Raw genomic sequence first — 71,388 nt, 5'->3', positions numbered from 1 at the left:
GGCTCCATGTGGTGTGGGTGGTGTGGTGGGTAGAGGAGCCTTTTCTGTAAACACCCACCCCAGCACCGGGAGTCAGGGTGCCAGGAGGATTTGTGCTTTTGTGATAATTTCTTTTGAGGTGGCTTCAACTTTCTTATTATAGGCAGATAAGATTTTGCTGGGTTTTTGTTTTGTTGTTTGTTTTTTTGGGTTTTTTGTGTGTGTAGTTTCCTTCAGACTTTCTGTAACTTTGACTCTACAATTCTAGTGCTCGGCCTCGAGTCTCCCCAGGCACCTTCTGCTAAAGGCTCCAGGACAAGCCATTGTTCTTGGCTGCAGAGTAAAGCACATTCCTCACCTCTGGTCCCATCGTGACTGGGCCAAGGGCACTGCATGAGCGATTTTCTGCATGATCTGGGTTAAGGTTTGTTGCTGTTCAGGGCCACAGCTGGAATTGTTCTTCTTAGGGTGACCAGGCAGAGAGGGCTCACGATGTGGCTGCACTCAGGAATGCATTCTCTGAAATCCTATGGCCCCTAGGAAAACTTGTGTTTCCTTCTTGTTGCTTGGTGGAGACACTGTGATGATCTCCTTGATCATTTCAGTGGGGATCTGGCTCTGTCCATCTTTCCACTCTACTCCCAGGAACTGGATCTCTCAGGCAGGTCCCTTGGCTTTGCTCTTCTTGATGGCGAAACCTCCTTCCAGCAGAATCTGGATGATCCTCTCTCCTTTTTCAAATACTTTTATTGCCGTGTTCCTCCACACAATGATGTTATTGATATATTGCAGATGTTTTGGAGCTTTACCCTTTTCCAGTGCAGTCTGGATCAGCCCGTGGCAGATGGTGGGGCTGTGTTTCCACCCCTGGGGCAGTCGGTTCCAGGTGTACTGCACGTGCCCCCAGGCGAAAGCAAACTGAGGCCTGCACTCTGCTGCCAAAGGAATGGAGAAAAATGCATTGGCAATGTCAATGGTGCCACTTTGCTGCCTTGGGCTCCAGCTCCTCCTGGAGATCCAGCGTGTCCGGCCCGGCAGCGCTCAGCACTGGACCTGGCTGTCCTGTGCCTCTCCCTGGCTAGAGGCAGGGCTCCCCCAACCCTGGTTATCATTTCCTTCCTGGGCATACATACTAGAGGTTCTTTTAAGAGGATCCCACAGGTCATCTTCCTTTCTGCAATACCTGGCAGCTTGGTCATGGGAGGTTGAGGCTGCCTTCACTTTAGTGGAACTCCCTCTCTTAGTGCTTCCCTCCCTGAGTTGATGCACCCGTGCTGCCAGCACAGAAGTGGGTTTCTCATTTTGCCTTTTCATGATTTCCCCATGGTTGTGCAAAAAGAACCACAGGTCAGCTCGTGGGGTGTATCCTCTCTCCCTAACTGGGGGATGTTGGGCTCTGACTTTGGGGCCTGTGACTGGCACTGATGCTGCACTGATCTTCCTCACCTCTTCCCTTATCTCCCTCATCTCTTCTTAAACTCCTCTTTGAGTTCCTTAACCACAGCAGAGACATGAGTCTGCCTCGGGCCATTGATCACACTCTCACAATTTCTAAGCTTGTTTGTGACAGAACCCACTGTCTCTGGGTTGTTATCAGCATTAATTGTCACAGTAAAGGTTATTTGGATGGCCCCAGGTTTGCCAGATTGCACAACATCTGCCCTGTGCACCTGACCTTGTCAGGGTCATTGTCCTGCTGTCCACCCCTCCCAAAGAGCACCTCCAGTGCTGCCACTTCTCTCAGCTGCTGGATCCCTTCCTCAAGGCTCTTCCAGCACATTCTGTGGTGGTGTTCCTGCATTATCTCTCTGTGGACAAACCTCTCTCTCACACTCATTAAAAGCTGCTCCCAGAGGGCAAGGAGGCCCTGCTCCCTTATGAATACCTGATCCACACCTCAGTCCTGGGTCAAGGGTCTCAAATTCCTTGCCTCAGAACCATCCAGTTGCACACCTGTACCCATCAGCTCCCACACCTGAAGGAACCAGGTTGTATAAGCCTCACACCCCCATGGTACAATGTCTTTTTGCAGATTTCAGACTTTTATAAGATGAGGTCTCGGTGATGATCTCAACCTCTCAACCATCATCAGAACCTCAATAACCTTCAATTTTTCAAGGATAATTGAATCAAGTACTGATTTTTCATGGAAAGCACACCTTAAGAACTAAGGATTCCAGGAAGGATGGAGACATTCAGGAAAGAAATCATGAATGAGCAGAAGCAGCTTGCCCTTGTATTCCAAAAGTGAGCTAGAGATAAAAATGACTGGCCTGGCTGGGCATGGAGTTTTTCCAGAACTCAGGGAGAAAAGAGGGTGCATCACCTTTGGACAGAGGGGCAGGCAACTAAGGAAGTGTTTACGGATATTGTTAGGTCATACAGAAAAATGAGAACTGAAACATCAATTAGCATATAGCCTGGCCACTTCTGTGAAGGATAAAAAAAATTATTTTATAAACACATTAATGGGAAAAGCAGTGACAAGGAGAACCTCCATTTCTTATTGGGGGAAGATATGTCACCAAAGATGAAGAAAAGGCTAAGGCACTTAAGCCCTTCTTTGCCTCAATTTCCAACAATAAGACATTTTGTCCTCAGGACAAGTGATCTCTTGAGCTGGTAGATGGGGAAGGGGAGCAGAACAGACCCCTGTAATCCAGGAGGAAGCAGCTGGGGACCTGCTGAGCCACTCAGATGCTCACAGGTGTCTCTGGCACCACATGGGATCCATCCTAGGAGGATGAGGGAGCTGCTGGATGAGCTCCCCAAGCTGTTCTCCATGATTTACCATCAGTCCTGGCTCACCAGGGAGGTCCCAGAGGACTGGAGGTGCCAATGTGAGCCCATCCCCAAGAAGGGCTGTAAGGAGGATCTGGGGAACTCCAGGCCTGTCAGCCTGACCTCGATGCCCAGCAAGGTGATGGAACAGATCACCTTGAGAGCCATCACAGGGCACCTGCAGGATGAATGAGGGATCAGAGCCAGCCAGTGTGGATTTCAATAACTGCACTGATGGTCTGGATGAGGGCATTGAGTCCACCATCAGCAGCTTTGCTGGTGTCACCAAGCTGGGTGTGAGTGTATGAAATCTGCTGGAGGGTAGGAGGGTCAGGTGGGGTCAGGTTCTTCTCCCAGGGAACAGTGACAGGACAAGGCAACACAACCTTAAGCTGTGCCAGGGGAGGTTTAAGCTGGACATTAGGAAATATTCTTGACAAAAAGAGTGATTGGGCATTGGAAAGGGCTGCCAGGGAGGTGGGGGAATCACCATCCCTTGAAGGGTTTCAGGATAGACTGGATGTGGCACTGACTGCCATTGTCTGGGTGTTACATCTCAGGTTGGACTTGATAATTTCAAAGATCTTTTCTAACCTGGGTGATTCTGTGATGATTGTGACACTGCAGGGCCCTGGGGAAGCAAGGGGCCGTGGTGCCAGTGCAGAACCAAGGAGAGCATTGCTGCACTGCGAGACCTCATGGAACCAAGGATCCATTGTGGCACTGCAGGGCCTTGGGGCACCAAGGGCCATTGTGACACCGAGGGGCCCAATGGAACCAAAGGGCCATTGTGACTCTCAGGGGTGTTGGGGAACCAAGGGGCTGTTGTGACACTATGGAGCCTCCTGTAATCTTGGAGATCATTGTGACACTTAAGGGCATTGTGGAATCATGGTGACACCAAGCTGGGTGTGAGTGTGGATCTGCTGGAGGGTAGGAGGGCTCTGCAGAGGGACCTGGACAGGTGTTATGAATTGGTTTAAACACAGAAGACCAAAAGAAATGAAACCTCAGTGAATAAAACAGATTGGACACAAAAAGATTTGAAATATACCCAAAAAACGTGATTACAACCAAGCGACGTTAGATGCTAGTGCCAAAAAAAAAAGAAAAAAAAAAAAAAAAAAAAAAAAAAAGTATTTTATTTAATATTAAAAGAGGCGAAGGGAAAGGAAGAATTAGAAAAAGAGTTGTGCTAGGGGGCCTGGTGGGACCGGGAGAGAGTGACAGGGGTTAGATAGAAGTGTATCACCCTTCTGGGGGTCCCAACCACGTTTCCACTCCATCTGGTAGTGAGGATCCCCCTCTGCCACGCTGAAAAGCACAGAATCCAGTGGATTAATGTACCTTTGGGCAGGTGGGAGTGCCCAGGTGCCTGCCCTGCAGGGGGCCAGTTTGACACTGTCTCTTGCAACACTGTGGATCATGCTGCAGTGCTCTGGTGCAGGGTCCAACTGGGGGGAGCCTTTGGTGGACCATGACAGCCCCTCTGCTGTGCATAAGCTTTTTCCAGGGTCAAGGGCCACTGCAGCTTGGGCTCCTCTGCACAGCGGAGGGTGGGCAGTCACTGCCTGGAACCAGAGGCTTTTTCACTGCACACCCAAAGCCTCTCTACCCCCAACTCTGTGGAGTGAGGGTCTGTGTGAGCCTGGCAGCTGATAGCCCTGGGGCCAAGGTCTCCACCCTGAAAGTGCTCAGCTTGATCCCCCAGTGAATGTATTCTCTCCTGAGTTACTTACATCCATGAGGGAGTGGTTCAGGGCCTCAATCAGGAGGCCTGTTCAGGGTGTTATAAATGGATATTTGGATTTGTTCAATTTTGTCCAATAAATCAAACAACAAGGTTAAATCTAGCAGCAATTTATTAATAATAGCAGCAATTGTATATAAATGAATGCAATCAAAATATATTAGTTACATAGATTTAAGTAAACACAAAATTTGGCAGTGAGTGATTTAGTACAATTGAGGTTTAGCTCAAATAAAGCATGAGTAAAACTGGCCAGGGGATACCCAACCAGGGGTACGGGCAGGGCCCTTCCTCTCACACTGTACCAAATCAGTCAAGCTAAAATCTCACATATATACTGTTTACTAATACATAATAACACAGAATGTTCTAGAAAGCTCCTCCGTGTTTCTATTCCTAAAATCTACGCCACTCTGTTGTGTTGCTCGTGCGTCACCAGTGGTCGGGGTCTCTCCTCCTTTCGGGGTCTTGTTTCTGATGAAGGCTCTGGGTCTTCCTCAGTGTTCGCTGTGTGACCTCTCAGGTAGCGCAAGTGCATTATGCTTAGCACATTATAGAATTAAATGTATGTTCCACAACAGGCCTTATTCCAGTGTGCAATGCCTGGAATCGTCCCAATTTGGCCCAATTCAAGGTCAAAAGTTTTATTTCTAGATGCTGTTCTTAGATCTATGCCCTTACTATCCTCACCTCCCACCAAACATCTGGAGGATGATTCCATCTGCTTTGTTTAACCATTTCTTTCCCCGCTTTGCTTTGTAACAAGTAGGTGCAATTTTTCTAATAAGCAACATTTTTGCTAATACAGTTACAATTTAATTAGCATGAATCACATATATAATAAGGGAGTGATGGTCTGCTCTGCACTTTTGGAAAACAGCTTTGCTAAGTCCTTCATGAAAATGTTTAAGTCACGAATTATAACATTTCAGACTCTGACAACAGGGAGCCCCACATCCAGACGCACCAGCCCAGATGTGCCCCCTGGCCTGTGGTGCCTCTGGCAAGGGAGCAGCACGAGGCACTGCAGGACCCTGCAGACAATTCCTGAAGCATTTGTAGGATGATCCTGCTGTCCAAGGGACGTTTCCATGGTGCTAGCTCAGGAACTGAAATGGGGAGTGGGGCCAGAGTGGGGCAGTGGCACGGGAGGAGCACTGGCAACACCAAGTGCTGGTGCTGGGCACAGCTGCTGTGCCAGCACTGATCTGCCCCAGCTCTGCACACAGACATTGCTTCTGGCCCCATACAGCTGACCTTTGCTCATTACACCTCCCTCTAATTCGGGGTAATCAATTAAAACAAACAATTAAAATGTGTTGGAAAAATAAAGCTGACTTTTTGAGGTGTCAATTGTAAAATCATCCTCTTATAAACCTTCTCTCCTTCCCTGTGCAGATCAACAGGGAGGGATACTAGGGATGCTAGGTCCAAGGGGTGTTCTGGTTCTCTGCTGCCTGCAGTTGTGCCTACTGGCACCTGTTTCTCTCTATCCAAGGCTTGTCCCTGCCAATGCTCCCAGAGCCCAGCCCAGCCCTGGAGGGTTCAGCTCTGCCCTGCACACCCCTCCCAGCACAGGGCACTGCCCAGGGGCATCTCCCTGCCAGCAGGGCCTTAAGAGCAGCTCAGACAAACTGAGATGCATCAAGACAAGGTGCTGCTGGTCAGACTATAGCAGCCTATTCGTAAAACTGATACTACTGCAGCTAGAGGATGTGAAAGAAGGAAGAGATGTTTAGTTTGTTGCTATATAGAGGACAGATGGAGTAGGTTTGCTACTAAAAAGCACGTACAAAGACTTAGCTGAAAAAGTAGAAGGGGTGGTCATCTCACTCTTGCAAGAGCCAATAGTAGGAGAGGAGTATGTACCTAAAACCAATGAAATTAGGCCAAATATGCTTAAGTCATTATATTTTGGATTATACATATAGATGGTGCCTTTAATAAATGGAACTGTGCTTTATCAATCACACTGGTTGGTTGCGTATTTCCCTCGCTGAACTTCCTCCACACTTATCTAATCCTTTCTCCAGAAAAAATCTTGCCGACTGGTGGGAACTGTTAGAGACAAGGCTTTCAAACCAGTCCCCAGTATGATTAGCCCAATGTCCCTGCTTAAATCCATGTATGCTTGTATTAGAAGGAGTGAACTATTCTAACTCCCCAGACCCCTCCTTTTTTTTTTTTTTTTTTTATTTTTTTAGTAGCTCTTTGGGCAAGTCCTGTATGCCATTCCAAGTCTTTGTTATCAAATGTGTGAAGTGATGTTGCTGCTGTAGCAGCACCCTGAGTTCAGTGGGAAGAACTCCAGAGCACTGGATGCTACAGTAGTGGGCACGGTGAGAGACTTGCCTCCATTGCCATGGCCATCCAGCCATGGGGAGAGCAGCTGCTGGGGCTGCCCCCATTCTGCCAACAGCAGTCTGCCCCCAGCATGTGGACTGTGTGGCCATGATTTTGACAGAATGTGGAAAATGTATTGTTTGAAGGTATTTTCGTGTTGTCTAACATCACCTGACCTGCAGCAGTTTTGTAGGCTGGATGCCCTGTGGGCAGAGCCATGGTATGGATGGGTGGCTGTCACTTGCACTGGCAGTGTCATTTTTCCAGGCAGGCTCATGATACAGCTGCAGGGAAAGGCACCAGCAGCTGAATCAGGCCCAGGGAGCAGCAGCAGCAGCACATTGAGGAGACCCTCATCTGCAAAGAGCCCCTCACCCCCTTTGCTCCCCCATGGCAGCACAAGATGATTCCACTGCAGGTGCAGGGCTGCAGCAGACTGGAGACTCCTTCAGCCAGGACTTGCTGCAATCTCGTTCCTGCAGCTGTGCTGGGAGGATGTTGGCTGCAGCAGGGGTGTCCATGCCCAGGAATGCTGCTTGGCTCAGGGAGGCAGAGTGTGCACAAAAGCTGCATTCAAAGCACTGATCATGAGCCCCCTGAGCCACTGGCAAGTGCAGCAGCTCTTCTTCATTCTGTGCAAGTGACAGCCCAGCCCTGGAGCCTGTCCCTGGGAATAGGGAAACTGTTGGGGACGAGGAAATAGATGTGAAGGTTTAAGGCCTTTTCTTTTGTTTAGATAATGCCAAATGCCACAAATACAAGGAGCTAACAGACATCCTGTTCCAAGTATGGCAGGAAAGGTTTAGAGATAAGGTTTATAGATAAGAAAGCCATAAAACATGGTCATAGTGCAATTCCTATAGGTTGCATGCAAATATTAGGAAATTAGTATTTTATAGTAGATTGGTTAATGGAAATTAGAATATTCAACATAGAAGAATACTTATTGTATTGTAAACGGTAAATCACTCCCTTATCCTCTCTTTTCTTCTCTCTATGCTCTATTCTCTCTGCTCTCTTATTCTCTCTTACACTCACTCCCTCATATACCCACGCTCTTACAATAAACTACAAACTTCATGACCAGAATATAGCGAGCTCCTGAGTCTGTCCTGATGACCGTTCACCCAACTTTAACCCCCACAGATAACACTCTGAGGATGGTTCTGAATTTTCAGGGACAGTCAAAATGAGAGTCATTTTAAGGCTGGTGTTGCAGTGTTGGGTTTGGGTGTGTCTGCAGGAAAGAAAGCAGGAATAAACCCCTGCCACAATGAAGGAGAACCTTTGCATGGCCAATTTCCACCTGACAGACACACTGATCATATTGGGCCTCTAAATATTGGGAGCAGCGAATGCAGAGTGAAAAGCTTCTTTGAGGAGGTAGGAGAGATAAGACTTGAAGAAATAATTTTGCTGATGCAGGAAAAGAGATCAGACCCACTGGTCCCTTGGCTCATGCTCAGTTCTGCCAAATCAAGCATGATCAGTTTTAACCACTCTGTTGAAGAGTATTTCAGAAGAACGTGCCCCATGCTATTTCCATTAAGAAAATTTTGAATTGTCAGGAAGCACCAAGATCAGAAATATTTTGAGGCAAATCCTGTTTTTATTGTGTTTCATTGTCTCTGCAATAAAGAAAGCAGGGAATAAACCCCTGAAGCACTGAAGCAGAGCAAAGGTGGAATGTTTGGATGGTCAGTTTGTTCCCTAATGATATCGGCCAACTGAATTCAGGGGTCATATCCTGGGGGGTGCAAAGCTTGTTTTACTTCCAACCCCTGGTTGTGTCCCAGCACTTTATTTGTTGTGAAGAGAAATAAACAAAATCCCCAACCAACAAGCTGCTACCCAGAAATGAGGGGGAGTTATAGAAATGAAGGTCTTGAAAAGTAGCTTTGGAAAGCATCAACTTCCTAGACAGTGTCAAACCCTCCGGCCTGGCTGGGCCCAGGGCTGGCTGCCGAAGGGAAGGGAAGGGAAGGGAAGGGAAGGGAAGGGAAGGGAAGGGAAGGGAAGGGAAGGGAAGGGAAGGGAAGGGAAGGGAAGGGAAGGGAAGGGAAGGGAAGGGAAGGGAAGGGAAGGGAAGGGAAGGGAAGGGAAGGGAAGGGAAGGGAAGGGGATGGAGCTGGGGTGGGGGTTCTGTGGCCATGGAAACAAGAGAACCAGGGGCGAGCGCATCACAAAGGGGCAGCCCCGCGCTGGGGCTGGGAAGGTTGTGGGTGACACGGACACAGCGGCTGGAGACACAGCAGGAGACACGTCTGGCTCTGCTGTCTGTGCCCACTGCTGGCCACTGGAGTCAGCCCACCTTGTACAAGGGCTGGGGACCAGCTCCTGTCGCTCCTATCCCAGACAGTTCCCAAATTCAACCCCAGATACTTCTGTGAGAAGTATCGTGTTCAAACATGGATTCTACTGGAAAAAGAAAGGCCACAGAAAGAAAAGGTAAGGATAGAAAGGAGTTGAAAGGCCTGACAAAAATGGAGAAAAATCCCACCAGTGTTCAGGGAAAATTGGTCCATGGGGGTCAGTGCTGGCGCTGTGTCAGAGTTGGTGGCTGACAGCTACAGGTGATCCTGCAAGGACGCCCATGGCATCACAACATTCTGTCATTAGTTCACTCTGCTTTGTCCTTTTTGACAGTAGCCAAATCACTCATACTGTCAGCCAGGACAAGGACTATGGCCACAGATGACCACAAATTGAACAAGGCCAGGAGATACAAGTCCTGTTTGTTTCTTTCCCATCAGTGTTGGTTCTCACTACAAATCAATTTCCTGTTCTTCCTCTGAGGATGATATTACAGTGCTATAAAACCACCAGCAAGGCCTGCCTGCTTGCTGAAAGCTCTTTGAGATTTTCAGAAATAGCAATCATAGCTGTGTGGGTCTTTACTGGATATTCACAAAAGGCCAACATAAGAAGAAATCATTCCTCCCCACTTATCCTTGGAGCTTTCCACCTTTCCCTTCAGACATGATAACTCAATAGTGTTCAGAGGAATTAAACACAGGCTAGATCCATGAAAAATAAAAACAAATTAATTTTCTCAAGAATTCAAAAGTTCCTCTAGAGCTTCAACCATTGGACATGTATATGGTATGATAAAGGAGGAGGGTCATCTAACTCACCTGTTCCCTTGTGAGCATGGCTCAGCCTCACACAGATGTAAGGTGGGAGCTGGGTCACTCTCTGGCAGGAGGAAGGGTCTTGTGCCAGCCTGGAGAGCCTGTGCCCATTGCCAGGGAACAGTTCTACCCTGCAAATGCCAACTGCCATGAGCTGTGCTGCCCCCAGGGCCCCGTGGAGCTGTAGGGCTGCTCAGCTGTGGGGCAGGGAGAGGAGCAGGAGGCTGCATGTGCAGCTGAGCCATTGCTGGAAGCACAGGGCTCTGGGCTCCCTGCTGTCCCAGGGCAGCCCAGAGGCCAGGCTGCTGCCCTGGGAGCTCTGTGCAAGAGGGTCAGGGTGTGGCCCTGGCCTGCCCCAAGGGGCTGCTGGCAAGAACATGTTTCCCTGGGCAGCTATTTAGAGGTTCCCAGGAAATGTGTTCCATGCAACATGGAACTTTAGATGCTTTAGGTTTGCATTATTTTATGTTATATTTTGTGTCTTCACTTTGCAGGCCTGGCTGGCTACCCTCTTGCCAAGAGGTTTTCCCTGTCAAATCCCTCTATGCTCCTTCCCTCCAAGGCCTTGCCTCCCATCCAGAAGAACTCACGTCCTACCAAGCCAAACAAGATACGCAGCAGAGAGCAGGAGAATGGGGAAAAGGGCACCGGCTGTGATGACGACGTAAGAAATAACAGGGAACTCAATTCTGAGGGAAAAGAACATAAGGTAAGGACACCAAGCTAAGTCCTGTGCAGTAGATTTTCAGTTTGTGCCCTGTAGGCAGAGCTCAGAGATCTTTTCTTTTGTTGTGAGCCCATGGAAGCAACTGAGCCAAGGAAGAGCTTAGAAGGACACTGCACTTCAGGCTGTCTTTGCAATGGGGCTGTAGAGCAGATTTCACATCCTCATTGTGTATTAAGGGCAGGAGGGGTCTTTGAATGGTTTCTGGGCTCTGACGTGGCTTGTGCTCTGCCTTATTTCTGAGAATACCCCAACAAGCAGTCAGAGCAGCTCAAGTTGTCCAAACTGACCAAGCAATCCTCCTACGTTTAGTAACCTACGGGTATCTGTGAACCATATCTATGTCTTGGTGGTGTGTTCTGTCGACTCTGCTTGGGAAGGAAAAATGTGTTTACTAGAACAGGCAGTCCTGCCAAGTCAGTTGCAGATTGTCTCAGCTTCTGAGTTGCACAGCCATGGCCTTCTGCACAGTTGTCTCTGATGCTGTTTCTAGACTTCATCAGCTTCTGGGCAGCTGTGTGCCCTGGCATTGTCCAGAGGGAAGGGATGAGAGGTGGCCATGGGGAGAGCAGCCCAGAGCCCAGCCACACGATTGCCTTTGCAGCAGGGCCAGCACCTGCAGTTGTTTTGGGATTGTCATGGGGTGCAGAAGGAGGCAGGTGAACAACAGCTTTGGTAAAGAGAATGTCCAATCAAAGGCTCATCTACTTGATGTCAGCCTTGATGAGAAAGGGCCCAATGTATCCCTGACAGGATCTGATCCTTTCACTGAAGTTTGAGCAAGTCCTGATTTGGCTCTTTAGCTGTGCCAGAAATGGTGGGATACTAAGCAAGGGTGTGCATCTGCCCCCACTGCCTCCACTCCCCTTCCTGGCCATGGCATGGGGGCCCTGGAGAAACCTGGGCTGGCAGAGACCTTCCAGAGAGCAGCAGGGCAGGGAGCTCTGCTGAACTTCCTGGATGCCAGTGAGTCTGAGATGCTGGAGGTTTGGGAGCTGGAGAGCAGCGAGCATCCCGAGAGCTCAGCAGCTTCTGGGCTGAAAGGCTGCTGGGGAACTGAAAGAGGGAAGGGCAGCTGCAGAAGGAATGAGGGGCTTGAGAAAAGCAGGTTTTGACATCCTGCAGAATGGCTTTGTGGGCATGTGGCTGGAGATTTGCAGTGGCTGTGAGGTGCCTAAGGGGCAGGGATGGAACAGTGATCTAAACCCATTCCCATACCATCCAAAAGGCCAGTGGAGGCAGTGGCACCCCTGAACATACTGATGCCAAACATGTGGATTCCAGATGTGGAGGTTCTTTCTGACCCCCAGGTGCTCTACAGGCACCTAACCCCTGGAGCTCTATAGGCTCCTGCTCTGAGCTCTTAGACTCTTACTTGTCAGGTAATCTTCTAAATAAGCTAAGCAGCTAATAGTTAAAAAGATTATTTATTACAAAGCACATCTTATTACAAAGCACATCAGTCCCAAAAGGCAATACCAAAAGCAATGCCAAGCAATGGCAAAAGCAGTAGCAATAAGCAAATGGCAAGAAGCCAGAATGGCTAAAAGCAACACCTCCCCCAATACATACTGATATATATCATTTTTCCAACAAGCTAAGATGCAAACTCAGACCACCACTCTTTAACGTATTAGAATTCTAGTCTCTTAGCTCACCAGGTTATGTATAACACTACACATAGAATCTATCTAAGAAATGCAAGCAATATTCTTGCTATAACACTATTATGTCTGAGTCCTGTCTACAACTGTGGGCTTTGAGCCTCTACTGAAGATATCAGTGGTTTTGCAACCTTCAGCAGAACAGAAGCTACTGCTGTGGAATCCAGACCTTTTACTCACTAAAGACATCAGAACTCACTCTAAGACTTATTCAATCCCTGCACTCTAAATTCTCTCTGAAGAATTCAGAGAGACCCCTAACCCACTGACTCCAACACATGGCCTTCCAGCATTTGCCAATCAGACCCATCCTCCCAGGTAACAGTGGCCTTCCCTATTTTGCCTGACCTGTCAGTGAAAGCAGCAGAACCTTGCACTGGCACATGACTACTTTTGGGTCTCAAAGACAACTGTCTTTGCTACTTGCAGTAGCTTATGACTGGGCAGATGACAAGCAATCTGTCCTGTAAAATCTTGCAGTGCACTTTGCAAGAAACACTATTAACAAAGCCTCCTTCAAAGAACTCCTGCTCCACAGGAAATACAATCCTTGCAGGGTCCAGCGCTATCAAGTGCACACATCGTAGACAGCATTTGATTATCAGTTGGGCAAACAATTCCAACACCAACCTTGCTGTCTTTTGCAGCTGATGCGGCACAATAACCCACTCCAGAACGTGCAAAGGGATCAGACCATGTCTCATTCCTCTGGCCAGTGATACCTGTAGGATGTAAATCCAGATTGGTGATAAACACAAGGATCTACTTGGTATACCTGATGAGTAGAAAGACCTTGCTGCAGCCTGCTGCAGTGTGTCGGGCTACAATGACAGCCCTGTGGCAAAACTTTCCTTTGATATCTCTGCCCTGGCTCAGAATTGTTCAGTGCAGGCACTGTAAAAACAAATTTTGGCCTATCTTCAGGACACAAGGGTATTGTGAAAAAGCAATCCTTCAAGTCAATGACCAAAATGTCCCATCCAGCAGGGAGCATGGTGGGCAAAGGCATACCAGGCTGTACTGCCCCCATGCTCTCCATCACTGCATTTGAACCAATTGACGAAGGGGTATCAAGTTAATTTTTGGTATGGACCACTAGTTCTGCCAAACAGGGGTATCAGTCAACCACTGTAAAGGCATCATAGGATAATTTCTGCCCTTCACCTCAATAACCCCGATCAGAAATTTGCCTCAATTCGCACTCCCCAGGCTGCCAAACCTCTGAGTTGAATTTGAGGTGGGATGGTGCCTGGTATCATCAGAATGCACAACATCTACGGGTGCTCATCAGAGACATTCATTGTGAAGCATGAAGAGCAAGGAAAATACCTTTCAGCCAATTTAGTCAAAAGAATATGTTTATTTCAGTGATGGGCGAACATGTGGGATGTCTCCAAAAGACGTGTGCGCCCTCAGCAGTTTTTGGTCCTTCATATATTCACCGAAATCATGCATATTCAAAAACATCTATACACATTTATTACCCGTCACCGCCCTTTCCCCACTTAGTATTAAAATTAGCTGCATACTCATTGCAGCTGCATAGTATCCCCTTGGTTTTGGGGCAGTGGTCTTCAATTTGATTTGAAGGGTTGTAAGAGATGAAGTAAGGATCATCTACCTCACTCTAAACTCTTTACCTCTGCCTCGTTACCATGACTACCTGACTTGTTAGTCCCTTTATTCATTTATTGCCTTCAGTGTCAAAATTTATAATTGATGGGTTTCTTTTGGCTAACTCTAAGCATTTTCTAATGTATATCAGTTTCACTTATTGTTTCCATATGTATATTTTGCTGGTTCTGCATATTATATGACCAGACTTTGTCAACTTCTAATCCCCCTGCTAGGATATATATGTTTAAGGGTTACATTCCTAACCTCTAGCTCCTAAGTTTTTCAAGATATCTACCCCATAACTCATTCCCTAAACATGCAATTCTCAAAACTATGAAATAATAGTACGAATATTATAGCTTATTCCCCCCTTTTCTATAAAATTAGTAAGTTCTTTCACTTGTACCTAAGTCCTTTATTGTCATACTGAGGCACGGTGTCTCCTAAAGCTGCACTGAAATGCTCTCGTCAATGAAGTTAGAATTGCTACTCGTTGCAATATCCTCCAATTCCAAATGAACATTTTAATAGACATAATCATACTAACACCAACTAAAATTAATAGTACAATAATTGGATGAACCAATGTGTTGAGTATTCCAGTTCCTTAAGGTGACCATCCAAAGAGCGCATCCCACCAATGGTAAGAGGTGTCTACTTCCAGTCTTTTGAAAGCTCTTCTTATGGTTTCTGTGTTGTGGTGTAGTGTGATCAGAGTCTTTCTCCCTTTGTTCTTAATTTCTTTGAGAATCTCCTTTAAGTCCTCATGCTTCAATAGCTGCTTGACTAAAGTCAAATTCATCCTGATAGGTACAGGAGATATTTCCTGTACTGGTCAGATTTGCTTTTATATATTGGTGCGATATCACAGATGCTTGATAAGAAAAGTCACAACCTTCAATTCTAACAAAGTTGCAAATACACAGATTGGAATGGCTAATTCGTCTATCTGAATTGTGGATCATGGTGTTCTGAAACACACACAATCCTGGCCTCTGTGCACAAGTAAGGTTCTCCGGTTGGCCAAGTGAACTTCAAAGTGGCAAATGCTTTTCTCTGTATCCAGACAGGTATCTTAATCATTATTTATGTTTCCTTCACATATAAACCCCAATTGTTTCCTCAATGTACAAGACTCTATATTAATAGTCTACCATTTCCCTTTGACCTTCTGTGCCCATTTCCTTTGCTCAGAAGGGAATAGGATGGCTCCTTCATGGTTCAATCCTAAGATAATTATTGGATGTGTCAGATTCACTGATGCATTATGTATAGTTAGAACAAAGGCAGTTACCATACTTGTTACAGGATCATAAGTGAAATTAACTAGGACCCACCGTGACTGGAGCTCTTTTTCTAAATCAGAAGTATTATCCCAAACTATTCTGCAAATCTCTGCAGGGAATGTGCCTTTACCATCTTCCCTAACAATCGAGGCATCTACAGATCGCATCCATAATTGTGCTTGTACACATCCAAGGGCTAAGGACATGTTTTCATTAGCTGCTCCCATTGCATTCACTATTAGTCTGTGGTCTTGTTCTTCTATACTTTCCCCCTCCGGTAATATTTTGGAAAATTTCCACTGTCTAGTACCTAAGGCTAGTAGAGAAGGTTGTAGAGGTTGTTGTAATTTATCTGTGTCGCTACCAGTTGCAGCCAATTTATTCATTAACCCTTCTGAGTCCATAGTGTTCAAGATTCCCAATCCTGTCCCTAGTATCCCAGTAAGATCTCTTTTCTGTCTGAGCATATCAGGAGCATGTTTCTGTAACCAAGTGGTCTGATCCATAAAGGAAGTGTTAAGGATTGGGATACATTCTTATTGTATAGCAGAGGCATTTACTTGTATTTCCATTTCTACTCACTTCAGGGACCACTCTGGATTCAGTAATCATCTTTGGGTCCCTACTCTCTTAATAGCACAATGTACAATTTTGGTAATTATTGGCTGAATTGTTCTCCTTGAGGTGATTTGGGTTCGAGTGACTGTGGTTTCTTCTGGTCTCTGGGTCAGTGGATTTTCTGCAGTCTCATCTATTTGGGGTTCAACACAATCCTGGGTAATATTGTAATCTAATATATACCCCTTAACTGCACACCTTCAATTTTAAGTCTAAACTCAGGACAGGTAGACAAACAGGTCTCACAACATCCAGAATCAATCCAAAGTCATTCATAGGATTCTGGTGATACTTCTGAAATCCAACCTGAACAAATGCTTATTCACAACCCCAAACATTTCTCCCTTCCCCAACAGTTGGTAACCTTCATCATTTGGGATAACATCCTACGGGAGTAAGCGTAATAAGCTTTTCCATGGCAAAAAAATCTCCCAGTTGTACTATATATATGTGGTGTTGCATTGACTTTGGTCATAGTTATGGCCATAATCATGAGAAATACAGTTCTATCCAAAACCTATTCATCTTTCTCAAGTAAATTTCAAATGCAGTTCATTATCACCCAGCTTTCCAAGGAGCTTCTGGAGCCTTCTTTACTTGCATATGATGAATGCAAGCCTTCTGTTCCTTAATCTTGATTGCACTATTAGTAGTGAGAAGCACCTGTAACATTCTTTCCCACTGAGGCTCCAGAGTCTTTTCTGTAAAAGACTTAACATACACATAATCTCCAGGTTGTGTGTCATGTACTGGGCCATATAGTTCCCTGCTCCGAGCTCCAGCCACATGCTTCTCAATTTCTCTGAGTTGTTCAGGGCCACCATATATCTGTGTAGGGTTTTTTCCCTTACTTGGGACAGTTTTCCCTGTTGTACCCCTATGGCATTCCATAGAGAATCTCAAAAGGACTCAGTTTCTCTTTCGCCCTCAGTTTAGTCTGAATCCACGACAATGCTGATGCCAATGATGCTAATCCACGACAATGCCAAGGAAATTGAGTTTCTTGTCCTAATCTTGCAATTTGCTGTTTCAAATTCAAATCAAATTATTCACTTTTTCTACCTGGCCACTTGACTGAGGGTGATAGGGGGTGTGAAGTTCCTAGTCCATACCAAACAGGTGGCTAATTCGCTTTGAAATGAAATGAAATGTGGCCCTCTGTCTGAGGATAGTGTGGCTGGAACTCTGAAGCGTGATACCATTTCTTGTTACAGTACTTTGGTGACTTCTCATGATTTGGCAGTTCTGGTAGGAAAGGCTTCTGGCCACCCTGAGAAGGTGTCTATTAACACCAATAAGTATCAGTACACCCCTTTCCATGGAAGTGAGCTTCCCCATCCCTGTCCTTTGGGGTTTTCAAATTCAGACCACATCAAGCCTTGAACCACTTGGTGTGGGGCTGTTTCTTACAGATTGGGCTGCTGAATTGCTGAGGCCTCTTCCAGCTCAGCTCTCTGATGATCCTGGGACAATGCTGATCCCTGTTTTAGATAAAAGCACATATTTTTGCAACAGGAGACCTCCAGGGCTGTACAAGACCTGCAGCTTGTGGGGTGATTAGCTCCATCATTTGAGTACTTTTAAGAAATGTCAAAGTTTTCCTACTGCAAGACAGCAGGAATTACCTGCAATTGTACAGTGCCAGAAGAAGAAATATTGATCTTTCCCTCTGTTTGTGTCACCAATATTCAGGTTTTTCATGTCCTTCTTCATTCATGAGTTTCCACCTCTCCTATTTAAATGGCCATGTGTATGGACATCTCTTAACTAGACCAGCTGGATCTATGGCCTTCCCACTGCTCCCAGATTTCCTCCTCTACCTCCACTCTGGGCATTCCAATGTCTCTCAATTGAGTATCTTCCCACTTTGAGCTTCAGGGAGTTGCCCCATCTTTCAGAACTTTAAATAACTCATTAGTCAACATCTTAATTGCACTTATGTCTTTTACAATTACCTTTGTCTATATCTAAAAATATTGCTGTATGGATATCTCTTGTGGATAAGTGGGCACATCAGATGCTGCTGGGTCATCTCATATGGCTGAGAGAAGAGTTTTGATGCTTTTAAAATTATACAATATTTACAATTTTTTATGCTGGCCATGAAGAGAAACTTTTCTGTGCCTCTGAGTCTCACCAGTTCCTGACCCCCAAAGAACCAAAACTAAAACATTGCTGAGGTCCCTTCCAGACTCAGCTCCCTGATGATACCAGGATGGTGCTACTCCCAATTTTGGAATGGGCTGGAGCAGATGATTATAAGTCAGGAGCCCTGGGGCTGTAGAGGAAACGACACTTGCAAAGGTCATGAGCACAACTCATTAGCTGGGTTACTTGAGTACTTTAAGAAATGTCAAAGGTTTCCCACCAGGAGAGAACAGAAACTTCCTGGAAGTGTACTGAGGCAGGAGAAGAAACATTGCCCTTCACCTCTACCATGTGTTACCATTATATGTTCCACTCTGTGTTACCATTATATTGTCTATTGTTTCATGTCCCTCTTCATTTGGGTGTTTCCACCTCTCCTGTTTAAATGGCCATGTCTAAGGACATCTCTTCACTAGACCAGCTGGCTCTATGGCCTTTCTAATGTTCCCAGATTTCCTCTTCCGGTTCTTCTCTAATCATTCCACATCAGTCAACATTTTAATTGTGTTCATATCTATCACAGAACCATACTTTCTAATGTCTTTGTTTAAAACTATTCCTGTAATGAAATACCTTGTGCATGATGGATATATCAGATACTGCTTTGGCATTGCACACCGTTGAGGGAAGAATTTTGATATTTATGAAATTATAACATTGTTATATTTTTTATGTTGGCCATGAAGAAAAACGTTCTGTGCCTCTGAGTCTCACCAGTTCCTGACCCCGAAAGGGCACAAACTTGATGAGTTGTGGCGCCCACTTTAGTGCTGGTCCTTGCACCTTCCTCCATCCCCACAGCAGAGCTCCCTTGTCCCAGAAAGTCCCTGGCAATGCAGGGATAAAGGAAACAGGACAGACTGTGGGAATCAGGGGCAGGGCACAGCCAGGGATTTGGGGTGGTTGTGAGCCCAGGGCAGGAGCCAGCCCATGGCCTTGGAGAACCTCATCCCATTGTCCTGGGCCCATGGCTCCAGCCTGTGCAGATCCCTCTGCAGAGCTTCCTGCCCTGCAGCACAGCCACATTCCCAGCCAGCCTGGGCTCACCTGGCATCTGACTGAGGGTGCCCTCGATGGCCTCATCCAGATCAGCAAGAAAGAGATTGAATTGCCCTGGCCCCAATCCTGAGCCCTGGGGACACCCCTGGATGTGGCTCCATTCCCCAGCACTCCTTGGGCTGGACTTCTGTTTTCCATGGATCTGTACCTGCCTTTGGTTTTGTTTGGTGACAATAAATGAACATTCCTCTTTATCTTGGGCAGCTCCTTCTGCAAGGAAAGCCGGTGGGAGTTGGTGCCAAGGAGCTGAAAGCTGCAGGCACAGCCTGGAGTGGAGGAAGCTCAGATTTGCACAAGGCTGCTCTGAGTGCCAGGGGTTGGATGAGGGAATTGGTGGGGTGGCGATAAGGACAGACTGTGACTGATTGCCATAAATGGCCTTGATTTTCATATCTGTTGAGGCTGCAATTGGAGGCACTTGGGATCAATATCAACTGGAGAGTGCTGATATTAATCTGTAAAGAGATAAAGAATAAATGGGAAAAAATGTCATCTCTATTTTTGTTTTCAAATGAAATATCTTTTGAATGGAATGAAATCTTAGACAAGTCTTGCCTTATGCTCAGGTTTCTGGCAATAGCTCTGTTTCTGGCAAACTTCACCCCAAATTGCTCTTGCTCCCAAGTTCTTTAGCATGGCTAATAAGGTGTGTTATAAATGGAATTGTTTACTGAATGGCCTTAAGATTAACAGACAAGAGACTTTAAGCAGACTACTTACTGCATAAGATAAACAAAAGAAGTACAGACACATAAAAACACAGTGTACAATGAAGTTTCCTGTATTACAGCTAGTGAAGGAATAGCAGAGATCAGGAGTCAATGTCACTTGCCACCAAAATGATGAGGGAGTACACATGGAGCCCTTTCACTCAACTTCCAGAAAAGTAACCACAAAGATGCATCCAGACTTGGGGGAAAAGCCCTACTTGTTAGCAGAGACTATGCAGAAGACTTCTGCTTTGTGAGAGTTTTGTGCAACATTTATAGTTTGTAAAATGAATGTGTGTCACTCATGAATTCAAGGCTTATCTCCCTTCTATCTGCTCTCGAGGCAAGCTGTTCATGGTCAGCTGGGAATTCCACCTCCCTGGAACCAGAAAGAACTCAGGACAGGACAGGTGTCCAGCCTGGGTTATCTCAGCAAGTCCTGAGATAGGGAAGATGCCCTGAGTTATGGCCCAGCTGATGGACAGAAAAGATGAGCTCTGCTGGGCCATAGGGGAAGTCCTGCTGCAGGAACCTCATGGAACCAAGGGTTGGTTGTGACATTGTGATGCCTCATGGAACCAAGGAGACCATGGTGACACCAATGAACCTCATGGAACCAAGGGTCCATTGTGACAATTTGGAACTACAGAGACTGTTGCTGAGTACAGAACCTCATGAACCAAAAGTCCATTGTGACAGATCAAGGCCTCATGGAACCACAAAGAGCATTGTGACACCATGGGGCCCCATGGACCCAAATTTCCACTGTGACAGTCCAGAACCTCATGGAATCAAGGGGCCTTTGTGACACTACAGGGTTTCAGGGAACCAAGGAGTGCAAAGGTCTCAAACATTCCTTACAGGGTTCTGCCTTGGAGAAGGGGAGCCTCCTTGGTGGCACCTTGGGCTGGCACATACCTGAAGAGTGTGTCTGTTTTCAGTGGTAAAAGTTTGGAGTTTTAGATTGCTTGAAAAAAAAAGAAAAACAAAAGAAACTCCCACTTTACCTGGGTGCCACCAGTTCTCAGAGACTCAGTGCAGAAAGGAAAAAGTAAATAAATTTAAAAGACTGAAGCACCTAGAGGCATTGAGCCATTGGCCATTGAGTCCCACTGAGTGTTGTTACTGAGAAAGGCTCTCAAGTGACTAATTAAAGCAGATAACTGGAGGCCATGATTGCACAAAGCTCTCAGAGACTCCAAGGCAAAAGCAAAACCCAAAGTCCTTTGAAAAACCTGCAGTCCCTGGGAGCATGAGGGAGCCTTTCAAAGCCATTCCTGACCAAGGCTCCCCAGGGACTGGTCCCAGCAGATCCCTGAGGCCACTGGGATGTGGGGGGATGCTGAAGGCAGCACAAGGGGTGACAGTGCCCAGCCTTGCTGGGGCTGTGCCAGGAGGCCCCAGTGGCTCAGGACAAGGTGTCTCCTCCCAGCCCTTGGTGGCACAGACCCTGCTGTGCCCCAGGGCACCAAGACTTGGCTTCCCTTTGTCCCCACCTGTCATCTCTGCCTCCAGTTCTCTGCTCTGATTGTGGCTTGGGGACACTTTCTCACCTGTGTTCCTCGATGGGAACCATTTAAACTTCCAAGAAACTTTGGAGTTTGATTCTCACTTGGAGTTCTTGAGAGGTTTCCTAACAAACCATGGCTCTTCATTAGAAACGTTTCCTACAATAGTTATGGAAATATACTTCGAAGTGCTTCTTCAAAATATCCATTCCTATTTTAAAGGATGGATTTTATAACTATTCTCTTTAAAGCAGATGTGATTGCAGCATTCTGTGATTGATATTGATCCAGGGTGTCTCCTCAGGATGTCTGGCCTGCTCAGAGAAGCTGTGCCTTGTGGTCTGACCCAGTATGAATAATCTTGCTCCTCATTCCCATCCCCATTCTGTCTGTCCTCACTCACCTGGGACCTGCTTTGATTGGATAGTTGACTCCTCTCAGGGAAAGAGGAATTTTTCCTTTTAGTTATTTTTGAATCAATCTAAAACTCCTATTTTTTTCTATGGAAAACAGACACACTCCTCAGGTGTGTGCCAGCCCAAAGTGCCACCAAGGAGGTTCAGAAGGGGGACCGGGGCCTCAGGGCTGCTGCCTGGAGCCAGCGCCATCTTTCCTTTCTGCCTCTAACTCCCGTCATGCCCCGCGGCCCCATAGAGCCTCATTGGAGCCAGGACTACAATACCCATTATGCCCCGCGCTCCACTTATCCCCGGTATTCCCCCTCCCCATATGTCCAATAGATGTCTTCCAGAACCTCCAGGATCCCTAAGTGTCCCCTCAGCATCCATTTGGGAACCTCCCAAAAATGTCCCCGAATCCCCTGAACGCTCCCAACCCCAGAGATGTCCGTTACAGCCACTTCTGGGAATTCATCTCCTGCCATCCCCTGCGAGCTCAGAGCATCTCCTAACCCAGTCAGTCGCTTAAAATTCCTGCCATGCCCTGCGCCCTGAAGAGCCCGGTTAGAGCTCCCCAAGATTCCTCCAGGCTCTCTCCAACCGTACCCGTTCCCCCCTGAGGACCTCAAGTCACCGTTCAGAGGCAAAAGTGTCCCTGCAGTGCCCTCCCAGACCCCAAACTCTCTGCAAGATCTACTTCTGGGACTACAGCTCCCATCATGCTCTGCGGTTCCGGTAAAACGCCATTCCAGCTGAGACTTCATCCCCCATCATGCCCCGTGCCTCCCAGAGAGTCATTGCAGCACTGCCTACAGCTCCCATGATGCTCCACAGCCTCTTTAAACTGTATTATACCCGCGCCTACAACTCCCATCATCCCCCGCGCCCCAGAGAGCCCCGTCAGAGCCCCCCAAGTGCCCATCCGGACCCCGAAGGGTCCCAGATTCTCCTCCATGACTTTTAAGTGCCCTCCTGGACCCCCAGGTGCCTCTCTGAGGTCTGCTGATTTTTTTAAGGGAAACAGTCGTTAAAAACAAACTATTGCAGGAAGGATGAAGACACTTCAGGAAAGAAATCTTGAGGGAGCAGAAACAGCCTGTCCCATGTGCCAAAAGTCAGGTAGCAATGAAAATACTGGTCTGGCAGGGCATGGAGCTTTTTCCAGGGACTCAGGGAGAAAAGAAGCTGCATCCCCTTTGGACAGAATGGCATGCAACTCAGGAAGTGTTTATTGATGTGGTTAGGTCATCTAGAAAAATAGGAGGTGAAACCTCAATTAGGATATAGCCTAGCTGTGTCTGTGAAGGATAAAAAAACTTATTTTATAAACATATTAGCAGGAAAAGCAGGGACAAGGAGAACCTCCATTCCTTATTGGGGGAAGATATGGTTGCCCAAGATGAAGAAAAGTCTGAGGAACTTAACCCCTTCCTTTGCCTCAGTTTTCAAGTGTAAGACATTTTGTCCTCAGGACAAGTGATCTCCTGAGCTGGTAGATGGGGAAGGGGAGCAGAACAGACTCCCTGAAATCCAGGAGGAAGCAGCTGGGGACCTGCTGAGCCACTCAGATGCTCACAGGTGTCTCTGGGACCAGATGGGATCCATCCTAGGGGGATGAGGGAGCTGCTGGATGAGCACCCCAAGCTGCTCTCCTTCATTTATCATCAGTCCTGGCTCACCAGGGAGGTCCCAGAGGACTGGAGGTGCCAATGTGAGCCCATCCCCAAGAAGGGCTGGAATGAGGATCTGTCAGACCTGTCAGTCTGAGCTCAGTGCCCAGCAAGGTGATGGAACAGATCACCCTGAGAGCCATCACAGGGCACCTACAGGATGGCTGAGGGATCAGAGCCAGCCAGCATGGATTTTAATATCTACATTGATGATCTGTATAAGGGCATTGAGTGCACCATCAGCAAATGTGCAGATGGCACCAAGCCGGGTGTTAGTGTGGATCTGCTGGAGGGTAGGAGGGCTCTGCAGGGGAGCCTGGACAGGCTGGATCCAGGGCCCAAATTCAGCAAGGTAAGGTTTAACAATACCAAGTGCTGGGTCCTGCACTTCGACCACAACAACCCCTGCAGTGCTGGGGCAGAGTGGCTGGACAGCAGCCAGGCAGAAAGGGAGCTGGGGGCAGTGATGGACAGCAGGCTGGACATGAGCCAGCAGTGTGCCCAGCTGCCCAAGAAGGCCAAAGTCCCCTGGCCTGGGTCAGGAATGTTGTGGCCAGCAGGAGCATTGCAGTGATTCTTCCCCTGTTCTCAGCACTGGTTGGGCAGCACATCGAATGGTGTGTCCAGCTCTGGGCCCCCAATTTAGGAAGGACATGGAGGGGCTGGAGTGTGTCCAGAGAAGGGCAACAAGGCTGGTGAGGGGACCTAGAAGAGAAGTCCTTTGAGGAGGGGCTGAGGAAGCTGAGGTTGTTTATCCTGGAGAAGAGGAGGCTCAGGGAGACCTCATCACTCTCTACAACTTCCTGACACCAGGTGAGGGCTCAGCTCTTCTCCCAGAATACAGCGACCGGACAAGCTGCACCAGGGGAGATTTAGGATGCACGTTAGGAAACATTATTCATAGAAAGGGTGGTTTGGTATTTTAATGGTCTTCCCAGGGAGGTTGGTGAGTCACTGTTCCTGGAGGTATTTAAGGAAAGACTGGATGTGTCCTAAAAACCAAATAATAAGTTCCTAAGTCTGTCTCGCAACCGTCCAGAAACCCTGTGGTCCCACAGCCCTGAGTGCCATGATCTGGGGAAGAAGGTTGTGCTGGGTCTCAGGTCAGATTTCATGATCTCAAAGGTCTTTTCCAACCTGGTTGATTCTGCAATTCTGTGATGATTGTGGCACTGTAGGCCTCATGAAACCACAGAGACCACTGTGACACTGCAGGACCTCATATGACCAAGGGGCCATGATGCCACTGCAGGGACTCATGGAATGAAATAAATGATTTTGGCACTGTGGTGCCCCATGGGACCAAGAGGCCATTGTGACACTTCAGAACCAAGGAGAGCATTGCTGCACTGGGAGACCATTGGGACACTGCAGGGCCTTGGGGAACCAAAGGCCGTTGTGGCACTGAAGGGTCCCATGGAATGAAAGGGCCATTGTGACTCAAGGGTGTTGGGGAACCAGGAGGCTGTTGTGAAACTATGGAGCCTCCTGGAATCATGGAGACCATTGTGACACTTCAGGGCATCATGGAGCTGTGGTGACGCCAAGTTGGGTGTGAGTGTGGATCTGCTGGAGGGTAGGAGGGCTCTGCAGAGGGACCTGGAGAGGTCTTATGAATTGGTTTAAACACAGAAAATCAAAAGAAATGAAACATCTGTGAAGAAAACCAATCAGACTGAGAAAGATTTGAAATATACCCCAAAAGTCTGAATGAAACCAAACGAGATTAGATGTTGGTGCCAAAAATTGGTATCTTTTATTTAATATTAAAAGAGTCAAAGAGAAAGGAAGAGAGACTAAAGAAATAATTAGAAAAAGAGATGTGCTATGGGGCCTGGGAGGAGAGAGTGACAGGGGTTAGGTAGAAGTATATAATTCTTTTGGGGGTCCCAACCACAGCTCATTGCTCCCCTCCATCTTGAATTCTTGGTAGTGAGGATCCCCCGCCACTACACTGAAAAGCACAGAATCCCGTGGATTAATGTACCTTTGGGCAGGTGGAAACACCCTGGTGCCTGTCCTGCAGGGAGCCAGTTTGAGACTGTTTCTTGCAGCAGTGTGGATAATTCTGCAGTGCTCTGGTGCAGGGTCCCCTTTTGGGGGGACCCTTGGGTGGGCCATGAGAGCCCCTCTGCTGTGCATAAGCTTTTCCAGGGTGAAGGGGCCCCTGCAGTTTGGGCTCCTCTGCACAGTGGAGGGTGGGCAGTCACTGCCTGGAACCAGAGGCTTTTTCACTACACACTCAAAGCCTCTCTACCCCCATCCTTTGGAGTGAGGGTCTGCATGAGCCTGGCTGCTGATAACCTGGGGCTGTGTTCTTAACCCTGAAAGTGCTCAGCTTCATCCCCAGTGAATGTATTCTTTCCAAAGTCACTTAAATCCATGAGTGAGCAGTTCAGGGCCTGAATCAGAAGGCCTATTCAGGGTGTGATGGTTTTCTCTAAAAATTTTGTTATACAGTTTTGCTAAACTGGACAAAAATCCTTTGTCAAGATTTTTTAAGCCATAAATTACAATATTTCAATCTCTGAAAACAGACTGTATCCAGGGGAAAAATCCCAACAAGGTGAGGTTTAATAAGACAAAGTGCCAGGTTCTGCACTTTGGCCACAAGAACCCCTGCAGTGCTACAGGCTGGGGACAGAGTGGCTGGAGAGCAGCCAGGCAGAAAGGGACCTGGGGGCACTGATGGACAGCAAGCTGGACATGGGCCAGCAGTGTGCCCAGGGGGCCAAGAAGGCCAATGGCTCCTGGCCTGGGTCAGGAATGGTGTGGCCAGCAGGACCAGGGCAGTGATTCTTCCCCTGTGCTCAGCACTGGTTGGGCAGCACCTCGAGTGCTGTGTCCAGTTCTGGACCCCCAGTTTAAGAAGGACATGGAGGGGCTAGAATGTGTCCGAAGAAGGTCAACAAGGCTGGTGGGGGGTCTGGAACACAAGTCCTGTGAGGAGCAGATGAGGCAGCAGGGATTGTTTATCCTGGAGAAGAGGATGCTCAGGGAGACAAGGTGGTGTCATGGCACAGGTTGGATTTGATGATCTCCAAGGTCCTTTCCAGCCTGGCGGATTCTGTGGTCCTCTAAAACCACCCCTGGAAAAGTTGCAGGATGAGCCCTGGGCCTCCTCTTCAGAAGCTCCAGCAGCCCAGGTCCCTCAGCTTCTCCTCACAGCCCCAAAGCCCATCCTGTCAGTCCTGCAGAGCCTCTCCAGCCCCTCCTCACTGCCCAGAACAGGGAGCCCCATACCCAGACACAGCAGCCCAGATGTGCCCCCCTGGCCTGTGATGCCTCTGGCAAGGGAGCAGCACGAGGCACTGCAGGAGCCTGCAGACAATTCCTGAAGCACTTGTAGGATGATCCTGCACCCCAAGGGATGTTCCCATGGTGGCAGCTCAGGAAATGTAATGTGGAGTGGGGCAAGAGAGGAAAGGGCAAAGAGGGATGGACTGTTTGCATGAGAGGGAACAGAGGTGGGCAGTACGAGGAAATCTGGATCACGAAAGAGGAAAGAAAGCAAAGCTGAAGTAAAGGAAATGCTCAGGGCAGTTTGGGGGTGGCTGCCTGGCATCCCTGGCTCTGAGCAACAACATCTGCAGTGGGACAGGAAACTCACAGCTCATGGGAACAAACTTTCTGGCTGACTGCAGAGGCTAAAACAAACCTGAGTGGTTTCCCTGGTGTCCCCCAGCCCTTGCTGGCCCCAGGGGCTGAGGGCATTTGCCCTCACTCAGCTCCATCTCCCCACAGCAGCACCATGGGGGTGCTGATGCCTGCTCTGTGCAGTGCAAACAGGGGCTCCTGAGCCAGTGCTGCCGTGTCTGTGCCTGCAAGGATGCGGCACCTGTGTGAGCTGGGGGAGAGGCCAGGGCTGCAGAGGGGGAATGTTGTTGGCAGGTGCATGAGGACGCTCTGGGACGCTGCCCTGGGCTGTCCAGTGCAGTGGGGATGGATCAGCCCCTGCTCTGCTGCTCCTTGCCCAGGTCTCCCCTTGCAGGGACCTTGCAGAGAACCATCCATGCTATTTGCCCCCAGCCTGCCCATGGCCAGCCTGGGGCTGCTCACAGGGGTTTTCTCTGCTCAGCATTGACCTGGCCAAGTGTTCTGGAGAGAGCCTGACCAAGGAGCCTGGAGCCCCCAGGCCCTGCCCTGAGGTGTCAGCGCTGCCCCAGCAGTGCCCATGGCCTGTCCCTGCTGCAGCCCCGGCACTGCCACCCCCAGGGCTGTGCTCGGCCCCGAGAGCACTCAGGCCTGCAGCAACACGAGGGGCAGGAGGGCAGCGGGGCAGTGGCAGGGGAGCAGCACTGGCAACACCAAGTGCTGCAGCTGCTGGACACAGCTGCTGTGTCAGTGCTGATCTGCCCCAGCTCTGCACACAGACATTGCTGTTGCAGCTCCAGAGAAGGGAACAAAAGGGGGATCTCTGTAGAAAACTTGATTGGGAGAGAAATCCTTCAGTGTGTTTAAAGCCACGAAGACTGCAACCCTTTATTGACACATTTTGTGGCCACAGGGAAGGTTCAGAAATCTAATCAGCAATGGAACACAGAGTGGCTTTTTTATGGACAGTATGGTAAAATGAAAACAAAGGAAAAATAACCCCACAACCAAAATAAAAAGCAGTATAAAAGATGACGTATTACAAGTGGCTTTCAGAAATTGGCTAGCAGTTTAATGTTCCTGAAAGCAGCCAGTCATCAGTGTCCACACTGAAGCCTTGAGCTCTTGATTCCTCAGGCTGTAGATGAGGGGGTTCAGGGCTGGAGGCACCACTGAGTACAAAACTGACAGTGCCAAATCCAGGGATGGAGAGGAGATGGAGGGGGGTTTCAGGTAAGCAAATGCAGCAGTGCTGATAAACAGGGAGACCACAGCCAGGTGAGGGAGGCAGGTGGAAAAGGCTTTGTTCTGTCCCTGCTCAGAGGGGATCCTCAGCACAGCCCTGATGATCTGCACATAACTGAAAACAATGAACACAAAACAGCCCAAGGCTAAACAAACACTAACAGCATGAAGCCCAGATTTCCTGAGGTAGAATTTGGAGCAGGAGAGCTTGAGGATTTGAGGGATTTCACAGAAGAACTGGCCCAGGGCATTGCCATGGCACAGGGGCAGGGAAAATGTATTGACCGTGTGCAGCAGAGCATTGAGAAAGCCACTGGCCCAGGCAGCTGCTGCCATGTGGGCACAAGCTCTGCTGCCCAGGAGGGTCCCGTAGTGCAGGGGTTTGCAGATGGACACGTAGCGGTCGTAGCACATGACGGTCAGGAGAGAATACTCTGCTGAGATGAAGAAGAGAAAGAAAAAGAGCTGAGCAGCACATCCTGCATAGGAGATGTTCCTGGTGTCCCAGAGGGAATTGTGCATGGCTTTGGGCACAGTAGTGCAGATGCAGCCCAGGTCAGTGAGGGCCAGGTTGAGCAGGAAGAAGAACAAGGGAGTGTGCAGGTGGTGGTCGCAGGCTACGGCGCTGATGATGAGGCCGTTGGCCAGGAGGGCAGCCAGGGAGATGCCCAGGAAGAGGCAGAAGTGCAGGAGCTGCAGCTGCCGCGTGTCTGCCAGTGCCAGCAGGAGGAAGTGGCTGATGGAGCTGCTGTTGGACATTTGCTGTGGCTGGATATGGGGACCTATTAATGGATAAAGGGCAGTGACAAGTTAGCAGAGGCTGCTTGAACACAAACCTGGGCAATTACTGTAGACTGACCCCCGGTGACTCACTCACTCTTGTTCCTGCTCTGGGAAATCCTTCACCCAAGTCCCTGACTGAGCTCCAGTTGTGCTGTCTGAGTGTGACAGGAGCAGCCAGGCCTGTGCATGGGCGCTCTCAAGGAGCCATCCCTGCCCTGCAGCCTTGGGTTTGTGACTGTGTGGCTGAGGGACAAGGCTGGATATTTAGGATTTGCCAGTGGAATCACTTTTAATGCAGTAAGGCTTGGTAGCTTCTACATTCCCAAATCAAAAAGATGGCAGGAGTTGGTTTTAGGATTTGTTTTCCTACCCACATATCATTCCTGGTTCTCTGAGGACAGAAATCCCAGCATTTCTGCTGCACTCACAGTTTGCCAGTGAGAGATGCAAGAGGCAGAAGATTCCCTGTGGCTCAGGGCAAGGTGGAGTGGCTTGTTCCCAACTGCCCAGGGTTTGCACTTTTGGCTGGAATTAGTGCACAATCACACTCCTGTGTCACCCTGGGATAAACCAAACCCTGCTGAGACCAGAGGATTCCTTAATGTGTCACCTTCCCTAAAGCTCTCGGAGCAAGGTCTCAGCACCCCCTTCTGCCAAGGACACTCACAGCTCCCTTGGCAAATAAAACAGCATTTCCTCAGCTGTGACATCTCTGCACTTCCCTCTGGGACACTCAGGGAACTCCGAGAGGCTCTGGCACAGATTTTCACCCAGGAGGGCAGCTCAGAACTTGGAAGGACACAACAAGGAGACCCCCAGGTATGTCCATGATGGGGTCTTAGGGAGGGGGCTCAGCTCATTCCCCTTTACCATGGACTGCTTTGCCCGCAGCCCCACAGGTCCCAGGGAATTATGGACACCCCATTGTCATGAACATCCCTGCCTGGCAAGAATCCCAAAGGGCAGTGCCTGACTCAGTGCTGCAATCCCAGAGCCTCCCTGAGAGCAGCAGATAACAATGACAATATCAGAGGAGTGCAGAAAAAAGAGAAGATGTTATGGTGCTGTGTCTGGAGGGCAGGGCAGAGACAGTCGGGCACTAAGGGCAGTGTTCCCGTGCCCAGCTGTGCACGGCACCTCCCACACACCAACCAACCCTCCTGCCCCCAGCATTGCTCTCTTCAGCTCCCTCTCCTTTCCTGAACATGTCCCTGGGCCTGGAAATTTCCCTCCTGAGAGCTGCCCTGTCCCTGCCAGGCTCACAGAGCCCATCCCACCCTCTGTGCCTTCGCCTGTCCTACAGTAAACTGCCTGTCTGCAGGGCCCTGCCTGGGGCAGGGTCTGTCTGCAGGTGGGCAAGGGCAGCTCAGGAGAGCCCTGCTGGGCCCTGCAAAGGGGATGCTGGTGCTGCCCAGGGCTGAGGAGTGGCTGAAGGCCCTTTGGGAGGCTCCCAGCAGACAGACTGACCACCCAAAGTTACAGATCTGGAGTCTCTGTAAATGTTCAAATGTTGCTTTAGTGATCTTGTGTGTCCCTTTCAACTCCAAATGTTCTGTGATTCTCTGAGTACAATTCCTGTTCTGCTTCTCTCATCCCCCTGTAGTCTATTTGATTGTCTATAATCAAAAGAGAAAAAACCCTTGCAAGAGTGTTAGAATGCTAAAGTACAAAACAGATCATTATTGGAAGCTTCCAGGTGTCCCAGTGGGAATGTGGCACACTTAGCCCCCATTTCCAACAATTTTTAAGGTTGATTAACTAGGATATTTAACAGAAACATCCAATAGGAGATCCGGTTTCCCCTGTTACACACCCCTGGGTCAACTCATTGGAGTAGTTCCAAAGGCTTCTTTGCCCCTATTTTTTCTATGACTGCTCACATACTGATTTAAAAAAAAAAAAAAAAAAAAAAAAAAAAAAAAAAAAAAAAGTTCTTCTTGTAGGTCTTTTTCCTGATAATAAGACTATACATTATTTCAGGAATGTATTTAGAAGGTCAGCTTACTGTTCAAAAAAATCTAAAAGAAAGGTTAGGAGGTGTACTAGAGTTATTAAAAGATTTTGGTTATATAAGTATATAATAATAGTTTACAAAGTTACAAGACTAGGGAAAAAAGTATAAAAAGCAAAAATCATTTTGTCATCACCCCAGCCTTCCCATCCTTCTCTAAGGAAGAAATTGAAAACACTCTCAAGAAATCTCCTGATCTTTACAGCAATCTCAGGCTCACCTTCTTTTGGGAAGTGCTCTCCACAGCTGTGCCCAGGCCGGTCTGGAGCTGGGAGCAGCCCTGCCCCACCCAGCACTGCTCAGCAGCAGCACCTGCCCTGCTCAGGGTCGCTCCTTGTCCCCACAGCTTCTCCCCCAGCGCTGGGAGCAGCTCCCCGGGCTGGCTGAGAGCTGTTCCTGGCAGGCAGCAGAATCCCTGCCCCAGCACAGAGCCCTGGGCTGCAGGACCCTGCTCTGCAGGACAGCCCTGGGCACCCCTGGCTGCAGCCCTGGCTGCTCAGCCCTGCAGCAGAGCCTGGACACAGGGAGCTGCCTGGGGCTGTGCCTTGGGTGCTGCAGCAGGGAAACCCAGCCCTGCCCAGGGCCACATCCCCTGCACTGCAGCAGCTCTGAGAGTCCTCCTGGAAGGTCCTGAAAGCTGTGGCATGTGCCAGCTTCAGGAGATCCCTGCAGGAACTGCAGCTTACCTTCCCACAGCAGAGAGTGACTGCTTCAAACAAACACTGTGAGGATTTCTGCTCTAGTGAGCCCTCACTGAGCTCTGCTCTGTGCCCCCAGTCCAGGCTGAGTTTAACCCCTCTGTGCCTCTGTGCTGTGCACAGGGTAGCTGCAGGCAGAGTCCCAGCCCTGCTGGGCTGTGCACAGGAGCTGCTTCTGGGCAGAGCTGTCTCTCTGCAATGCTGCCCTTGCCAGGAGCTGCCTCTGTGCCAGGAGCCTGGCCCAACTCAGCAGCAATGACACAGCCCAAGGACTTTAATGACCCTCTTGGGCTTTGTGCTGAAGCCCTGAACATCAGTCCCTGAGAGGGAGATGAAGAAACTTCTCAAGAGCTCCAAGTGAGAATCAAACTCCAAAGCTTCTTAAAGTTTTAATGGGTCCCACTGAGGAACACGACTGAGAAAGTATCCCCAAACCTCAATCAGAGCAGAGAACTGGAGGCAGGGATGACAGGTGGGGCCAAAGAGAAGTCAAGTCTTGGTGCCCTGGAGCACAGCAGGGTCTGTGCCACCAAGGGCTGTGAGGAGACACCTTGCCCTGAGGCACTGGGGCCTCCTGGCACAGCCCCAGCAAGGCTGGGCACTGTCACCCCATGTCCTGCCCTCAGCATCCCCCCACATCCCAGTGGCCTCAGGAATCTGCTGGGACCAGTCCCTGGGGAGCCTTGGTCAGGAATGGTCCTGGGGGCTCCTTCATGCTCCCAGGGACTGCAGGTTTTTTCAGAGGACTTTGGATTTTGCTTTTGCCTTGCAGTCTCTGAGAGCTTTGTGCAATCATGGCCTCCAATTATCTGCTTTAATTAGTCCCTTGAGATCCTTTGTCAGTAATAACACTCAGTGGGCTCATTGATGCTTCAAGGTACTTCAGGTTTTTTTAAGGTATTTTCCTTTTTCCTTCATTCTCTGGCTCTCTGAGAGGTTTTTGTGCAATCATGGCCTCCAATTATCTGCTTTAATTAGTCCCTTGAGATCCTTTGTCAGTAATAACACTCAGTGGGCTCATTGATGCTTCAAGGTACTTCAGATTTTTTTAAGGTATTTTCCTTTTTCCTTTATTCTCTGGCTCTCTGAGAGGTTTTTGGGCAATCATGGCCTCCAATTCTCTCTCCCAAGGAGTCCCTGAGGAACCTGCGGTGGGGATGGACCTCAGTGGGCCCCACTAATGCTTTGAGGCATTTGGGTTTTTATTCTGACTTGGACACCTCTCAGGCCCTGAGGTTCAAGGGCTCAGCACCAAATGCACCATGGGGCTCACTGGGATCAAGTAAGTCCTGACAAACCTTGGCTCTGCCTTTCTTTCTCTCTGGTCTAGTGAAGTTGTGTAGGAAAGATTTCTTCCAGAGTTAGGGAGAAATATTTCAAAGAGCTTCTTAGAAATAAGTATTCCTATTTTAAAGAGTGTCTTTTATTATTGTTTCTCTTCAGAGCAGAGTTGATTGCAGCATTCTGTGATTGGTATTGATCCAGGGTCTCTCTTCAGGAAATCTGGCCTGCTCAGAGAAGCTCTGCTTTGATGTCTGATCCAGTGTGGACAACCTTGTTCCACATTGCCCAATCCCATCCTGTCTGTCCTCAATCACCTGGGATCTGCTTTGCTTGGAGATCTGGCAGCATTCAGGGAAACAGGGGTTTTCTTCCTTTTCTCTTTTTGATGCAATCTAAAACTCCTGAGTTTCCCCACTACAAACAGACAATTTTCTCAAGTGTGTGTCAAGATGCCATCATGGAGATTTATATTCCCAAGGCAGAGCCATGCAAGATCTGTTTTAGTCCTTTGGACTCTTTGGTTCCACAAAGCCTTGTTGTGTCACCATGGACTCTTGGTTCTGTGAGGTTCTGTGGTGTCACAATGGATGTTTGGTTCCATGGGGCCCCAAGTGTCACAGAAGTTTCCTTTTTCCTGTGGCAATGAGCAGCAAACCCCACTGGCAGAGCCAAATTCCTGGGAAGAACAAAGAATGGGGATATTTGGAATGATGTTTTTTGTCTTCCCAAGACACAGTGATGTGGGGTGGGGCCCTGCTGTCCTGGAGATGGCTGAACACCGGTCTGCCCATGGAAGGGGGAAGAGACAACAACCTCTGCCCATGAAACTACCACGGCAGAGAGTTCAAGGTGAAGGCTGGGCTTCAAAGATTGTTACCAGCACAGGAAACATCAGTGTGAGAGGAAAGATGTGTGCTAATGTCTTTACAAATCATTTGATGGGTGAAGGGATGAGTGTTAAGGTCTGTGAAATGGGTCGTAATATTTCTACTGACTTTGGGCAGCAGGTTTGTTACCGGGCCTAGACAGCTTGGCACCTGAAACAGACAAGAGTCTGCATAAGTGTGAAAATCTGAACTGTAGGGGAAATGCCAGGTTCAAGAGGGAATGTGGGGCAGGCTGTACCTTCCTAGTACCTCGGGCAATGGGGAAAGGAAGAGAGTAACATGCAGCCAGGAGTTTAGGATAAAGGAGTCTGCACCCTCTGAAACCAAGAGAGAGAAAACCCCGTGGGTGTGTCCACTGGGGGGTAGCACTCCTCAAGGAGGGGCGGGAGGGGGGGTGCTGGAGTATCATGCTGTGTCTACAAAGCATCAGAACCACTTGGGAGGGGGACTGCAGTACCATGCTTTGTCCACAAATGGTGCCGCACTGCTCAAGGGGAAGCCTGCAGCACAGAGTTTTGTCCAGAAGGGGGCAGCAGTGTTTGGGTGGCAGGGCTGCAATTCCATGCTGTGTGCACAAGAGCACAGCAGTGCTCAAGGAAGGGGGCTGCAGTACCACGATATGTTCACAGAGTGGCAGCACTGCTTGGGGGGAAGGCTGCAGTACCAGTCTGTGTCCAAATGTGGGCACCACTACTTGGAGGAGGGGGGTGCTGAAGTACCGGGTTTTGTCCACACAGGGGCAGCACTGAACTGGGGGGAAGCTGCAGTAATAGGCTTTGTTTACAAGCGGGTAGCACTGCACAGAGTAGGGGGAGGCTGCAGTACCATTATGTGTCCACATGAGGGCATCACTGCTCGGAAGGTGGGGGCTGCAATACCATGCTTTATTCACAATGTGGAAGCACTGCTCAGGGAAGGGGGGGGCTGCAGTTCCATGCAGTGTCCACAAGGGGAAGGCTGCAGTTACAGTCTATGTCCAAAACTGGGCACCACTGCTTTGGAAGGAGGATCCTGCATTGCCGGGTTTTGTCCACAAGGGGACAGCACTGAACGGAGTACTGGACTATGTCCACAATGGGGCAGCACTGCTCAGAGGAGGGAGAGCTGCAGTACCCATCTGTGTCCATAAGAGGGCATCACTCCTGAGGAGGGGGTGGCTGCAGTACCATGCTGTATCCACAAGGGGGAAGCACTACTGTGGGGAGGGCATGCAGTACCAGTCTTTCTCTACAAGGTGGCAGCACTGATCAGGTGGGGGTTTCAGTACTGAGCTATGTCCACAAGGGTGCAGCACTGCTTGCGGAAGGGGGAGGTTGAAGTACCATGCTGGTCCTGCAGCTGGCTGAAGAAGAATTCCCCCTCCCTCCCTCCCTCTGTCTTCACCCTGTGCCAGCAAAGGGGAGAACCTCTGCTGCCCGAGAGACCCCGGCTTTGGGCTCACCTGCCATCCAGGTGTAGAAAGTGTCCTGGAGGATGGTGTCACAGCCGAAATTGATGAGCTTCACCTCGCTGGTGCCCAGGTCGACGAGGATGTTCTCGGACTTGATGTCGCAGTGCAGGACGCCACGGCTGGTGCAATGCAGCACGGCCAGCAGCACCTGATGGAACAGCCGCCGTGCCACGAGCTCCGGCAGGGACCCGCCCGCCTCCAGCAAGTGCCACAGGTCCCAGCAGCACTCCGGACTCTCTATGACCAGTGCAAAGCTGTCGGGCAGCTTGAACGACTCCAGGAGCCACAGAAGCCAGGGCAAGACACCATCCAGTTGAGCACCAGCTCCAGGGGCACAAGGGCGAGGTCATGCTCCGGGGAAATCATGATGCCATCAGCGGGGCTGATGCTGCACCGTGCCTTCGGCACCGCCTGCCCAGCCCCACCACAGCTGGCCACTGCACGGGACGCTGCACAGCCCCCGCTCCTTCCCCACTCCCTCCACACTCACTCCCCTTGCAGCATCCCGGCTGCCACCCCCCTTGCCAGGCCTGGCCTTCGCCCCACCTACCACGCCCGGCTGGCTGCCCCCGCTGGTCCCGCTCACTCCCAGATACGATCCCAGCCCACTCACTTGATGGCCACCTGCAAGCCAAGGTAAGCAGCTGGCTCAGCTCACCACCTGCTGTCCCTCTTCCCACTCTGAGCCTGCCCCGTCTCTTACTGGGGCACCGTTGCCGAGCCGGGTCCCAGCGTAAACACTGCCGCAGCCACTGCCCAGGAGCGGGCCCTCCCTGTAGAGCTGCTCCAGGGGAGGCTTCTCTGCCTGTGCGGACTGCACGGCGCTCTCACCATTCTGTCATTCTTGTGGCTTTCTTCTTTGGGTGTGCCAAAGCATTTCGTAGGGAAGAATCGACTCTTCTGAGTTTTGCCGGTGTGGACAGGAGCATTGAAATGTCAAGTAGAAAAGAGAAAATGTGTCACTATTGTCATCTCTTTTCATTCTCTGTTGAAACAGTAGCAGGTTGTCAAAAGACATGGTCTGCAATGTGGAACTTGGTGCCAAGTTTCTTTTTCTGCCAGAGGATGAGGAGGGGAGGTATCCCAGAATCACGGAGTCATGGCATGCTTTGGCTTGGAAGGGACCTGGAAGATCACATCACTGCAACCCCCGTGCCTGGGGACCCCTTGTACCAGATCGACTTGTCCTGAGCTCCATCCAGCCTGGCCTCGTACACTGTCAAGGGCAGGGCATGCACAGCTTCTCTAGGCAACCTGTTCCAGGAAAGTCTTTTTTTCTGAATCTCTCATCTAAATCTACTCTCTTTCACTTTGGATCCATTCTCCCCTGTGCTCTCTCTGCCTGCCCTTATACAAAGTCCCTGTCCAGCTTTCTTGTGGGTTGCAATCAGGTACTGGAAGGTCGCATTTGGGCCAAGCCTAAGTCTAAGTCTCTTTTGCAGGCTGAAGAAGCCCAGCTGTGCCAGGCTTTCCTTGCAGGAGAGCTGCTCCAGCCCTCGCAGCCCCTCGGTGTCCCTGCTAGGCTCCTGCTCCAGCGTGTCCCTGTCTTTCCTGACCGTGCAGGGTTGTTGATGCAGAGTCAGATGAAGCTTCAGAGTGTGCACAGAACATGCCACACTCCATGAACTCCTTGCCTTCATCTGAGTCGTTGATAGGGAATGAGAAGTTATAGATCAGGTCAAAGGGACAAAGTGAGTGAAGTGAACACACAGATTTACAATCAACCCATCTAAAGGGTGGCCACTAGACAGCGGCCCAGCTCCCACCTTCCCTCTGTGTGAGGCTGAGCCCTGCTGGCCCTTCCCCTTGTCCTCCTCCCTGGCAGGGACCCTGGGGGCAGCGCTGCTCAGCTGCCCCTGCTGGGGCTCCTGGGCCAAGGCCCCCTGAGCTGACCAGGAGCCCAGACCTCCACTCCCAGTGCCGGGGCTCCACACAGAAGTGTCCATGCCAAACAGGTCAGCCAGAACAGAAGCACCCAGGCTGGGTGGGACTGTTGATCTGCTGGGGGGTAGAAAGTGTCTGCAGAGACACCTGGACAGGCTGGACCATGGGCTGAGGCCACCTGTATGAGGTTCAACAAGGTGAAGTGCCCCATCCTGCACTTCAGCCACAACAGCCATGGGAGGCTCCAGGATGGGGGCAGAGTGGCTGGAAATCTGCCCTGAAGGAAAGGTCATGGGGTGCTGTTTGGCAGTGGATGAACATGAGCCAGCGAGTGCCCAGGTGGCCAAGAAGGCCAAGAGCATCCTGTCCTGGGATATGCTTTAGTGGTGGCCTTGGCTGTGTTAACAGCCTCAGGTTATTAGGGGGATTCTCTGGTCTTGAAAGGGGTTTTCCAGTGGAAACAGTTCTGCAGCTCAAAACCTCCATTTCTTGTTTTCAAGGATGCAGTCCTAAATAGACCTGCATTGTTGTGTTTAAGGAATTTAGCATCTCCCTTTCCTTGAAAGTAAAGGAAACCAGGCTTTAAATGCTCTTAAAATACTTTCATTCCTTGATCTTCAGCTGTGCATTTGAATTGAGGTGCTTCTGTACAGAAAGGTTGGACCATGAGATAAATGCAGGCAATTTAGCTGCAATGGCACTTGTTTTATCTGCTTTTCTGCTTCCTTTCCCCATGGGTAGCAAATTTGGGAGTATTTGCCTTGTGCTTTGAGTTCTGGGTCAGACTTGCTCACAGATGTGTTGCAAAATCATATCTACTCCTTTCTCCTGAAAAAAATCTGGCTAGAGACAAGGCTTTCAAACCACTCCCCAGTATGATTAGCCCTATGTCCCTGCTTAAATCCATGTATGCTTGTATTAGAAGGAGTGAACTATTCTAACTCCCCAGACCCCTCCAATTTTTTTTTTTTTTTTTTTTTAGTAGCTCTTTGGGCAAGTTCTGTATGCCATTCCAAGTCTTTGTTATCAAATGTGTGAAGTGATGTTGGTGCAGTAGCAGCACCCTGAGTTCAGTGGGAACAACTGCAGAGTACTGGGTGCCACAGCAGTGGGCACGGTGAGAGACTCACCTCCACTGCCATGGCCATCCAGCCACGGGGAGAGCAGCTGCTGGGGCTGCCCCCATTCTGCCAACAGCAGTCTGCCCCCAACATGTGGACTGAGTGGCCTTTGATTTTGACAGAATGTGGAAAATGCATTGTTTGAAGGTATTTTTATGTTGTCTAACATCACCTGACCGGAAGCAGCTGGGTAGGCAGAATGCCCTGTGGGCAGAGCCATGGCAGTGATGGGTGGCTGTCACTTGCACTGGCAGTGTCATTTTTCCAGGCAGGCTCCTGATACAGCTGCAGGGGAAGGCACCAGCAGCTGAATCAGGCCCAGGAAGCAGCAGCAGCAGCAGCACATTGAGGAGACCCTCATCTGCAAAGAGCCCCTCACCCCCTTTGCTCCCGCATGGCAGCACAAGGTGATTCCACTGCAGGTGCAGGGCTGCAGCAGACTGGAGACTCCTTCAGCCAGGACTTGCTGCAATCTCGTTCCTGCAGCTGTGCTGGGAGGATGTTGGCTGCAGCAGGGGTGTCCATGCCCAGGAATGCTGCTCGGCTCAGGGAGGCAGAGTGTGCACAAAAGCTGCATTCAAAGCACTGATCGTGAGCCCCCTGAGCCACTGGCAAGTGCAGCAGCTCTTCTTCATTCTGTGCAAATGAGAGCCCAGCCCTGGAGCCTGTCCCTGGGAACAGGGAAACTGTTGGGGACGAGGAAATAGATGTGAAGGTTTAAGGCCTCTTCCTTTGTTTAGATAATGCCAAATGCCACAAATACTAAGGAGCTAACAGACATCCTGTTCCAAGTATGGCAGGAAAGGTTTAGAGATAAGGTTTATAGATAAGAAAGCCATAAAACATGGTAATAGAGCGATTCCTATAGGTTGCATGCAAATATTAGGAAATTAGTATTTTGTAGTAGATTAGTTAGTGGAAATTAGAATATTCAACATAGAAGAATACTTATTGTATTGTAAATGGGAAATGGCTCTCTTATCCTCTGTCGTATTCTCTCTGTGCTCTATTCTCTCTGCTCTCTTATTCTCTCTTATACTCACTCCCTCATATACCCACGCCCTTACAATAAACTACAAACTTCATGACCAGAATATAGTGAGCTCCTGTCCTGGTTTGAATGGACAGGTGTCTGCCAGTAAGGGCAGAAGTTTCCCTTTGGAATAGAGACTTTGGTTCCACTCCCCCCCCCCCCCCCAAGTATTATAATTGTTTGAATCAAGGACTCTGAGGCAGAGATAAGGGGGTGGGAATAACAGCTCTTTTACTAATATATCTAACTATACAAGCAGAAAACAATAACAGTTAAAATTGCTAACAGAACGAAATAGATAACTCGGTGTCAGTCCCTTTAGATGCAAGCATGCTGTCTCTGTACTTAGTCCAGTACCCGGATTTGCCAGAGGGCAGACGGGAACGAAGGCAGGAGGGAGGGGGGAGGGGCAGCAGCGGCCACGCCGGTCTCGGGCGGGAACAGGCTCACCCTCACCGAGGGCGGCGGCTCCTCGCTCACCGTGTGTGTCTGGGGGATCAGCTGTGTCCGCAGAGGCAGGAGGCTGGAACGGGGCAGATGCAGGGCAGGTGGTCGCAGAGGGTCTGGCTCTGCTGTGCTCGGCCGCGTGGCTGAACGATCCCAGGCGTCCTCCTCCCAGCTCACCGGAAATGCGAGTGCCCTCCCGGAAGCCTCAGAGGCCCCTCCGGGGCCATCCCCACCCACCCCCTTTGTCTGGACCCATCAGGGACCCTGGGTGTAACCCGGCCAGCTCCATTGGCATGATAATGGGAAAAATTCTTTCAATTGACACAGTAACAGAAAAACACTCAACCCCCAACAGCTCCTGAGTCTGTCCTGATGACCGTCCCCCTGACTTTAACCCCCACAGATAACACTCTGAGGATGGTTCTGAATTTTCAGGGACAGTCAAAATGAGAATCATTTTGAGGCTGGTGTTGCAGTATTGGGTTGGGTGTGTCTGCAGGAAAGAAAGCAGGAATAAACCCCTGCCACAATGAAGGAGAACCTTTGCATGGCCAATTTCCACCTGACAGACACACTGATCATATTGGCCCACTAAATACTGGGGGCAGCAAATGAAGAGTGCAAAGATTTTTAGAGGAGGTAGGACAGATGAGACTTGAAGAAATAATTGTGCTGATGCAGGAAAACGGATCACACTCACTGGTCCCTTGGCTCATGCTCAGTTCTGCCAAATCAAGCATGATCAGTTTTAACCACTCTGTTGAGGAGTATTTCAGAAGAACGTGCCCCATGCTATTTCCATTAAGAAAATTTTGAATTGTCAGGAAGTGTCAAGATCAGAAATATTTTGAGGCAAATCCTGTTTATGTTGTGTTTCAGTGTCTCTGCAATAAAGAAAGCAGGGAATAAACCCCTGAAGCAATGAAGCAGAGCAAAGGTGGAATGTTTGGATGGTCAGTTTGTTCCTTAATGATATCAGCCAACTGAATTCAGGGGTCATCTACTGGGGAGTGCAAAGCTTCTTTTACTTCCAACCCCTGGTTTTGTCCCCACACTTTATTTGTTGCGAAGAGAAATAAACAAAATCCCCAACCAACAAGCTGCTACCCAGAAATGAGGGGGAGTTATAGAAATGAAGGTATTGAAAAGTAGCTTTGGAAAGCATCAGTTTTCTAGACAGTGTCAAACCCTCAGGCCTGGCGGGGCCCAGGACTGGCTGCCCTTGGGAAGGGAAAGGGATGGAGCTGGGGTGGGGGTTCTGTGGCCATGGAAACGAGAGAACCAGGAGCGAGCGCATCACAAAGGGGCAGCCCCGCGCTGGGGCTGGGAAGGTTGTGGGTGACACGGACACAGCGGCTGGAGACACAGCAGGAGACATGCCTGGCTCTGCTGTCTGTGCCAACTGCTGGCCATTGGAGTCACCCCACCTTGTACCAGTGCTGGGGACCAGCTCCTGTCGCTCCTATCCCAGACAGTTCCCAAATTCAACCCCAGATACTTCTGTGAGACAGAAACATGGGTTCAAACATGGATTCTACTGGAAAAGGAAAGGCCACAGAAAGAAAAGGTAAGGATAGAAAGGAGTTGAAAGGCCTGACAAAAATGGAGAAAAATCCCACAAGTGTTCAAGGAAAATTGGTCCACTGTGGTCAGTGCTGGCCCTGTGTCAGAGTTGGTGGCTGACAGCTACAGGTGATCCTGCAAGGACGCCCATGGCATCACAACATTCTGTCATTAGTTCACTCTGCTTTCTCCTTTTTGACAGCAGCCAAATAAGTCATACTGTCAGCCAGGACAGAGACTGTGGCCACAGATGACCACAAATTTAACACTGTCCGGAGATGCAAGTCCTGTTTCTTTCATTCCCATCACTGTTGGTTCTCACTACAAATCAATTTCCTGTTCTTCCTCTAAGGATGATATTACAGTGCTATAAAAACACCAGCAAGGCCTGCCTGCTTGCTGAAAGCTCTTTGAGGTTTGCAGAAGTAGCAGTCACAGCTGTGTGGGTCTTTACTGGATATTCACAAAAGGCCAACATAAGAAGAAATCATTCCTCCCCACTTATTATTGGAGCTTTCCACCTTTCCCTTCAGACATGATAACTCAATAGTGTTCAGAGGAATTAAACACAGGCTAGATCCATGAAAAATAAAAACAAATAAATTTTCTCAAGAATTCAAAAGTCCCTCTAGAGCTTCAACCATTGGACATGTATATGGTATAAAGGAGGAGGGTCATCTAACTCACCTGTTCCCTTGTGAGCATGGCTCAGCCTCACACAGATGCAAGGTGGGAGCTGGGTCACTCTCTGGCAGGAGGAAGGGTCTTGTGCCAGCCTGGAGAGCCTGTGCACATTGCCAGGGAACAGTTCTACCCTGCAAATGCCAACTGCCATGAGCTGTGCTGCTCCCAGGGCCCCATGGAGCTGTAGGGCTGCTCAGCTGTGGGGCAGGGAGAGGAGCAGGAGGCTGCATGTGCAGCTGAGCCATTGCTGGAAGCACAGGGCTCTGGGCTCCCTGCTGTCCCAGGGCAGCCCAGAGGCCAGGCTGCTGCCCTGGGAGCTCTGTGCAAGTGGGTCAGGGTGTGGCCCTGGCCTGCCCCAAGGGGCTGCTGGCAGGAACATGTTTCCCTGTGCAGCTATTTAGAGGTTTCCAGGAAATGTGTCCCATGCAACGTGGAGCTTTAGATGCTTTCAGTTTGCATTATTTTATGTTACGTTTTGTGTCTTCACTTTGCAGGCCTGGCTGGCTACCCTCTTGCCAAGAGGTTTTCCCTGGCAAATCCTTCTGTGTTCCTTCCCTCCAAGGCCTTGCCTCCCATCCAGAAGAGCTCTTCTCCTACTAAGCCATACAAGATGTGCAGCAGAGAGCAGGAGAATGGGAAAAGGGTCAGTGGCTGTGATGACGACGCAAGAAATATCAGGAAGCTCAATTCTGAGGGAAAAGGACATAAGGTAAGGACACCAAGCTAAGTCCTGTGCAGTAGATTTTCAGTTTATGCCCTGTAGGCAGAGCTCAGAGATCTTTTCCTTTGGTGTGAGCCCATGGAAGCAACTGAGCCAAGGAAGAGCTTAGATGGACACTGCACTTCAGGCTGTCTTTGCAATGGGGCTGTAAGAGCAGATTTCATATCCTCATTGTGTATTAAGAGCAGGAGAGGTCTTTGAATGGTTTCTGGGCTCTGATGTGGCTCGTTCTCTGCCTTATTGCTGAGAATACCCCAACAAGCAGTCAGAGCAGCTCAAGTTGTCCAATCTGGCCAAGCAATCCTCCTACATTTAGTAACCTACGGGTATCTGTGAACCATGTCTATGCATTGGTGGTGTGTTCTGTCGACTCTGCTTGGGAAAGAAAAATGTGTTTACTGGAACAGGCAGTCCTGCCAAGTCAGTTGCAGATTGTCTCAGCTTCTGAGTTGAACAGCCATGGCCTTCTGCACAGTTGTCTCTGATGCTGTTTCTAGACTTCATCAGCTTCTGGGCAGCTGTGTGCCCAGGCATGGCTTTGTCCAGATTGAAGGGATGGGAGGTGGCCATGGGGATACCAGCCCAGAGCCCAGCCACACGATTGCCTTTGCAGCAGGGCCAGCACCTGCAGTTGTTTTGGGTTTGTCATGGGGTGCAGGAGGAGGCAGGTCAACAAAAGCTTTGGTAAAGAGAATGTCCAATCAAAGGCTTGTGTACTTGATGTCAGCCTTGATGAGAAAGAGCCCAATGTATCCCTGGCAGGATCTGATCCCTTCACTGAAGTTTGAACAAGCCCTGATTTGACTCTTTAGCTGTGCCAGAAATGATGGGATACTAAGCACAGGTGTGCATCTACCCCCAGTGCCTCCACTCCCCTTCCTGGCCATGGCATGGGGACCCTGGAGAAACCTGGGCTGGCTGAGACCTTCCAGAGAGCAGCAGGGCAGGGAGCTCTGCTGAACTTCCTGGATGCCAGTGAGCCTGAGATGATGGAGATGTGGGAGCTGGAGAGCAGCGAGCATCCCGAGAGCTCAGCAGCTTCTGGGCTGAAAGGCTGCTGGGGAACTGAAAGAGGGAAGGGCAGCAGCAGAAGGAATGAGGGGCTTGAGAAAAGCAGGTTTTGACATCCTGCAGAATGGCTTTGTGGGCATGTGGCTGGAGATTTGCAGTTGCTGTGAGGTGCCTAAGGGGCAGGGATGGAACAGTGATCTAAACCCATTCCCATACCATCCAAAAGGCCAGTGGAGGCAGTGGCACCCTTGAACATACTGATGCCAAACCTATGGATTCCAGATTTGGAGGTTCTTTCTGACCCTCAGGTGCTCTACAGGCACCTAACTCCCAGAGCTCTATAGGCTCCTGCTCTGAGCTCTTAGGCTCTTACTTGTCAGGTAATCTTCTAAATAAGCAAAGCAGCTAATAGTTAAAAAGATTATTTATTACAAAGCACATCTTATTACAAAGCACATCAGTCTCAAAAGGCAATACCAAAAGCAATGGCAAGCAATGGCCAAAGCAGTAGCAATAAGCAAATGGCTAGAAGCCAGAATGGCTAAAAGTAACACCTCTCCCAATACATACTGTTATATAGCATTTTTCCAACAAGCTAAGATGCAAACTCAGACCACTACTCTTTAACCTATTAGAATTCTAGTTTCTTAGCTCACCAGGTTATGTATAACACTACACATAGAATCTATCTAAGAAATGCAAGCAATAGTCTTGCTATAACTCTATTATGTCTAAGTCCTGTCTACAACTGTGGGCTTAGAGCCTCTACTGAAGATATCAGTGTTTTTGCAACCTTTAGCAGAACAGAAGCTACTGCTGTGGAATCCAGACCTTTTACTCACTAAAGACATCAGAACTCACTCTAAGACTTATTCAATCTCTTCACTCTAACTTCTCTCTGAAGAATTCAGAGAGACCCCTAACTCACTGACTCCAACACATGGCCTTCCAGCATTTGCCAATCAGACTCATCCTCCCAGGTAACAGTGGCCTTCCCTATTTCACCTGACCTGTCAGTGAAAGCAGCAGAACCTTGCACTGGCACACGACTACTTTTGGGTCTCAAAGACAACTGTCTTTGCTACTTGCAGTAGCTTATGGCTGGGCAGATGACAAGCAATCTGTCCTGTAAAATCTTGCAGTGCACTTTGCAAGGAACACTATTAACAAAGCCTCCTTCAAAGAACTCCTGCTCCACAGGAAATACAATCCTTGTGGGGTCCACTGCTATCAAGTGCACGCATCGTAGACAGCATTTGATTATCAGTCGGGCAAACAATTCCAACACCATCCTTGCTGTCTTTTGCAGCTGATGCGGCACAATAACCCACTCCAGAACGTGCAAAGGATCAGACCATGTGTCATTCCACTGGCCAGTGATACCTGTAGGATGTAAATCCAGATTGGTGATAAACACAGTGATATCAATGGAAGGATCTACTTGGTATACCTGATGAGTAGAAAGACCTTGCTGCAGCCTGCTGCAGTGTGTCGGGCTACAATGACAACCCTGTGGCAAAACTTTCCATTGATATCTCTGCCCTGGCTCAGAATTGTTCACTGCAAGCACCGTAAAAACAAATTTTGGCCTATCTTCAGGACACAAGGGTATTGTGAAAAAGCAATCCTTCAAGTCAATGACCAAAATGTCCCATCCAGCAGGGAGCATGGTGGGCAAAGGCATACCAGGCTGCAATGCCCCCATGCTCTCCATCACTGCATTTGAACCAATTGACGAAGGGCTATCAACTTAATTTTTGGTATGGACCACTAGTTCTGCCAAACAGGGGTATCAGTCAACCACCGTAAAGGCATCATAGGATAATTCCTGCCCTTCACCTCAATAACCCCGATCAGAAATTTGCCTCAATTTGCACTCCCCAGGCTGCCAAACCTCTGAGTTGAATTTGAGGTGGGATGGTGCCTGGTATCATCAGAGTGCACAACATCTGTGGGTGCTGGTCAGAGATATTCATTGTGATGCATGAAAGGCAAGGAAAATACCTTTCAGCCAATTTAGTCAAAAGGATATGTTTATTTCAGTGCTGGGCAAACATGCAGGATGTCTCCAAAAGACGTGTGCACCCTTGGCAGTTTTTGGTCCTTCATTTATTCACAAAAATCATGCATATTCAAAAATGCCTATACACATTTATTACCCGTCACCGCCCTTTCCCCACTTAGTATTAAAATTAGCTGCATACTCATTGCGGCTGCGTAGTATCCCCTTGGTTTTGGGGCGGTGGTCTTCAATTTGAGTTGAAGGGTTGTAAGAGATGAAGTAAGGATCGTCTACCTCGCTCTAAACTCTTTACCTCTGCCTCGTTACCATGACTACCTGACTTGTTAGTCCCTTTATTCATTTATTGCCTTCAGTGTCAAAATTTATAATTGATGGGTTTCTTTTGGCTAACTCTAAGCATTTTCTAATGTATATCAGTTTCACTTATTGTTTCCATATGTATATTTTGCTGGTTCTGCATATTATATGACCAGACTTTGTCAACTTCTAATCCCCCTGCTAGGATATATATGTTTAAGGGTTACATTCCTAACCTCTAGCTCCTAAGTTTTTCAAGATATCTACCCCATAACTCATTCCCTAAACATGCAATTCTCAAAACTATGAAATAATAGTACGAATATTATGGCTCATTCCCCCCTTTTCTATAAAATTAGTAAGTTCTTTTACTAGTACCTAAGTCCTTTATCCTCATACTGAGGCACGGTGTCTCCTAAAGCTGCACTGAATGCTCTCATCAATGAAGTTAGAATTGCTACTCGTTGCAATATCCTCCAATTCCAAATGAACGTTTTAATAGACATAATCATACTAACACCAACTAAAATTAATAGTACAATAATTGGATGAACCAATGTGTTGAGTATTCCAGTTCCTTAAGGTGACCATCCGAAGAGCGCATCCCACCAATGGTAAGAGGTGTCTACTTCCAATCTTTTGAAAGCTCTTCTTATGGTTTCTGTGTTGTGGTGTAGTGTGATCAGAGTCTTTCTCCCTTTGTTCTTAATTTCTTTGAGAATCTCCTTTAAGTCCTCATGCTTCCATAGCTGCTTGACTAAAGTCAAATTCATCCTGATAGGTACAGGAGATATTTCCTGTACTGGTCAGATTTGCTTTTATATATTGGTGTGATATCACAGATGCTTGATAAGAAAAGTCACAACCTTCAATTCTAACAAAGTTGCAAATACACAGATTGGACTGGGTTTCATTTATAGCTAATTTGTCTACCCGAATTGTGGAGCATGGTGTTCTGAGACACACACAATCCTGGCCTCTGTGAACAAGTAAGGTTGTCCGGTTGGCCAAGTGAACTTCAAAGTGGCAAATGCTTTTCTCTGTATCCAGACAGGTATCTTGGTCATTATTTATGTTTCCTTCACATATGAACCCCGATTGTTTCCTCAATGTACAAGACTCTATATTAATAGTCTGCCATTTCCCTTCGGCCTTCTGTGCCCATTTCCTGTGCTCGGAAGGGAATAGGATGGTTCCTTCATGGTTCAATCCTAAGGTAATTATTGGATGTGTCAGATTCACTGATGCATTATTAATAGTTAGAACAAAGGCAGTTACCATACTTGTTACAGGATCATAAGTGAAATTAACTAGGACCCACCATGACTGGAGCTCTTTTTCTAAATCAGAAGCATTATCCCAAACTATTCTGCGAATCTCTACAGGGAATGTGCCTTTACCATCTTCCCTAATAATCGAGGCATCTACGGATCGCATCCATAATTGTGCTTGTACACATCCAAGGGCTAAGGACATGTTTTCATTAGCTGCTCCCATTGCATTCACTATTAGTCCGTGGTCTTGTTCTTCTATACTTTCCCACTCCGGTAATATTTTGGAAAATTTCCACTGTCTAGTACCTAAGGCTAGTAGAGAAGGTTGTAGAGGTTGTTGTAATTTATCTGTGTCGCTACCAGTTGCAGCCAATTTATTCATTAACCCTTCTGAGTCCATAGTGTTCAAGATTCCCAATCCTGTCCCTAGTATCCCAGTAAGATCTCTTTTCTGTCTGAGCATATCAGGAGCATGTTTCTGTAACCAAGTGGTCCTATCCATAAAGGAAGTGGTAAGGATTGGGGTACATTCTTATTGTATAGCAGAAGCATTTACTTGTATTTCCATTTCTACTCACTTCAGGGACCACTCTGGATTCAGTAATCATCTTTGGGTCCCTACTCTCTAAATAGCACAAGGTACAATTTTGGTAATTATTGGCTGAATTGTTCTCCTTGAGGTGGTTTGGGTTTGAGTGACTGTGGTTTCTTCCGGTCTCTGGGTCAGTGGATTTTCTGCAGTCTCATCTATTTGGGGTTCAACACAATCCTGAGTAATATTGTAATCTAATCTACACCCCTTAACTGCACACCTTCAATTTTAAGTCTAAACTCAGGACAGGTAGACAAACAGGTCTCACAACATCCAGAATCAATCCAAAGTCATTCATAGGATTCTGGTGATACTTATGAAATCCAACCTGAACAAATGCTTATTCACAACCCCAAACATTTCTCCCTTCCCCAACAGTTGCATTGGTAACCTTCATCATTTGGGATAACATCCTACGGGAGTAAGCGTCATAAGCTTTTCCATGGCAAAAAAATCTCCCAGTTGTACTATATATATGTGGTGTTGCATTAACTTTGGTCACAGTTATGGCCATAATCATGAGAAATACAGTTCTCCAGGCTAACATTTCTATCCAAAATCTATTCATCTTTCTCAAGTGAATTTCAAATTCAGTTCATTATCACCCAGTGTTGCTTTCCAAGGAGCTTCTGGAGCCTTCTTTACTTGCATATGATGAATCCAAGCCTTCTGTTCCTTAATCTTGATTGCAGTATTAGTGGTGAGAAGCACCTGTAACACTCCTTCCCACTGAGGCTCCAGAGTCTTTTCTGTAAAAGACTTAACATACACATAATCTCCAGGTTGTGTGTCATGTACTGGGCCATCTAGTTCTCTGCTCCGAGTTCCAGCCACATGCTTCTCAATTTCTCTGAGTTGTTTGTTCAGGGCCACCATATATCTGTGTAGGGTTTCTTCCCCTACTTGGGCCAGTGTTCCCTGTTGTACCCCATATGGCATTCCATAGAGAATCTCAAAAGGACTCAGTTTCTCTTTTGCCCTCAGTTTAGTCCGAATCCATGACAATGCTAATGGAAGAGCCTGGGGCCAAGGTAATTGAGCTTCTTGTCCTAATCTTGCAATTTGCTGTTTCAAATTCAAATAAAATGATTCGCTTTTTCTACCTGGGCACTTGACTGAGGGTGATAGGGGGTGTGAAGTTCCCAATCTATACCAAACAGGTGGCTAATTCGCTTTGAAATGAAATGAAATTTAGCCCTCTGTCTGAGGATAGTGTGGCTGGAACTCCAAAGCCTGGTATCATTTCTTGTAACAGTACTTTGGTGACTTCTCCTGCTTTGGCAGTTCTGGTAGGAAAGGCTTCTGGCCACCCTGAGAAGGTGTCTATTAACACCAATAAGTATCAGTACACCCCTTTCCTTGGAAGTGAGCTTCCCCATCCCTGTCCTTTGGGATTTTCAAATTCAGACCACATCAAGCCTTGAACCACTTGGTGTGGGGCTGTTTCTTACAGATTGGGCTGCTGAATTGCTGAGGTCTCTTCCAGCTCAGCTCTCTGATGATCCTGGGACAATGCTGATCCCTGTTTTAGATAAAAGCACATATTTTTGGGACAGGAGACCTCCAGGGCTGTACAAGACCTGCAGCTTGTGGGATGATTAGCTCCATCATTTGAGTACTTTTAAGAAATGTCAAAGTTTTCCTACTGCAAGAGAGCAGGAATTACCTGCAATTGTACAGTGCCAGAAGAAGAAATATTGATCTTTCCCTCTGTTTGTGTCACCAATATTCAGGTTTTTCATGTCCTTCTTCATTCATGAGTTTCCACCTCTCCTATTTAAATGGCCATGTCTATGAACATCTATTAACTAGACCAGCTGGATCTATGGCCTTCCCATTGCTCCCAGATTTCCTCCTCTACCTCCACTCTGGGCATTCCAATGCCTCTCAATTGAGTATCTTCCCACTTTGAGCTTCAGGAAGTTGCCCAGTCTTTCAAAATTTTAAATAACTCATTAGTCAACATCTTAATTGCACTTATGTCTTTTACAATTACCTTTGTCTATATCTAAAAATATTGCTGTATGGATATCCCTTGTGGATAAGTGGGCACATCAGATGCTGCTGGGTCATCTCATATGGCTGAGAGAAGAGTTTTGATGCTTTTAAAATTATATGATATTTACAATTTTTTATGTTGGCCATGAAGAGAAACTTTTCTGTGCCTCTGAGTCTCACCAGTTCCTGAACCCCAAAGAACCAAAACTAAAACATTGCTGAGGTCCCTTCCAGACTCAGCTCCCTGATGATACCAGGATGGTGCTACTCCCAGTTTTGGAATGGGCTGGAGCAGATGTTTATAGGACAGGAGCCCTGGGGCTGTAGGGGACCTGGCACTTGCAAAGGGCATGAGCATAATTCATTAGCTGGGTTACTTGAGTACTTTAAGAAATGTCAAAGGTTTCCCACCAGGAGAGAACAGAAACTTCCTGGAAGTGTACTGAGGCAGGAGAAGAAACATTGCCCTTCACCTCTACCATGTGTTACCATTATATGTTCCCCTCTGTGTTACCATTATACTGTCTATTGTTTCATGTCCCTCTTCATTTGGGTGTTTCCACCTCTCCTGTTTAAATGGCCATGTCTAAGGACATCTCTTCACTAGACCAGCTGGCTCTATGGCCTTCCCATTCTTCCCAGATTTCCTCTTCCAGTTCTTCTCTAATCATTCCACATCAGTCAACATCTTAATTGTGTTCATATCTATCACAGTATCACACTTTCTAATGTCTTTGTTTAAAACTATTCCTGTAATGAAATCCCTTGTGCATGGTTATGCTCACGTTTCTGGCAGTAGCTCTGTTTCTGGCCACCTGCACCCCAAATTGCTTTTTCTCCTAAGTTCTTAAGAATAGAAAATTAGGTGTATTATAAAAGAAATTATTTACTGAATGGCCTTAATCTTAACAGACAAGAGACCTTAAATGGACTTCTTACTGCACAGGATAAATAAAAGAAGTAGAGATACATAAAAACACAGTGCACAATGAAGATTCCTATATTACAGCTAGTGAAGAAATAGCAGAGATCAGGAGTCAATGTCACTTGCCACCAAAATGATGAGGGAGTACACATGGAGCCCTTTCACTCAACTTCCAGAAAAGTAACCACAGAAATGCATCCAGACTTGGGGGAAAAGCCCTACTTGTTAGCAGAGACTATGCAGAAGACTTCTGCTTTGTGAGAGTTTTGTGCAACATTTATAGTTTGTAAAATGAATGTGTGTCACTCAGGAATTCAAGGCTTATCTCCCTTCAGTCTGCTCTCAAGGCAAGATGTTCATGGTCAGCTGGGAATTCCACCTCCCTGGCACCAGAGAGAACTCAGGACAGGACAGATGTCCAGCCTGGGTTATCTCAGCAATTCCTGAGAGGGGGAAGATGCCCTGAGTTATGGCCCAGCTGATGGACAGAACAGATGAGCTCTGCTGGGCTATAGGGGAAGTCCTGCTGCAGGAACCTCATGGAACCAAGGGTGCATTGGGACATTGTGATGCCTCATGGAACCAAGGAGACCATGGTGACACCAATGAACCTCATGGAACCAAGGGTCCATTGTGACAATTTGGAACTACAGAGACCATTGTTGAGTACAGAATCTCATGAACCAAAAGTCCATTGTGACAGATCAAGGTCTCACAGATCCACAAAGAGCATTGTGACACCATGGGGCCCCCATGGACCCAAATCTCTACTGTGACAGTCCAGAACCTCATGGAATCAAGGGGCCTTTGTGACACTGCAAGGCCTCAGGGAACCAAGGAGTGCAAAGGTCTGAAACATTGCTTGCAGAGTTCTGCCTTGGGGAAGGGGAGCCTCCTTGGTGGCACCTTGGGCTGGCACATACCTGAAGAGTGTGTCTGTTTTCAGTGGTAAAAGTTTGGAGTTTTATATTGCTTGGAAAAAAAAAAAAAAAAAGAAACTCCCACTTTACCTGGGTGCCACCAGTTCTCAGAGACTCAGTGCAGAAAGGAAAACAGTAAATAACTTTAAAAGACTGAAGCACCTAGAGGCATTGAGCCATTGGCCATTGAGCCCCACTGAGTGCTGTTACTGAGAAAGGCTCTCAAGGGACTAATTAAAGCAGATAACTGGAGGCCATGATTGCACAAAGCTCTCAGAGACTCCAAGGCAAAAGCAAAACCCAAAGTCCTTTGAAAAACCTGCAGTCCCTGGGAACATGAATGAGCCTCCAGGGCCATTCCTGACCAAGGCTCCCCAGGGACTGGTCCCAGCAGATCCCTGAGGCCACTGGGATGTGGGGGGATGCTGAGGGCAGCACAAGGGGTGACAGTGCCCAGCCTTGCTGGGGCTGTGCCAGGAGGCCCCAGTGGCTCAGGACAAGGTGTCTCCTCCCAGCCCTTGGTGGCACAGACCCTGCTGTGCCCCAGGGCACCAAGACTTGGCTTCTCTTTGTCCCCACCTGTCATCTCTGTCTCCAGTTCTCTGCTCTGATTGTGGCTTGGGGACACTTTCTCACCTGTGTTCCTTGATGGGAACCATTAAAACTTCCAAGAAACTTTGGAGTTTGATTCTCACTTGGAGTTCTTGAGAGGTTTCCTAAAAAAACATGGTTGTGCCTTGATTTCCCTTTGGTCTGGTGCCGTTCATTAGGAATGTTTCTTATAATAATTATGGAAAAATATTTCGAAGTGCATCTTAAAAATATCCATTTCTATTTTAAAGGGTGTATTTTATTGCTGTTCTCTTTAGAACAGAGGTGATTGCAGCATTCTGTGATTGATATTGATCCAGGGTCTCTCCTCAGGAGGTCTGGCCTGCTCAGAGAAGCTGTGCCTTGAGGTCTGACCCAGTGTGGACAATCTTGCTCCACATTCCCCAATCCCATCCTGTCTGTCCTCACTCACCTGGGACCTGCTTTGCTTGGACAGTTGTCTGCTCTCAGGGAAAGAGGAGTTTTTCCTTTTTGTTATTTTTGATGCAATCTAAAACTCCTAATTTTCCCTATGGAAAACACACACACTCTTCAGGTGTGTGCCAGCCCAAGGTGCCACCAAGGAGGTTCAGAGCCGGGGATCGGGGCCTCAGGGGTGGTGCCTGGAGCCGGCGCCATCTTTCCTTTGTGCCTCAAACTCCCATCATGCCCCGCGGCCCCATAGAGCCCCATTGGAGCCGGGACTACAATACCCATCACACTCCGCGCTCCACAGAATGCCAGTATTTCCCCCCTCCATATGTTCAATAGATTTCCTCCAGAACCTCCAGGATCCCCAAGTGTCCCCTCAGCGCCCATTTGGGAACCTCCCAAAAACATCTTCGAATTCCCTGAATGCTCCCAAACCCACAGATGCCCATTACAGGCACTTCTGGGAATTCATCTCCTGCCATTCCCCCTGAGCTCAGAGCACCTCATAACCAAGTCAGTTGCCTAAAATTCCTGCCATGCCCTGTGCCCTGAAGAGCCCAGTTAGAGCTCCCCAGGCTCCCCCCAAGCTCTCCCGAACCGTACACGTTCCCCTCTGAGGGCCTCAAGTCTCCGTGCAGAATCAAAAGTGTCCCCCCAGGGCCCTCCCGGACCCCAAACTCTCCGCAAGAGGAACTTCTGGGACTACAGCTCCCATCATGCTCCACGGTTCCAGTAAAACGCCATTCCAGCAGAGACTTCATCCCCCATCATGCTCCGCGCCTCACAGAGAGACACTGCAGTTGCGCCTACAACTCCCATGATGCTCCGCACCCCATTAAACCATATTATACCCACGCCTACAACTCCCATCATACCCTGTGCCCTAGAGAGCCCCGTCAGCGCCCCCAAGTGTGGGCCCGGACCCCAAAGGGTCCCAGATTCTCCTCCGTGACCTCCAAGTGCACCCCTGGACACCCAAGTGCCACTCTGAAGCCCAGACTTCCTTCTAAATTTTTTCCCCAGACCCAAAACTGCCCCAAATGTGCCCCAGAAATGTCTCCATGGACCCTTAAGTGCCCACTTGAATTATCAAAATATTAGTATTGGTCTAATACAGATACTTAACTGTGATAGACAAAAGACTCTCTAACAGTTTAAAGTTAGAGAGTGCATGTTTATTCAGTGCTGGGCAGCAGCGTGATGTAATCCTCTAATACACACTGCAAAATCACAGGTGATCACAGAGTCTATTTATTAGCAAAGGAATCAAACAAATACATATTCATAATAACAGCCCCTCCCATCCCCTGCTTCCTATGATAATTAGCTTGAATAGCTATTAAGCATGCGTGATTGACTTCTTAAATTAAATCTGGGGTCGTTTTCGTGGGGAGGTGTCTTAAAAGGAGGAAGTAAGGCGAGTCTTCCTCACCCTAAACTTTTGATCTTTTCTATCACTGACAATACAAATGATTTCTGGGGATAGTCCAATTTTCCAAAGAATGGGTTTCTAGTTTCATTGTCTATGTTCCTGTGGTTCTGCTCCCTAGTTTCGTCTTTTCCCATTGTAAGCACAGCTGAGCAAACATGAAATGACAGACAATTAATTATTTAAGTCTCAGATAACAACTCCCTTCTAATTTTTTAATTGTTTTCAGCAAGGTCACTAAAATCCTAATTTTCTAAGATGAGTGTTTCATTCCTCACTTCTCCTTTGAAATTAGTAAATTCTTTTACTCAGTATGGGGATTTCTCTTCATCTATCCCAGACGCACGGCGGCGATCTCTTGAGACCAAGCCATTCGCCTTTGATAGCGATGCTAAGTCTGCCACTTGTCATAATATTCTCCAATTCCAAACAAGTACAGCAATAGACAAAATCAAACTTGTACTGACTAAAATAAGCAACACAGTGATTTGGTGAATTAAAGCATTAAGCAAACCAGTTGCTGTTGGTGACTATCCAAATAGCACATCCCACCAATGATGAGACACATGTTCTTTAAATCTTTTAAAGACTCCTTTTATGGTTTCCACATCATGGTGTATTGTGATCAAAGTTCTTTCCCTGGCATCTTGAATTTATTTTAATTTTTTTTTAATTCCTGATGTTTCAGTAACTGAGTGACTAGGGTTAAATTCATTCCTATAGGCGCAGGCAATATTTCTTACAGGTGCCTGATAGAAAAAGTCGCATCCTTTGATTTTAGCAAAATTGCAAACACATAAATTGAATTGAGTCTCATTCACGATTTGATTGTCTATTGTTATGGTGGGACATGCTGTTCTAAGACAGACACAGCCTTGTCCTATATACACATATGAAGTTGTTTGCTTGGTTAGATGCATTTCAAAGTGGCAAATGCTTTGGTTCGTGTCCAGACAAGTATTTTTGTCGTCTTCTAAAGTTCCCTCACATATATATTCCAATTGTTTTCTCATAGAACAGGGCTCTAGGTAAATGGTCTGCCATTTTTCTTCAATTTTTCATGCCTGCATTTTATGTTCAGAAGGATACAGTACAGTCCCTTCATGATTTAATCCTAAAGCAACTATTGTGTGTATTAAGCTCACAGATGCACTATGTATAGTTAAAACAAAAGCTGTCACTGTATTTGCCTCAGTGTCATAGGTAAAATTAACCAAAACCCACCAAGGTTGAAGCTCTCTTTCCATCTCAGAGGTATTATCCCAAACAATTTTGCATATTTCAGGAGGAAACATCCCTTCTTCACCTTCCCTGATAACTGCGGCATCCACTGACTGCATCCACATTTGTGCTTGAGTACATCCAAGAGCCAGAGAAATGTTTGCACTAGCTGTGCCTGGGGCTTTAATTATTACCTCATGGTCTTGCTCTTCTATGATTTCCCATTTTGGCAATATTTCGGTTAGTTTCCAATGATTGTTACAAATGTTAATAAAGAAGATTGCAAAGGCTGCTGTAAATTGACTGAATCACTTCCCATCACATTTCATTTGTTCATTGACACCTCTGAGTCCATTGTGTTTAAAACTCCCGATCCTGTTCCTAATATCCCAGTGAGGTCTCTCTTTTTCTTAAAACTAGAGGTCATACGGTTTTGAAGCCAAGTAGTCCATTCCACAAAAGGAGTTTTGAGAAATGGGGCACATTCTGGCCTAATGGTAGAAGCATTTACCTGCATTCCCATTTCTACTCACTTTAGAGACCATTTTGGGTTAGTTAGCAGTCTCTGAATTCCTGTTTTCTTAATAGCATATGGTCCAATTTCAGTAATTGTGGGAATTATGGGTTGTTCCTTTTTCTTTGAAATAACTGGAGTTTGGATTGCTACAGCCCTCTCTGACACTGGTGGGGTTGATTTGGCTTTCATTTTGTGAAGCTCTGTGCAATATTGAGTAACATTAAAGTCAAGATCAAACCCTTTTGCTGCGCATCCTTCAATTTTAAGTCTAAATTCAGGACATGTGGTCAAACATTTGTCACAGCATCCAGGACCAACTTGGATGAGTTCCATGGGTGGATGGTAAGCCTCATGGAACCCATTTTGTACAAATGCATATTCACATCCCCAAAGATTCCTTCCTTCCCACATACTTGCATATGTGACCCTTAACATTCTGCTCAAAGCCCTACAAGAGTAGGGGTCGTACGCTTTCCCTTGGCATTGATAAATTTTGGTTACATTGCACTGATGTGGTGTTGCTTTGACTCTTATTATAGTCGTGGCAATGACCACAAGGGTCACAACCATTTGCATTATGTCCATGGTAGCTATAAGTCCATTACTTGCTGTTCTTGGTGAATTTCAGCTTCAGGTCTTCGTTGTCTGGTGCAATTTTCCAAATTTCTTCAGGAGCCTTCTTCAGTCAGGAGTGATGGATCCACGCCTTCTGTTCCTTGATTTGATTGCAGTGAAGGTGGTGAGGAGTACCTGGAATGGTCCTTCCCACTGTGGTTCCAAAGTCTTCTCTGCAAGATACTTAACATATACATAATCTCCAGGTTGTACATAATGTACTGGCCCATCTAATTCTCTGCTTTGGGCCCCAGCCACATATTTTTAAATTTTTCTAAATTGTTTATTTAGGGCCACCATGTATTTGTGTAGAGTTTCTTTCTCTACTCGAATGAGTGTTACTCCTTCTTGGACCGCATATGGTCTCCCATACATTATTTCAAAAGGGCTTAATTTCCCTTTTGTTCTTGGTTTTGGTTCTAATCCGTACTAATGCCAGTGGAAGAGCCTGGGGCCAAAGCAAATTTGCCTCTTGTCCCAGCCTAACAATTTGTTGTTTGATCATATGGTTAATTTTCTCTACTTGGCCACTGGATTGAGGGTGATATGGAGTATGCAATTCCCAATCTATTCCCAAGTGGTGACTAATTTTCTGTACAATTTTTGAGATAAAATGTGGCCCTCTATCAGAAGATATAGCGGCTGGGACTCCAAAAGGTGGTATTATTTCTTGTAACAATGCCTTGGTCACCTCTCATGCCTTAGCTGTCAGGGTAGGGAAGGCTTCTGGCCATCCTGAAAAGGTATCTGTTAACACTAATAAGTGTTAACGATACCCCCCTTTCCTGGGTAATTTTGTAAAATCAATTTGCCATTGCTGCCCAGGTCCACAGCCCTTCCCAATTTGTCCAACTTTAGGCTTTGGAATGTTTTTAGGATTAGTTCAGAGGCAAAGACCACACTGACGAGTTACTTATGTAACTGTGCCTTGTAATTTTCTAGCCAGAATTCTATCCTTTAAATAATTGTACAAGGCATCTATTCCTCAGTGTGTTTTCTCATGTTCTTTTTAAGCACTAGTGACCACAATAAGAAAGAAGATACTACAACTTTTCCTTCTTTGGTTACAACCCAGCCTTCCTGGCTATAAGTTGCTTCCTCTACCTTTATAAGTTATTTTCCTTTTTGTTATATACTGGTTTACCTTCAATAGAGATCTTTCCATCTGGAATTAATGCTGCCTCGACTATTTCATTGGGTACCTCACCTTTGGCTGTGTCTTTTGCCTCTCTGTCCGCCAGCATATTTCCTTCTTCCAATTCTGAGTTCACTTTTTCGGTGTGCCCTGATGTGCATACTTGGAACAGGATGTCTCAGCTCCTTGGTATTTGTGGCATTTGGCATTATCTAAACAAAGGAAGAGGCCTTAAACCTTCACATCTATTTCCTCGTCCCCAACAGTTTCCCTGTTCCCAGGGACAGGTTCCAGGGCTGGGCTGTCACTTGCACAGAATGAGGAAGAGATGCTGCACTTGCCAGTGGCTCAGGGGGCTCACGATCAGTGCTTTGAATGCAGCTTTTGTGCACACTCTGCCTCCCTGAGCCGAGCAGCATTCCTGGGCATGGACACCCCTGCTGCAGCCAACATCCTCCCAGCACAGCTGCAAGAATGAGATTGCAGCAAGTCCTGGCTGAAGGAGTCTCCAGTCTGCTGCAGCCCTGCACCTGCAGTGGAATCACCTTGTGCTGCCATGGGGGAGCAAAGGGGGTGAGGGGCTCTTTGCAGATGAGGGTCTCCTCAATGTGCTGCTGCTGCTCCTCCCTGGGCCCGATTCAGCTGCTGGTGCCTTTCCCTGCAGCTGTATCAGGAGCCTGCCTGGAAAAATGACACTGCCAGTGCAAGTGACAGCCACCCATCCCTGACATGACCCTACTCACAAGGCAGAGCCTACCAAACTGCTCCAGTCAGGAGATGTTAGACAACATAAAAATACCTTCAAACAATGCATTTTCCACATTCTGTCAACATCATGGCCACACAGTCCACATGTTGGGGGCAGACTGCTGTCAGCAGAATGGGAGCAGCCTCAGCAGCTGCTCTCCCCATGGCTGGATGGCCATGGCAGTGGAGGCGAGTCTCTCACCGTGCCCACTGCTGTGGCATCCAGTGCTCTGGAGTTGTTCCCACTGAACTCAGGGTGCTGCTACAGCAGCAACATCACTTCACACATTTGATAACAAAGATTTGGAATGGCATAGAGAACTTGACCGAAGAGCTACTAAAAAAAAAAAAACGGGAGGCAGCAAGGGAGTTAAAAGAGTTCACTCCTTCTAATACAAGCATGCATGGATTTAAGCAGGGACATTGGGGTAATCATACTGGGGACTGGTTTGAAAGCCTTGTCTCTAGCAATTCCCACCAGTCGGCAAGATTTTTTCTGGCGAAAGGAGTAGATAAGTGTGGGGGAAGTTTGGTGAACGTAATATGCAACCAATCAATGTGATTGATAAAGCATAGTTCCATTTATTGAAGGCACCATCTATATTTGTAATCCAAAGTACAATGACTAAGCATATTTGGCATAATTTCATTGGTTTGAGGTACATACGCCTCTCCTACTATTGGCTCTTGTAAGAGTGAGATGACCACCCCTTCCACTTTTTCAGCTATGTCTGTATACGTGCCCTTTAGCAGCAAACCTACTGCATCTATCCTCTATATAGCAACAAACTAACCATCTCTTCCTTCTCTCACATTCTCTAGCTGCAGTAGTATCAATTTTATGAATAGGCTGCTATGGTCTGACCTTGCTAATACGTGCAGTTTAGCAGCTAGATTCTTGCACTGAATCCTCAGACGAGCCATTTTCATGGGCTGCTAATAAGGCCTCAGCTGAGCCATGTCCATTACTTGATAGCCAAGTATCAACAGCTAGGTCTATTAAGTTGTTAATTTGGGCTATCCTGCTTTTGTTGGATGTTACAATTATATAATCGAGCAATCTGTGTCTTTATTGTCTGTGGTCCATTTTGAGCTTTATTATTTTGCTCCTGCAAACATTGCTTATTCTACAGTACTGTATAATTCTTACACAAATTGCATTATATTCATATATTGCAAGATCACTATGTAAAAATCCCTTTCTTGATAAATAGGTTTCCCATAACATTATCGAGGACCATATCAACTTATGGGGCACACTTTAAGCATTATAACAGTTCAAACAAAAGCTATCTTCATCTTTGAAAACAGAGGTCTTTCTTCTTCTCTTTGCTGGGGGGCAGCAGGGATCTTCATCTCTCCTCTTTATTCAAACTTATGGGATCACAACTGTTTCAACATCTGCTCATTTCAGCACAAATGCCTCTGCTCATATCTACCATTAAACCTGTAATCTCTATGTGCTATAGGGAAACTAGTCTCTTCTCCATAGCTTAAAAAAGAGAAATTTCAGTCCATGACTCATATTTCCCTCATCTGGGGCCTGACTCTTCCTTTTGTCTGACCTCAGTGTTTTCATACTCTTTCTGTGCATATCTTCATCTTGGTCCTTTTCTTTCACTCAGGATAGAGAACAAAGTGTCTGCAAGTCTCATTCTGGGCAATGAAAGAGTGAATATCTCACTCAGGCAGTGGCTGGAGCAGTTGGGATGGAGCATTTCAGACCAGCTGTGACTGGGATGGGATCGTAAGGGTCCAGCCAGAGAGTGGTGGTGGTTGTTCTGGCTGCATGGCTGTTTTCTGGTGTTTGCTGCATTCAATTCCAGCTGCGGGCAGGTGGGTTTCCTTTCCCCTGCCCAGCAGTGAAGGGTGAGTCCCTTGCCAGGACGGGCCCAGCTGTGTCTGCCCCAGGCTGCGCTGCCCAGGAGGGCCCGGCCGCCCGGAGCCGCTCTCCCGGTGGGAAAAAGGCCCTGCGGACCAGGGCAGGGCAGGGTTTGAATGTCAGCTCGGTGTTCTGCTGAGCCACGGGCTCCCTGGCTGTGCCGGGGGGAATCCAAAATCTTGGCAGCTGTGTGGGCCTCCCCTCCCCATTTCTATTGGGGACCCTGCTGAAAACGGGGCCCAGAGTCAGAGCCCGGCCCTGGCCCAGGCCCGGCCAGGCCTGTGGGCTGCGCGAGGGGCCTGGGCTTGTGTTACCTGTACTGAGGCCAGAAGAGAAAGAGAACTTTCTCAGCATTTATTCACCTTTACATATGTGCTTCACAAGGAATCTTTCTCATTGGTGTAATGTGGGAATCCTTAAAATCAGAAGGTTTTGGGTAAGCTGCAAAAAAGCAGGCCTCAGAAACAACAGAACTGCAATTAGAGCTAAGCAGAAAGCATAAGGCATGTCAGCAGATGTTATATGACATGTAGAAAGCAAGGACAAATAGAGCAATGGTCTGTGTATTAACGCTTGGCTAGAACAACTCTCTAAGCTGCAGAAAAGTATATCTAGCAAGATATTAGGAAGGTCTAAGCTTAATAATGGAGCTCTGTGCATTGTATTTTAAGGCTTACAAGTAGGTATTGTATTCAAAATAAGCAAGCATTGTTTTAACCAAAGGTACATGCACTTATAGTGGTTGGATGAAACTATTGTCATTATGCTCTTGCTTTTTGTAATTGGTCAAAAAACTTTCAAAGTACATTATAACATCACTATTCTCTGGCTGTTGCTGAGAACATAAGCTTCTGGCATCTTCCTGCTGTTCCAACCTTGTAATGACTCTGATGTTTGGGAGGAAAGAAAAAAAATAAAGCAGCTTGAGAGACATTCCACAGCAGTCCCGTCCCATTCATGATTCCCTGGCCTGCGCTAATGTAACAATGTTTCATATTAAAAATCAGACACCAATTGATTCTTGTCAGTTCCATGGGAGGCTGCCCAGGTCCTGGCAGAGAAAAATTTCAGGTAATCTTTACAAACCATTACAGCAGCCTAGAAGTAACAGGGTCCCTGGATGAGAGATGATCGGATGGATTTGAACACATAGAAAGGATCCCAGCCAATGCATTGAACCCTAAGTGCAGATGCATCATTGGCCAGGGAAATGGTTGTGTTAAGACCCCAACCAATCACATGTGTTTATCTGGGACATTCAAACCCTCAATTAAGAAGAGTCCCAAACAATAAAGAAAGCTTTTGCCATATGGATCACTGAGGGTTCATGTGATCTCTGTTTCCCACCACAACCTGAATTGATGTAATAGGTGTGGTCAGTTGGAGTGTTCAGTTAGGTGGTCAGTGGCATGTGGTCAGTGGGGGTGGTCAGTGGGGATGTGGTCAGTGGTTTGGTCACTGGGTTGTTGTCCATGGGTTTGGTCAGTGAGTGAGGTCAGTGGGCCATGGTCATTGCAGTGGTCAGTGAGGTGTGGTCAGTGGGTGTGACCAGTGGGTGTTGTCATTGTGTGTGGGCAGTGGGATGTGATCAGTAGCTATGGTCAGTGGATGTGGTCAGTTGGGAGGTCGGTAGGGCTTGGCAACTGGGTGTGGTCAGTTGGGTAGTCAGTTGGTGTGGCCATGGGTAGTGGTCAATGGGTGCAGTCAGTGGCAGTAATTCGTGGGGTGTGGTCAAAGGGTGTGGTCATTAAGGGTAGCCTGCAGGGTAGTCAGTGGTTGTGGTCAGTGGTAGAGTGGTCAGAGAATGTGGTCAGTGGGGATGCAGAGTGGAAGGTGGACAGTGGTGTGTGGGACAAGGGTATGGTCAGTGGTTGTGGTCAGTGGTTGTGGTCATTTCTCAGGACCATATGGTTGGGTCAGTGGGGTGGTCATTGTGTTTGGTCAGTGGGTACCATCAGCGGGAGTGGGCAGTGGGGTGTGGGCATTGGTGGCGTGGAAGTAGGTGCAGTCAGTGAGGGTGGTCAGTGGTTGTGGTCAGTGTTTGTGGGCATTGAGGTGGTCAGTGGATATGGTCAGTTGGTGTGGTCAGTGAATGTGGCCAGTTTTTGCAGTTACTGGGGGTGGACGGTGTTGTGTGGTCAGTGCGTACAGTCAGTGGGCATGGTCATTGGGGTGGTCAGTGGATGTGATCAATGGGTGTGGTCAGTCATGGTGTGGTTAGTTGGGTGGCCAGTGGATTGTGGTCAGTAGGAGTGGACTATGGGTGTGGTCAGTGGGAGAATTCATTGGGGTGTGGCCAGTGGGTGTGGTCAGTGGGCTGTGGGCATTGGTGTCTTGGCAATGGGTGTGTTCACTGGGTGTGGTCAGTAGTTTTGATCAGTGGGGGTGGTCAGTGACATGGTCAGTGAGTTTGATCAGTAGGAGGTGGCCAGTGTTTGTTGTCAATGGCAGAGTGGTCAGTGGCAGTGTGGTCAGTTGCTATTCAGTGTAGGCATTGGTGTCTTCATAGTGGATGTGGTCAGAGGAGTGTGGTCACTGGTTGTGGTTATTAGGGTGAAGGGTGGGTGCATTCAGTGGGTGTGGTCAGTGGGGTGTGGTTATTGGAGTGCGGTTAGCGGAGATGGTTTGTGAGTGTGTTCAGTGGGTGTGGTCACTAGCTGTGGTCAGTGGGTGTGGTCAATGAATGTGGTCAATTGGGTAACAGGTGAGGATTGTCAGTTGGGTGATCAGGGGATGTGGTCATTGGTGTGGTCAGTGGGTGTGAGCAGTGGGTGTGGTTGGTGGGTTTGGTCAGTGAGGGATGGTCACTTGGTGTGGTCTTTGTGGGCAGTGGGGGTGATCAGTGGGGGTGTGGTCAGTGGGTGAGGTTAGTGGGGGTGTGGTCACTTGGGTGGTCATTGCATTGTGGTCAGTGGGGTGACCATTGGGTCTGGTCAGTGGGGTGGTCAGTAGGTGTGATCAGTGGTTGGGGCCAGTGGGAAGTGGTCCTTGTGGTGGTCAGTGGGGTGTGATTAGTAGGTGTGGTCAGTGGGGTATGGGCCTTGGTGTCTGGGCAGTGGGTGTGGTCAGTGGGTGTGTTCTGTGATGGGGGTGGCAAGTTGGTGTGGCCAGTGGCATGTGGTCAGTCAGGGTATGGTCAGTTGGGTGGTGAGTGGATTGTAGTCAGTGGGTATGGACAGTGGGAGTGGTCAGTGGGGATGGTCAGTGGGGGTGGTCAGTGGGTCCTGGTCAGTGGGTGTGGCCATTTGGGGTGGTCAGTGCTGGAAGTGTTGGAAGTGGGATGTGGTCAGTGGCTGTGGTCCGTGGTAGTGTGGTCACTTGGGTTGTCACTGGGGGTGGCAAGTGCAGGTGGTCAGAGGAAGTGTGGTAAGCATTTCTAGCCAGAGGATTTGGTCAGATAGGTTGCCATTGGAGAGTGGTCAGTGGGTATGGTCAGTGGTTGTGGTCAGTGAATGTGGTCAATTTGGTAGTTGGGTGGGGGTGATCAGTTGGGTGGTCAGGGGATGTGGTTGTTGGTGCGGTCAGTGAAGGTATGGTCAGTTTGTCAGTGGAGTGTGGTCAGTGGGTGTGGTCAATGGAGTGTGGGCATTGGTTTCTTGGATATGAGTGTGCTCAGTGGGTGTGCTCAGTGGTTATGGTCAGTGGGAGTGTTCAGTTGGGGTATGGTCAGTTTGGGGGTCATTGGGGTGTGGTCCATTGGTGTGTTCAGTGAGATGTGCTCAGTGGAGGTATGGTCATTAGGGCAGTGAGTAGTGTCTGGCCACACCCTATAGTCAGTGGGTGTGGCCAGTGAGTGTGGTCAGTGGGTGCAGTCAGTGAGGGTGGTCAGTGGATGTGGTCAGTGAGAGAACTCGGTGGGTGTGGCCAGTGGGTGTAGGCATTGGTGTCTTGGCAAAGGATGTGGTCAGTGGGTGCAGTCAGTTGTTGTGGTCAGTAGGTGTGGTCACTGGTTGTGGTCAGTGGTATGGTCAGTGGGCTACAGGCATTGAGGCGTGGTATGCAGAGGTGGTCTGTGAGTGTGTTTACTGGGTGTGGTCAGTGGTTGTGGTCAGTATGGGAGCTCAGTGAGGTCTGATCAGTGGGTGTTGCCATATGGGGTAGTCACTGGCATGGTCAGTTGGAGGGGTCAGTAGGAGGTGGTCAGTGGTTTTGGTCAGTGGCAGTGTGGTCAGTTGGGTGGTCAGTGGGTGTGGTCTGTGGGGTGTGGGCATTGGTGTCTTTTCAGTGGATGTGGTCAGAGGGATGTGGTCAGTAGGATGTGGTCATTTGGTTGTGGTCAGTGGGGTGTGGTCACTGGGTACACTGAGTGTGGTCAGTGTGAGTGGTGAGTGGGTGTGTCCCTTTGGGGTGATGAATGAGAAGTTGCTTAGCTAAGGCAAAAGGAGGCTCCCTGTGTGCCCTGCTCCCCTCTCCCTGAGCTCCTGAGAGCTCTGCAGCCCCTGCTGCCATCCCATCTGCCCAGGCCAGCACAACAGCCCCGGCCTTGGGGCCGTGCAGAGCTGCTCCTGTTCCAGGCCCAGGGCCCATCCCAGAGCTGGGGCAGCCACAAAGCTGTGCCCATTTCTGCTCATTCCTGCTCTGATGAGGATGGATCCTCAGCCACTTGGAGGATGCTGATGAATGTTACTTTTCCAAAGGCTTCTTCTTTCTTGAGCTCCTCAGTTCAGGAATTCAGTGACAAAGGTTCATAAACATTTGTTGAAAACACCCAAGCAAGAAAAGCCCCTGGGAATTATTTCAGTTGTCAATTCTTCTGTGGTTAATTAGAAATATTTCAGAAGCGTATTCCAAGTAAATATACTATATTGAAAACAATACAGAGAGAACAGTTTTGTCCTGTGGTCTTTTCCTGTTTATAGATTGATATCAGCCATGGCCAATTGGTATTGACTCCCAGCAACTTCTAATGCAGGCTGAACTGATATGAAAATCAAGACCCTTCATGGCTGACATGACAATTGATCAGATTTTGTCCCCACACCTGCCCCACCATTTCCCTCATCCCACTTCTAGAACTTTTATGGATCAGGGACAGAGTTGCCAGAAGGAGCAGGGCAGTGATTCTTCCCCTGTGCTCAGCACTGGCACCTCGAGTGATGTGTCCAGTTCTTGTCTACCAATTTAGGAGGAACCTGGAGGGGCTGGAGTGTGTCCAGAGAAGGGTAACAAGGCTGGTGAGGGGTCTGGAACACAAGTCCTGTGAGGAGTGGCTGAGAGAGCTGGGGTTATTTATCCTGGAGAAGAGGAGGCTCGGGGAGACCTTATCACTCTCTACAACTCCCTGACCGGAGAGTGCAGCCAGATGGGACTCAGGCTCTTTTCCCAAGGAACAGAAACAGGACAGGACACAGCCTTAGGCTGTACCAGGGGATGTTTAGGCTGGACATTAGGAAATATTCTTGAATAAAAGAGTGATTGGGCACCAGAGAGGTGGGTATGTCACTGTACCTGGAGGTGTTTCAGGATAATCTGGCTATGGCACTGAGTGCCATGGTCTGGGTGACAAGGTGGTGTTGGGTCACAGGTGTAACTTGATGCTCTCAAAGGTCTTTTCCAGCCTGGGTGATTCTGTGATGATTGTGACACTGCAGTACCTCATGGAACTGAGAGGACCAGAGTGACACTGTGTATGACATGGCACCACAGAGCCAAGGGGCCACTGTGACACTGTGGGGCTACATGGAAGCAAGGAGTCCATTGTGACACTCTGGGTCCTCGTGGAACCACAGAGGCCACTGTGACACTGCAGGGCCCTGGGGAAGCAAGGGACCATTGTGACACTGTGGAACCAAGGAGAGCCTTGTGACAGCCTGGGCCCAATGGAATCAAGGGGCCATTGTTCCACTGCAAGGATTCTTGGAACTAAGGCAACAACTGTGACACTGTGGTGCCCCATGGAACCAAGGGTCACTGGTGACACTGCAGGTTTTTGTGTAACCAGGGCTCCATTGTGACACTGCAGCACCAAGGAATTCATGGCAACACTCAGAGGCCTCATGGAACCAAGAGGCCACTGTGACACTGCAGGACCTTGTGGGACCATGCAGAGCATTGTGACAGGGCAGGACCTTGTGCAATGATGGGGCCATTGTGACACTGCAGGGCCCCATGGAACCAAGGGGCAAGTGCTGCTTATCAGGGACTCATGGGATGAAGGAAACTTGTTTGACACTGTGGTGCCCCTTGGGACCAACAGGCCATTGTGACACTGTGGGACCAAGGAGAGCATTGCTGTACTGTGAGACCTCATGGAACCAAGGATCCACTGTGGCACTGCGGGGACCAAGGATCAAAGGGACTTGGTGATACCAAGGTGTCCCATGGAACCAAAGGGACATTGTGACACTAGGAAGTCTCATGGACTCATGGAGACCATTATGGCAATTTAAAGTACCTTGGAACTGTGTTGACACAAAGATGATGTGGGATTGTGGATCTGCTGGCGGGTAGGAGGGCTCTGCAAAGGGATCTGGACAGGCTAGATCTCGGACTCAAATACAACCAGGTGAGGTTTAACAAGGCTGACAGCTGGGTCCTGCACTGTGGAAACAACAAGCCCTGCAGTGCTACAGACTGCAGACAGAGTGGCTGGACATCAGCCAGGCAGAAAGAGACCAGGGGGCACTGATGGACAGCAGGCTGGACATGAGCCAGCAGAGTGCCCAGGTGGCCAAGAAGGCCAATGGCACCTGGCATGGCCCAGCAGTGCTGTGGGCATCAGGAGCAGGGCAGTGATTCTTCCCCTTTGCTCAGCACTGATGATGCTGCATCTAGAGTGCTGTGTCCAGTTCTGGGCCCCACAATTTAGGAAGGACATGAAAGGGGCTCAAGCGAGTGGAGAAGGGCAACAAGGCTGATGAGAGGTCTGGAATACAAGCCCTGTGAGGAGTGGGTGAGGGAGCTAAGGCAGTTTATTCTTGGGAAGAGGAAGCTCAGAGAGACAAAGTGGTGTCAGGGCAGAGGTTGGACTTGATCTCCAAGGACTTTCCCAGCCTGGCTGATTTTGTGATTCTCTGAAACCACCCCTGGAAAAGTTGCAGGATGAGCCCTGAGACTCCTCTTCAGAAGGTCCAGCAGCCCAGATCACTCAGCTTCTTCACACAGCCCCAAAGCCCATCCTGTCAGTCCTGCAGAGCCTCTCTAGTCCCTCCTCACTGCCCACAACAGGAAGCCCCATACCCAGACACAGCAGCCCAGATGTGTCCCCCTGGCCTGTGGTGCCTCTGGCATGGAAGCAGCACAAGGCACTGCAGGAGCCTGCAGACAATTCCTGAAGCACTTGTAGGATGATCCTGCAGCCCAAGGGATATTCCCATGGTGTCAACTCGGGAACTGAAATGGAAAGTCCAGCCATAGAGAAATGGCAAAATTATGATGGGTTGTTTGCAGGGGAGGGGGCAGGATTGTGAAAGAGACAGAAATATGGATCAGGAATGAGGAAAGAAAGCAAAGGTGAATCAAAGGAAATGCTCAGGGCTGTGTGGGGGTGGCTACAAGGCAGCTGTGGCTCTGAGCAAGAGTGTCTGCAGTGGGACTGGCAACTCACAGCTCATGGGAACAAATTTCTGCCCGACTGCAGAGGCCACGACAAACCTGAGTGGTTACCCTTGTGTCCCTCAGCCCTTGCTGGCCCCAGGGGCTGATGGCATTTGTGCTCACTCAGCTCCATCTCCCCACAGCAGCACCATGGGGGTGCTGACGCCTGCTCTGTGCAGTGCAAACAGGGGCTCCTGAGCCAGGGCTGCTGTGTCTGTGCAAGGGACACCTGTGTGAGCTGGGGGAGAGGCTAGGGCTGCAGAGGGGGGATGTTGTTGGCAGGTGCATGAGGACGCTCTGGGACGCTGCCCTGGGCTGTCCAGCACAGTGGGGATGGATCAGCCCCTGCTCTGCTGCTCCTTGCCAGGGTCTCCCCCTTGCAGGGACCTTGCAGATCACCAGCCACACTGTTTGCCCCCAGCCTGCCCACGGCCAGCCTGGGGCTGCTCATGGGGGTTTTCTCTGCACAGCACTGGCCTGGCCAAGTGTTGTGGAGAGAACCTGGCCAAGGAGCCTGGAGCCCCCAGGCCCTTCCCTGAGGCATGAGCACTACCCCATCAGTGCCCATGGCCTGTCCCTGCTGCAGCCCCGGCACTGCCACCCCCAGGGCTGTGCCCAGCCCCAAAAGCACTCAGGCCCTGCAGCAACACGAGGGGCAGGAGGGCAGCGGGGCAGTGGCATGGGAGCAGCACTGGCAACACCAAGTGCTGCTGCTGGGCACAGCTGCTGTGCCAGCACTGATCTGCCCCAGCTCTGCACACAGACATTGCTGCTTCAGCTCTAGAGAAGGGAAAAAAAATAGGAAACTCTGGTGAAAACTTTGCTTGGAGATCCTTTAGTTCATTTATGGCCCCTGAGAGCACAGCCCCACGTTGTCATAGTCTATGGACACAGGGATGGTGGAGTGAAACCAAATGAGAAATGGCACAAACAATGACATTTCTTTGTGGACAGTATTAAAAAGAGGTAAAACAAGGCAAAAGAACATCCAAAACGGAACCAAGAAGTATCAAAGGTGGCTTTTATTACAAGTGTTCTGCAGAAATTGGCCAGCAGTTTAACGTTTCTGGAAGCAGCCAGTCGTCAGTGTCCACACTGCAGCCTTGAGCTCCTGGTTCCTCAGGCTGTAGATGAGGGGGTTCAGGGCTGGAGGCACCACCGAGTACAGAACTGACACTGCCAGATCCAGGGATGGGGAGGAGATGGAGAGGGGCTTCAGGTGGGCAAATGTGCCAGTGCTGAGGAACAGGGAAACCACAGTCAGGTGAGGAAAGCAGGTGGAAAAGGATTTGTGCCGTCCCTGCTCAGAGGAGATCCTCAGCACAGCCCTGATGATCTGCACATAACTGAAAACAATGAACACAAAACAGCCAAATCCTAAACAAGCACTAACTGTAAGGAGCCCAGATTCCCTGAGATAGGATTTGGAGCAGGAGAGCTTGAGGATGTGTGGGATTTCACAGAAGAACTGGTCCAGGACATTGCCATGGCACAGGGGCAGGGAAAATGTATTGGCCGTGTGCAGCAGAGCATTGAGAAAGCCACTGGCCCAGGCAGCTGCTGCCATGTGGGCACAAGCTCTGCTGCCCAGGAGGGTCCCGTAGTGCAGGGGTTTGCAGATGGACACGTAGCGGTCGTAGCACATGATGGTCAGGAGGGAAAACTCTGATGAAAGGAAAAAGACAAATAGAAATAGCTGTGCCACACATCCTGAGTAGGAGATGTTCCTGGTGTCCCAAAGGGAATTGTGCATGGCTTTGGGGACAGTGGTGCAGATGGTGCCCAGGTCGGTGAGGGCCAGGTTGAGCAGGAAGAAGAACATGGGGGTGTGCAGGTGGTGGCCGAAGGCTACGGCGCTGATGATGAGGCCGTTGGCCAGGAGGGCAGCCAGGGAGATGCCCAGGAAGAGGCAGAAGTGCAGGAGCTGCAGCTGCCGCGTGTCTGCCAATGACAGCAGGAGGAAGTGGCTGATGGAGCTGCTGTTGGACACTTGCTGTGTCTTGGCACAGGGATCTGTAAAAAAGTTAATCATGGAATAGTTCAGTTTGGAGAGAATTTAAATATCCCAGCCCAGCTTTAGACCCCTTTCCCCCCACTGCCTGCCCAGGGCTCTGCTGCCTGGATCTGTCCCTGCCAGCAGCTGCTTCCCTCTGCTCAGGAATGGGCCCTGCAGACCCCTCCCAGCACAAGGTACTGCCCAGGGTCAGCTCAGCCTCTGCAGGCTCTGATGGCAGCATCACAGCAACTCTGAGGAGGCTGGAAAAGCGACAGTGATGCTGCCTGTAAGGGACCTTGTGCTGATTTCTCCCTTCACCTTGTTTATTAGAATGTAGAGATTTTTTTGTTTTTAATTTTTGTCAACCTGAACTGAGAGATGAATATCAGTGTGCTATTTCCCATCCAGGCAACGCAGAGCAGTAGATTTAATAACAGCTCCTGCCTTGCTGTGCTCCCTGTATAATCTAATTCAAAATACTCTGGAGTGAAATGTCATGCTAGAGTCATGACACATGAATACTGAACAATGCAGCATCCTCACAACATAAGGAGAACACTTCCAAGCCTTACCAGCTATCTCCTTCCACCCAGACTTTCTCCCCCAGTGCTGTGAGCAGCTCCCAGGGCTGGCTGAGAGCTGTCCCTGGCTGGCATCAGAGTCCCTGCCCCAGCACAGTGCCCTGGGCTGCAGGACCTGGACACCCCTGGCTGCTCTACACAAGAGAGAATCAGAGAATGTACTCACAGAGTCTGTAGGTATTGGGATGTTCCAGCTTTAGGAGATCACTGCAGGAGCTGCAGCTGCCTTGTCCTGCAGCCAGAGGCTTCCTGTGTCAAGGACTGAGATTGATTCTGCCCCAGTCACTTGTGTGCATCTTCCCAGCCCTTACTGATTGAAGCTCTCTGTGCCTCTGTGCTGTGCCTGGGGTGGCTGCAGGCAGTGCCCTCAGCCCTTCTGGGCTCTGAGAAGAGCTGCTCATCAAGAGAAATGTGATTTTGAAGCTCTTCTTAATAGCTAGGATGGCCCTCTGTGCCAGAAGCCCAGCCCAGCTCAGCAGCACAGGCACAGCACAAGGACTTTAATGACACTCTTGGGGGGTTGTGCTTATGCCCTGAACATCAGTCCCTGAGAGGGAGCTGGAGAAACCTCTCAAGAACTCCAAGTCAGAAATAAACTCTGAAGTTTCTTCAAGTTTTAATGGGTCTCACTGAAGGACACAACTGAGAAGGCGTCCCCAGGTTCTAGTTAGAGCAGGAGAGAAGCCATGTCTTGGTGGCCTAGGGCACAGCAGGGACTGTGCCACCAAGGGCTGTGAGGAGACACCTTGTCCTGAGGCACTGGGGCCTCCTGGCACAGCCCCAGCAAGGCTGGGCACTGTCACCCCTTGTCCTGCTCTCAGCATCCCCCCCACATCCCAGTGGCCTCAGGGATCTGCTGGGACCAGTCCCTGGGG

The 71,388-nt window shown here is 48.5% G+C and overlaps 1 protein-coding gene across 2 annotated transcripts; it reads right to left on the bottom strand.

Moving 5' to 3' along the window:
• Positions 1 to 28,051: 28,051 nt before the first annotated feature.
• On the bottom strand, positions 28,052 to 70,876 carry LOC306815537 (olfactory receptor 14J1-like; the record flags this gene model as incomplete). 2 transcript variants are annotated; one of them, XM_079332115.1, is made up of 2 exons in its annotated part: positions 70,680 to 70,876; positions 28,052 to 29,007 (listed from the first exon to the last, which is right to left on the bottom strand). In XM_079332115.1, exon 2 carries the CDS (start codon positions 28,982 to 28,984, stop codon positions 28,052 to 28,054), a length of 933 nt encoding a protein of 310 aa, XP_079188241.1. In that variant the 5' UTR covers positions 28,985 to 29,007; positions 70,680 to 70,876. The 2 variants fall into 2 exon arrangements, with proteins under 2 accessions (XP_079188241.1, XP_079188242.1); XM_079332116.1 differs by lacking the exon at positions 70,680 to 70,876 and adding an exon at positions 31,240 to 31,351.
• Positions 70,877 to 71,388: the final 512 nt, after the last annotated feature.

This window comes from Erithacus rubecula (genome assembly GCF_903797595.1).
Source record: "Erithacus rubecula genome assembly, contig: scaffold_150_arrow_ctg1, whole genome shotgun sequence".
Taxonomy (NCBI): Eukaryota; Metazoa; Chordata; class Aves; order Passeriformes; family Muscicapidae; genus Erithacus; species Erithacus rubecula.
Note: the sequence above shows the minus strand (reverse complement) of the source record. Positions and strands in the feature narration are given on the sequence as shown.